General features: G+C 38.4%; 2 protein-coding genes, 1 non-coding gene and 1 pseudogene across 3 annotated transcripts; all 4 read right to left on the bottom strand.

Annotated features, from left to right (window-relative positions):
- Nucleotides 1–36,553: 36,553 nt before the first annotated feature.
- On the bottom strand, nucleotides 36,554–40,719 carry LOC140820335 (protein WEAK CHLOROPLAST MOVEMENT UNDER BLUE LIGHT 1-like; annotated as a pseudogene).
- A 2,570-nt stretch (nucleotides 40,720–43,289) lies between these two features.
- LOC140819069 (uncharacterized) lies at nucleotides 43,290–43,988 on the bottom strand. The gene has a single exon (XM_073179081.1). It carries the CDS (start codon nucleotides 43,986–43,988, stop codon nucleotides 43,290–43,292), a length of 699 nt encoding a protein of 232 aa, XP_073035182.1.
- A 4,745-nt stretch (nucleotides 43,989–48,733) lies between these two features.
- On the bottom strand, nucleotides 48,734–48,803 carry LOC140820386 (U5 spliceosomal RNA). The gene has a single exon (XR_012115461.1). It is a non-coding gene; the product is annotated as a U5 spliceosomal RNA (small nuclear RNA).
- Nucleotides 48,804–61,978: 13,175 nt separating this feature from the next.
- LOC140819068 (uncharacterized) lies at nucleotides 61,979–62,409 on the bottom strand. Its single transcript, XM_073179080.1, has 2 exons — nucleotides 62,112–62,409; nucleotides 61,979–62,013 (listed from the first exon to the last, which is right to left on the bottom strand). Exons 1-2 carry the CDS (start codon nucleotides 62,407–62,409, stop codon nucleotides 61,979–61,981), a joined length of 333 nt encoding a protein of 110 aa, XP_073035181.1.
- Nucleotides 62,410–72,089: the final 9,680 nt, after the last annotated feature.

The raw sequence follows: 72,089 nt of genomic DNA, 5'->3' as shown, positions 1-72,089 counted from the left end.
ATTGAAGGAAGAAAATTTTTTTTTCCATCCCTTCAAAGAGGAAGGGATGTCGGTTAAAAACCGATAATGCATCCGGGCCATAAAAGAGAAGACCCCATCATTGAATCGGCAAGAATAGAAATAATGAAAGATGGAGGAGTTAATGGGAATAAGCTTCATACGAAATAAAACGAAGGTAGCTGCCATAATACGAAAGGCATTGGGATGGAGATGATTAAGAGGGAGATTAAAAAATCGAGCAACTCCTTCAAAAAAGTGATGCACTGGAAAACGGAGACCACTCTTAAGTTGCTCAATGAAGAAAGCATGGTATCCAGGGGGAGGGGTGTCGGGGTGGTCATTTGGTCCGGGAATTCTAACGTCATAAGAAGAGGGAATAGCTCCCAAAGACCGGATTTCTCCTAAACTACCCGGACGGAGAGTGGAAGTCACCGTGGAAAACCAAAAGGGCCCTGTTATTTTATCTTTCCCCTTACTCGGGAAGCCCAAGGGTCGGGAGGAAGACGCTTTTGCGACCTTTTGGGGAAGGGGCCGAGAAGAGACAGTAGGAACACCCCTTGAAATTTGAACAGATTGCTCGGAAGGGGTAGGGGAGTTGTCCTCCGATTGACCTCTCACATTCTTACCGGAAGTAGAGGAGGTAGAGTTGGACATGATGGAAAAAGGAATAAATAAGATGCGAGGAAAGAAGAACTTACTAGAAAAGAGTGAAAGTAGTGGTTGGTAGCCGGAAAGATCTACGTAACAGAGAGATCGAAAGAAGAAACGGACAGGGCTTCGCCGCAGAATGAATTTACAAATTATTTTTGGAAAAATCAATGAACTACTATATATAGGGGAAAGATGGAATCTATGCCGTTGATCCGAAATAGATTGGACGGGCTAGATGAGCCTTGGAAATTGAGCGGCATAAATCGGCGGGAAAATTGAAAAGACAGATTCTAAAATCGAGGCGTCATGATAGCTGGGAATGTGTAAAGACTCAGACAACACGCCAGCAGAAAGTTTTATCATTTGTGAACTGCACACTAATTGACTGGAAAAGCGAATAAGAGAATTGGGATAATACAATATCTCGGTCTTATTTATGTCCCGAGAGAAGCGAAGTGGAAGAGTAAATATCCGCTATATTTAAAGACCTGGACTTTCCAATTTATCGTATGATTATTCTTCTATATCCAGGCGTGGAAAAGTAAAGAGGTAGTATGCACCAATAAAATATTTTTATTATGGTCGAAAATGAAGGCGGCGTACAGTTAGGTTGTCCATTATTGAAGATACAGAGTCTTGCCACTCGGTTATCCAGTTAGTTAATTCGTGGATTCGAAGATTCACGAAGGGCTCGGCGGTCATAATCTTTTCCAACTGATGCCACTCCTTCCAAAGCATCATGTGTAGCAGAACTTGATCGGCAGCCAAGTCTGTAACTCGGGCCACTTCAAATTCCCGGATGTACTTCCTCGCTATTGCTCTTTGTGCTCGAGGAGGAGCGAGACCGTTACGATAAGTAGTATCCAGGTCGTAAACCTTATCTCGAACGGCCATGACCTTCGCCCATATGCGCTGTTCAATTCTCTTTTTCAGCTCCTCCACGTGAGGACACATTTCCGGAGTCACCTGAGCATGTGTGCTGCTGCAAGCACTGGAAGCACTCGAGCTCGACATTTTGAATTAATCACCTACGCCTTCTCTTCTTACCTTCGTATTTATAGGTAAATGGTATGTAATGTAGGGCAAGATGGAAGGTCTTAAATCAGTTGAAACGCCCTCTCACCTGTATAGAGGGGCGATTAATCACAGCCGTAGATCTATACACATGGACGATGGAGATAAACCTCAAAAATAGAACTGAGCCATTGAAAAGACACACGGATATCCACACGTCATCCTTGTCACATTCTGGGGAAGTGTAACGTCGAAAGCGATCTAGATGCCAAGTAGGCATCATAATGGCACTTTGAAACCCGAGAACATTAATTAACATAAGACTCCAGACCGGGAGATACGAAGTCCCGACATTCTACGTGATAACCCGGGAATATGCGATCCCAGCACCCAACTAATGGGTCAAGACAGCATAAGGGCCTGGCGTTTTATGTTGTTTTAAACCAATCTTTTCAACTTTTCGACGGATGATTAGTTTGTTTTATGTTAAGACATTTACAGAAAATTAAGAGGACGCGAGAAATAATCATTGAAATTTTTATTAAGGAAATGGTCGGCGTCGTATTACAGAAATTTCCGAGGCCACTCGGCCTTTCCATTCATCCATCCAGTCGGTAACCTCTTGAATGCCAAGACTGGCAAAGGAATTGGTGTTCGAGACCTTATTTAGATGACGCCATTCCTTCCACAACATGGCATGCAACAGATTCTGGTCAGTCAACAACTCTTCAATGCGAGATATCCCCAGCTCCCGCCTATATTTCCTCATTACCATCCTTTGAGAACGGGTGAAGACTGTGCCGTTCAAGTATAGAAGGCCGATGAATTGAAGCTTATGCCAAGCACATATGACCTTGGCCAGAATGTACTGATCAACAGTCTTCTTAAAGTGTTCTACGTATGGACGCAACTCAGCTGGGATCTGACTTTGCGCACCATCGGAGGAGATAACACTGCTGCAGATACTGGAATCGCTGGAGCTTGACTTTGTTCCGCTAATGCCGATGCATCTTGTCCACCATTTTATTTATAGGAGGGGGGGGGGAAGGACGTTTGAAATGAAGGAATGCGAAGGGCCTACGGCTAATTAAAGCATACTGTCACTTGTTTGGAAAGAGAATGTGTCAAGACTCGAAATATTGTGATAAATCATCTTCGAGAACATAAAAACGCTGGAGATGTGATTGATGTATGCCGCGTGTTTCCACCATGTACTAGCATCGGTACAACTATGATCAGCCCAGAAAGCGTACCGAAGTGACTTTCCTTGACCGGGCACGCGGGACCAATCGGGACAGCGAGTAGACTCTAGCCCGACTATTTAAGAAGGGAGTGATGATGCCCCGATATGTCCCGGGCCATTGATATATCCCGGGAATTCTCGGGTCATGGGTCCCGCCCATGAGCGATGCCCGGGTCAGGACAGTAGTAAATGCAATAACTAATGCTCGTATAACAGGTTGTGGGTTTAGGACCTGGCGCCCGAGTTCTGGCACAATTACCCAAGAAGTTTTTCTCCTCTGACATCTCGATGCGAGGGAAGCATTTAATTACGTTGACTTAGTAGAGTGCACGCGGCCGACCTATCTTCCTTTGGTTAACATTAATGGGTGACAAGACAGATTGGACATGATTAGTACGATTTGACACGTCAGAACAATAGGGTACAATCAGCCACCCTATTATATTTAATGCTCGCACAACCCCAAAAACGAGATCATCATTACCTCCTCCATTATAAATACCAGGTTTCGCATTTATTCATTCATTCAGATATTAATGAGCATTTAATACTCTCATTTATTACACACCAATCACCACAGCCATCACTTGGTTACATTGGTTTTCTTGCTTGAGTATTCTGCTGACTTAAGCATAGGAGTGGCCACGCCGGACACCCCTCCGGCGCCCATTCACATGGTTGTTTTCCTTGTTCTCAGGTCCTTTGCAGCATTCGAGGAATCGTAATCCAAGTTCCACGCTCAGACTCATATTTCCTTCAACATTTTTGATAGTTTACCCGGCAGAGTTCTCGACCCGACTCGACCATTTGACCTGGGTGGCATCACATGTCATCGAAGTTCACTTCCCAAACGTACTACATTGTTAAATAAAATTTTTATTACTTAAAACTTTAAAATCTCTCATTTTAATCACACTGGGAAAAGCCTTATTTTTATTCAACTAAGTCAAATGTCATATTACTAATTAAAAAATTTGTATTTCAATGTTAATTTTTTAAATACAAATTATACAATTTATTCTTGATATAAGATAAATAAAAAATATAATGAAACAATATATGTCACACCTTCTTCTATACTTGACATGATTATTGAAACTTATACTGGTAATCAAAATAGAGTTTGAATGATATACCTATAGTATGAAGCAATTCAAACAAGGGACATCAATTTAACGGTTTATAAAATTTTCGGCATGATGTCCCTACATTTTTGTATAAACCGATAATTCAAACAACAATATCTATATATACATATAATCATATTCAAACATACACTGTATCGTTATACATAAAATCATAAACGTCGTGAAACTTGTTTCAAACCCTCACATAAAATTTACTAAGATACATATGCGGAAGCTATACAATAAGACGTCCAGGCTCTTGTCTATGTAAGGCACGTCACAAGCATCCATTGGCGAACCGGCATCCTATGTATCTTCATTACCTGATCTTGTAATACATGAGCTGCGTTAGTATATAAAACTCAATAAGTTGGCACTTATACTTATCAATATGCATAAAAAAAACATACATATCAAGTCGTGATCAACAATGAATCTTTAAACAATGTCATATCATACCGTATATCCATGTTCATATTTGTACTTGAGCTTCATTAGTTGACCTGTACTACTGTGCTTGCTTTATTATATAGCTACTACTGTGTTGGACGTCAGGGAGCACCTTTGGCAACCCCACGCCCCATTAACATATATTGGCCTATAGGTTTGGTGGACTTAAAACTACCCATGATGTCAACAAGCTTTATATCATATAAAATCAGTCATTTTTCCTTTCATGTTCATGTTCATGACATAACACCTATCTTAGATATTCATGAGTTTCTTTCATATTTAATACATGAAAATGAATTATGGTGCTATGTTTTCATCAATAAACATACTAACAACGTACATATATCAATAAACAACGGAAAGCATTTGAAATTCATAATATTTGTGGGGCCTTTAGCTCCTAATCGTTATTACAAGGCAATCTGATTAGGGTTAATTAATCACAGCGGAACGATTTTAAAATTTCCTTTACAACGAGCCCAAATCATTTTATTTGAATACTAAAAATAGTATCTAATTTCAAATCATAAAACACGCCCACACGTAATCAAAAACCAATCACATACAAACATATCATATCCTCGAGACATGCCCCGGTATATAGATACATATACATATATACTGGGAACAAAATATAAACATAAAATCTCAGCCCAAGCTGTGGCTCCCTCCAGAAGTACCATCTCCGGTCTCCTGATATCCTGGAGTACCTGCCATTGTCCACACACAAAGACAACAACAGCCCCCTTGGGGGTGAGCAAAGCTCCATATGGAACAACCAATCATATATACCACATATATCTAAATAATGATATATGGTATGCAATGCATGTATGTCGTGGAGGTATCAGGTAATATGCCCATCCACTGAGCACATGTCAGAATCAATCGAATCGCTATCAAATCAATGCTCGAGCTGGCACACCGGCCAATATGAGAATACACGTATGATAGCGTCGGCAAAGCGCCATCAAATCCCACATCTCATATCCAATCATATGGGGCCACAATTGTCTATGCTTTACAGGGTCATATAATACCGGCATAGCGATTGTGTTAAAAAACCACGGAATCCAATCCAATCATATCAAGGTATCCAAGGATCATAGCTCAACATGCATGTCATGTATCGATGTATGCATAAAATGATGTGTGTTAACAAAACATTTATTTTATACATCGATATTCCAATCATAATGCCATGTATGCCACATCAAATCAACATATAAGGCATATAGACACATAATCTCATCCCAATCAATCAAATCAATCAACATGTATCATATAATACAGATATATGTCGTATGTTACCCGGTCGCAACATACCTCAATTCTTCGTTTCCAGTTGATGTAGCCTGAAGATATCGGTATAATACTTTATCTACATCAATAACATACTCATTCCAATCAATAACATATTCCAAAATCATTAATATGAGTTTCAAATATCATTTGAAACTTCAAAAATTCATATCAAATTATAATCATATCATAATTCAATTCCGACTTCGAATACGAGTTTCTTGTCGGTTATTCTACTACATATCAGAAATTCAACTTCAAATACATGCTATTCCAGCACTTTGATATTTAGAGCTGCTGGAACCAGAAGAAAATTACCTCAGTCAGAAGCCCTCGACGCGACGATCACAAATTTATAATTTGTTTCGCGTTTATACAGTGTTTCGAAGTCGATTCGGACGAAAGAAAATCTAATTCCCTCGTATTCTCTTGAACTCTCGGTAAGTGAAATGAAGAAAGGAGGAAAGAGAAATCCATTCTTATCCTCATCTCACTCGCGCCCGGGCGGTAGAATTCTCGCGCCCGAGCGCGAGACATTCTGCCCCGAGTTTCGAATACACCGCGCTCGGGCGGTCAAACATTACCGCTCGGGCACGGCATGTTCTGTCCGCAACATCATTCTACACATCCTGGCGCTGGGGCGGTAATTTTCTACCGCTCGGTCGCCACATGTTCTGTACAAATTATTGGTTTTGTACTTAATTGGCGTCCGGCCTCTCTACTCGAGCTCTTACAATGTCAATTCATATTCAACATTCATTTTTCAATTCATTGTCATGCTATACATCAAATACATAATCACATGAAAATTTCATAGATTATCGATAACCACACAGGATTTACGATAATACGATACACAGTCCTTACAATATTACTCATGTATTACTTCAAGAACATGCCAACTTACAGTCCAAGCGTACGAATACTGGTTTGAGAAGATGTTTCTCGCTCCTATTATGTCAAATGTATCAATAATTCAATTACTATATCTATAATAGGTGAAATTTACCCCTCTACATGTAGAACAATTAAAAGAGAAGAAAACTTACACCCTTAGGAAGTTCTTGTGATGGAGAACTAAGTTCTAAGTTCAAATAATGAAGGAAAGGAGGAAATGAGCTTTTGGAGGAAGATTTCTTTGATATCTTTCGTGTTTTTAGCTGTGAAATGAGGTTGTGGAATGGTAAAGAATCTCAAGGAAGTCGAAACTTATCTTTTCCTATGAAAGGCGGAGCTCGGGCGGTAGTTTTCTACCGCTCGAGCGCGAAACATTCTGTCCAAGTACAGAATTTTCGGTGCACCGACGCTTGGGCGGTAAGATCTTACCGCTTGAGCACGGGACATTCTGCCTCTATGCACAGTGTCGTCAAAGATCGCTCCAGAAACGTCTCTTCCCTTCATAATCTGAAAAAGTGGTAAACAGGAAAATTGTAGCCCTATGTCTTGGCTTGAATCTCCAACTAGTTTCATGTTTCATGTCATTTAGAGATCTGAGTAAAACGTTATGCTCAATCTACCAAAATATGTCATTGTAGGAATGACGATACACACGACACACTTCGGGGTCTTACACAATGATTTGGACAAAACCTAAAACATGAAAGTTGTAGCATTATATCTTAGTTTTCTAATAGTTGTGGCCTCACATAATTTGGATCAATATTCAAATCATTATGCTAAAACCCATAAGAACTACTATATACCAACTTTCATTACACTACTTTACCTACACATCTTACTATCATTATTTAGACACATATTGATTCTCAATAAACCATGGAAAACATAAAAATCATGTTCAATCTCAATATTGATACCTCAATCATCACGTGAAATATAATGAACTAAATAACTATATAATAAATGACATAAGCGCATTATTATCATTTGCATGAGTAACCGGACATTACAACATATTTGTTTCAAATCCTCTCAAGTGATTCAACAAATAGCATTGTTCAGCATTATAATAAAGTTTTGTACACCACAAATAATTACAAGTTTAGACAATTAAACAACAAAACAATCACAAACCAATAATGCAAGCCAAATTTGAACAAGTTTTATTGTATTCATATCATACACAGAAACATTAATTTAAAGATAGATGACAACTATTGAAATTAAAACATAATATTGATTGAAATAATATTATTTAAGCAGATAAATAATACGTTTTAAAAAAAACATAATGTGCTTCAGTCAAATCTTCTAATACTTTATCTTAACCACAACAAACTATTTAATGACATCTTTATGTCATTAAGTCAATGTGTCTCACGATTAAACATCCATAAATGCATCTCACAATAAACTTATTTTAAAAAATAAATAATATTAAAAAATTACCACATAAAAAATGAAAAATAATAAACCAAACCATCTAAATCCATTCGGAAGTAGGGGTAAAATCACCTCAAAGTATGTCGTATATTGAAGTTCTTTTCCTGACATAATTGTGGAATGGGCATAACTTTTGTGTCCAATGAAACATCCACTAATTTTTTTTTTTTAAAAAATAGTACTAGAACTTTTTTTTTAAACTTTCGGCCATGTCTGTATATATATTTGAATATACTTTGCACAATTTAAAATAAACTCACCAATTAATTATTTGAAAATCCAAAAACGCAATTCAAAACATAAAATCGTAAATCATCAAACCAAACCTAAAACTAACATTTTTCAAAATAAAACATAGACTCTTAAATATCTCAAAACCACTCAAAAGCATAAAATCATAAAATCATTAAAGCAATCTTAATGCGGAAAACTAGCAAAGGTCCTCGGGTAATGTGCACCATCACTCCAGCTACTTCAACCATCAAGTCCTCCATCATCAACAACATAATGCTCACATCTGTCGATCACAACTATTGAGTCTATTGACTCAGCAAACTTTAACCATGATAGCAAGTAATATATATACATTCACAAGTAACAGTGAAAGATATTTTTAATAAAATAGCTTTCACGAACATGCATATCTTTAAACCTTTTTCCTTTCATCATATACGCATATATTTTCTCTTTTTATTGAATTCAGGTCGTTAATTGTTATCAATCGTTACAGCATTCAGGGCACTGTCAGGACGTCTAAAATTTTTCAGGTGTAAAATGACCGTTTTGCTCCTCAAACCTTAACTTTCTCAATTTATCCTTAGACCTTAAAACGACGACCCAAATCCATCCAAACTTAACATAACACATTAAAACAAACCCATAAACATTTCTTAGACGTAAACTCACGCTCCTCGACTAATTTTCCAATTTGTTTTAAACCTTAAACGTACGTCTCGGTTTTAACTCGAATCAACTTGGAACTTAATCAAACCTTACCAAACTTGAACCATAAATTATTAACACCTAATCATACTCTATACAACATAAAAAAAGCCAATTAAAACCCTTGAACAGGACTATGAAGCTGCTGGAAAATTCTGCTCATTTTCGAAACCCTAGCATGATCAAACCTTCAACTCCTTCGACCCTAGCTCATGGCCGACCCAACCAGACCCTAGTTGACCATCCTAGGACCATCAATATACCTTAGGGACATTGCTGGACCACCCCTAATGCGCCATGCACGAGGGCGTGCGTGGTGCAATCCAAGCATACCATCAAGCCCCTAGCTGTGCGCCTACCCATCTTCGACCCTCCAGCCGTCCTTGGACCACCATGGCTCGTGTCTATGACCCTCATGAGCCCAGCCCCTCGCCTGGACAGCCGCTGCACAGCACTATTCAATTTCCTTCCCATAAGCCGTGCCCTAGCCTTTTGAACCCAATTTTCATTCAGCCTCCATTCCCTCATGTCCAGCCCTTATGCAACCTTATCTAGACTCCTAAACCCTCTAAAATTCATCCCCTCTAATAGCACTACCTTGGTAGACCCTTTGTGCATCAATACCATGAATTTAAAAAGATGAAAACTCTAGATTTGTTCATGTTTTTCCTTGAAAACGAAAATATAAGATAGTGTATTATATTTTCATGAAAACATTTATCCATACATATAATATGGTATGAACGATGAGTGAAGGAAGATTAAGGCGTGCCTTCGTGTATTTTACGCACGAAAACAATTTGAGATGCGAAGAACGTCGACGGAGAGGGACGTGAACTGCTGCATTTTTTCTTCAAAACCAATGTGAAACTCCTTGAAAGTGTGGTGTGTGATCGTGTAAGATGCTGATGGTGGAGACCTATTATTTCTTCTAGAGGTGAGGCGTGTGTTATGACTTGTTTTATGGTTTGGAAACTTAATTTTGGTATACATAATTGTGTAGTAAGCTAGGCCGAATAACCTAAGTATAACAGGCCCATTATAAAGTAGTACAATTATTTTGTTTAGAAAATTTTTTGAAAATATTAGCCGAGTTCTCAAAAACTCCCTATTTTTGTCAGAAATCTATTATCGGTTTAAAATATGACCCGGTGCGTAAAAACACATCAAAAGTTGATATTTTCGAAAATATCATTTAAAATATACCATATATAAAATAAAAAATAATCATTTAATAAAAATATTTTCCCTTTACGGTCCCCGGTCTGCGTTCTTCGATTGCGTCTCGAACAACCTTTAAAATATAGTTTTATGCATTCTAATATAAAACTCTTTTTAACCATGTAAACATGTGTGGGGACCCGGGCTCTAACTCTATTCTTTTGGGATTTAATTGGATCTTTGTTCGAAAATGTGGGTCAAAATTTTGCTTTTAACATTAATTTAAATGTATTAACGAAATCATCACATGTCTCAATAGAAATTAAACAACGTAATGTACATACAAGTCTGTGCGTACAAACATACACTAGTGTTCAATAACAACTACAAACATAAGTGCTACAAGTCCAGTAGAAACACTAGAAATCTTCCACGCCCGAGATCTCCACGCTATCCACTCTCTCTTCCTCGTCGTGACCCTGATCCTGCCCCACCTGTTGCCATGCACACATACAGACACGACAACAGCCGGATAACTCCGGTGAGAACATATCCCAGTATAAAACATGGATGCATGCAATGTCATAATCATGCACAAAAGCATAGACTATATCAAGTAACATGAATAAAATCTAAACATGTAGAAGAATACAAATCTGTATTCAACATTTAAATCTTGACTCGACTCATTTCTAATCTAGGGATCCCGGTGTGAATAAGACGGTCTGTTACCTACCCAACCACTCGGGGCAACGGTACGTCTTATTCCTAGACTTCGGTCAACTCTGTATCGAGGGTCTACACATATAGCAAATCTGCTCCTATGCGTCGATACACCGAAACGTCTAGTTTTTGGCAAGTCTGCCAATCTCTCCTATCACAGGACTCGAATATAAATCAATAAACAAGGCATTACATAATCAAATGTAATAACAATCTAGTATGTGATTTAGGGAAACTCGTATCAAATCTGAATCGAGTTGTGCAATCCCGTGACCACATGAATTATACCTTTCTTGCCGAATCGTCGGTGTCGTCGTCGAAGTCTCGAGTTCACAATAGCCAATACAAATCTGAAATGGCATAGTCCAGGTGCACTCTATCAATATACATCTCAAACAACTCAATAAACATAGCTGAAATCGGTTTCAATACAATTTGACGGCGTAACGGTGTAATTCTCGGTACCGGTCAACTCCATCTCAACAAAACAATATATACAATAGCCACAACTTATAATCTTCATAATATACTCATCAAAACACAATATAACATGCTCAATTCTTCCAATCAATATCGATATACATGCTGGAAATTCGCAAGGCTCGTATACGGTGTCCGAAAATCGTTCTGATAACAAATATACGATGCTCGGTATACCAAGAACACATATTTCTAACAAAATCATAATTTCCCCAATACATAGATTTAGAACCATGCTGAAAAGGAGATATACTTACATCCTTTTGAAGCTAGTGAAGCAAGGAACTCAAATCTATACTTGGACTAGAATTTGGATGGGTAAATCTTGCACAAAATGATTTCTAAGCCATGAAGAAATTGAGATATCTAAGCTTGCTCTCGGTTCATCTTTGCTGAAAGTGGAGCAGAGTGATTCAGCATCAATCCATATATATATATAAATGCCATGTGTCAACATTAAAATCAAAGGTGGCAATCTCGCATGCAGACCGCGGGTGCGGTGTCTCAAGAGCGCGGGTGCGCTATGCTCACGGCGAATTAATCTAACATTGCAGCACCTAGACCGCGGGTGCGGTCTTGCACGCACCGCGGGTGCGGTGTTGCTTCGCACATTTCCCTCAATTTTCTATCACCTACACCGCGGGGGCGGTAGTCCTAGCACCGCGGGGGCGGTGTGGCTTCGGCCATGCTTCAAAAATTCCACTCTAAATGTCATACATTACCATAGCTTCGAGTCAACACAACATCAATGACAACCGATAATTCTCGAGCCTTACATTTCTCCCCCTCTTAGACAGGAGTTCGTCCTCGAACTCGTAAACCAGTAATCACATCAATATACACAAAACAGTAAAGTCAAAGCGAGAAGAAAGACTCACATCATAAGAATAGCTCGGGATGCCTCTGTCTCATCTCAGACTCCGACTCCCAAGTTGCTTCCTCGATGCCATGACGACTCCATTGAACCTTCACAAGCGGAATAGTCTTGGTTTTAAGCTGTTTCTCCTTCCGATCAAGAATCTGTATCGGTCTTTCCACATAGCTCAGAGTATGGTCTAGCTCGGCTTCGTCAGTGTGAATGACGTGAGAATCATCCGGCATATATTTGCGCAACATCGATACATGAAAAACATCATGTATACCGGACAATGAAGGAGGAAGAGCAAGTCTGTAAGCTCGATCGCCAATCTTCTCAAGAATCTCATACGGACCGACGTATCTAGGAGACAACTTTCCTCGCTTGCCAAATCTGACAACGCCTCTGAAAGGTGAAATCTTCAGAAATACTCTGTCTCCCTGTTCGAATACTAACGGTCTGCGTCTAATATTGGCGTACTTCGCTTGCCTATCCTGTGCCGTCTTCATTCGCTTCTGAATGATCTTCACTTTCTCTGTCATCTCACGAATCATATCAGGCCCCAACACTGGTATCTCAGATATATCATCCCAGTACAACGGAGATCTGCACTTCTTTCCATATAAAGCTTCGAACGGTGCCATCTCAATGCTAGTCTGATAGCTGTTGTTGTATGAAAACTCACACAACGGCAATGAATCTTGCAAACTAGTACCAAAATCTAGTACTACAGCTCTCAGCATGTCCTCTAAAGTCTGAATAGTCCGCTCTGACTGTCCATCTGTCTGAGGATGATAAGCAGTGCTCAGGTGTAGAGTTGTACCCAAAGCCTGCTGCAAGCTGTGCCAAAAATGAGAAGTGAATCGTGGATCACGGTCTGATACGATCGACTTCGGCACACCATGCAATCTGACGACCTCTCTGACATACAACTCTGCCATCTGATCATGTCGATAGGTCATTCTGTAGGGAATAAAGCAGGCAGACTTGGTCAATCTGTCAATGATGACCCAAATCGAATTACAGCCCCGGGATGATCGAGGTAACTTCGTAACGAAGTCCATGGAAATGTGGTCCCATTTCCATTCAGGAACAGACAAATTTTGAAGTAAACCTCCAGGCTTCTTTCTCTCTGCCTTCACCTGCTGGCAATTCAGGCACTTAGACACAAATTCTGCAATGTCTGTCTTCATCTGCTTCCACCAGAATTGTGTCTTCAAGTCGTTATACATCTTCATGCCACCAGGATGAATGCTGAACCGACTACAGTGTGCCTCCGACATAATCTGTCGTCTCAAATCTGAAATATCTGGCACTACTAAGCGGTTATTCACATATAGAACAGAATCTCTGACCTGATATTCTGAGATATGTCCAGCTCTGACCATATCAATCGATTTCTGCACACTCGGATCAGTCCTCTGTGCTTCTTTGATCCTCAAGATCAGATCTGGTTCAATCTGAATCGCAGCAAGTCGCAACGGTCTACTATCTGTATCAAATATCAATCCAGACAAGCAAAAATCTTCCACTAAATTCGATACACCTACAGTCGACAAGGAAAGAGCACATACCTTTCGACTCAAGGCGTCTGCCGCTGCATTCGACTTTCCTGGATGGTACTTGATCTCGCAATCAAAATCTTTCAGCAGATCAAGCCATCGTCGCTGCCTCATGTTCAACTCTGACTGAGAAAAGAGATACTTCAGGCTCTTATGATCGGAATAGATCTCAAATTTCTCGCCATACAGATAATGACACCAGATCTTGAGTGCAAAAACAATCGCCGCCAATTCAAGATCATGAATCGGATAACGAGTCTCGTGCGGCTTCAGCTGTCTAGAGGCGTATGCTATCACGTGCCCTCGCTGCATAAGAACACATCCAAGCCCTCTGTGAGATGCATCACAATATACAACGAACTCACCTGTACCGGTAGGAATCGTCAAGACAGGCGCACTAGTCAGCTCTTCTTCAACTCTACAAAACTGGCTTCACAATCTTCAGACCACACAAATGGCATATTCTTCTGTGTCAACTGGGTGATAGGCTTCGCTATACTGGAGAAATCTCGAATAAAACGACGATAATACCCGGCTAGACCCATGAAACTGCGTATCTCAGGCACAGAAGTCGGTCTCGGCCAATTGATCACAGCCTCAACTTTACTCGGATCTACCGCAATACCATCTCCCGATATATTGTGCCCCAAGAAGACAACCTGTCTCAGTTTGGCATACAACTGCTCTTTTCTTAAAGTCTTCAATACAATTCTTAGATGATCTGCATGTTCAGTCAGACTCTTCGAATACACCAAAATATCATCAATAAATACAATCACAAAATCATCTAAATATCTCTGAAAAATGCGGTTCATCAAACTCATAAACACCGCTGGTGCATTCGTCAAACCGAAAGGCATAACAACAAACTCGTAATGTCCATACCTGGTTCGGAATGCAGTCTTCGGAATATCAACGTCTCTAACTCTGAGCTGATGATACCCTGATCTCAAATCAATCTTCGAATATACCGAAGATCCCTGTAACTGGTCAAATAAATCGTCGATGCGCGGCAAAGGATATTTGTTCTTCACTGTTGCCTTGTTCAACTGTATATAATCAATACACAGTCGCATCGAACCATCTTTCTTTCTAACGAAAAGCACCGGAGCACCCCAAGGTGATACACTGGGTCTGATATATCCCTTGGACAGAAGATCCTCCAACTGTGCTTTCAACTCTTTCAGCTCTATCGGTGCCATCCTATACGGAGCTCTCGAAATAGGAACAGAACCGGGCATAAGATCTATGCTGAAATCAACCTCTCGAACCGGAGGCAACCCTGGAATCTCATCAGAAAAAACATCTGCAAACTCGCAAACCACTGGCAAATCTGCCAATGCTGGGCTCGACTTCAGTAGATCTACTGAATATACAAGAAAGCCCTCTGCTCTTCTCTGAAGCAGTCTACTCATAGTCAGAGCAGATACTAAGGGAATCCGAGATCTGGAACCCTTGCCGTAGAATTTCCACTCATCTGTCATCTCGGGTCTGAATCTGACAATTTTGTGGAAACAATCTACCGTGGCCCTGTACCTGGTTAACATGTCTATACCAACTATACAGTCAAAATCAGCTAAACCAAGTACTACACAATCAAGATCAATCTCATGCCCCTCAAACTGAAGCATACAGTGTCTAACAGTAGTCACAGATATCAAACCACTTCCCAACGGAGAAGCTATAGACACTACCGTAGACATCGACTCAACAGGCAATGAATGTCTCAATGCAAAATGTTCAGATATGAATGTATGAGATGCCCCTGTGTCTATCAACACATATGCAGGATAACCGCAAAGAAAACAGTTACCTGCAATGACGTCATCTGGCGCCTCCAGCGCCTGCTCCTCTGTCAGGGCAAAGACACGTGCCTGCTGTCGGGGAGGCTGACTCACCGTCTGACTACCTCCTGGTCTCTGCTGGGTCTGTGTAGAGGGTGTCTGAAAGGAGTGTACAGAAGATGCCTGTCTCTCCATCTGTGGCGCTGGTGCTGATGATCCGGTGCTTTGGAATCGTTGTGCACCTCTCTGGGGACAAACTCTAGCGAAGTGTCCCTGTTGCCTACAGATGTTGCAGCGTCCCATAACTCCTTGACACTGCTCCGTCGCATGTCGCCCTCCGCACGAACCACAGTATGCGCCACTATACTCTGACCCCTGACCTCTCTGTCGAGATCCACTCGAACTCGATGAACTACTCCCAGATTTCTTAAACTGTTTGCCTTTAGCCTTCAGAAATTCCTTCTTGCCACTACCACTAGCTCCACTGTCAAAACGAGGAGGAGGTGGTGGAAACTGTACGGTAGTAGGCTGTGGCGGTCTCTGCCCCTGAACACCATAGGAAGCCCCTCGCTGCCTGATCAAGCCAGCCTCTGCTCCCCTTCGCTCGGTTCAATGCCTCTGAAAAAGTACTAGGCCGGCCCGTGTTCACCAAAGTAAAGACGTCGGGATTCAGCCCGTTGATGAACTGATCGGCCACTGCCTCGTCGTTTCCGGCCACATGCGGTGCAAATCGTAGCAATGCAGAAAATTTAGCCACATACTCCTCGATGTTCCACTGTCCCTGCCTCAGATTCGCAAATTCAGCTCCTTTATCTTTTCGGTAGGAGACGGGGAAGAAGCGCTGATAGAACTCATCTTTGAAGACTTTCCACGTGATATCAATGCCTCGGTGCTCCAAGGCTCTCTTCGTCGTCAACCACCAGCTCTTTGCAACCTCTTGCATCTGATGCCCTATCAGTTTCACACGTCGCTCATCAGTATATGCCAAAGACTCAAACAACATCTCGATATCATCAAGCCAGCTCTCGCACTCTACTGCACTCTCTGTGCCCTTCAGGATAGGCGGATGGAAGGACTGAAATCTCTTCAATAAAGTCTCCATCGGCGTAGCGGTAACATCCATCTGTGCACCGGATGTGCTACCCTGCTCTGGCTGTGGCACTCGTCTAGGCGTCATAAATCTGATTATCAAACTGATTAGTACACAACCCAAAATCATCTGTCTCAGCCCTCCTCTGATCATAGACTCTGATTAAGAATCGGTTCTGATTCAGGCTTGAAATGCTGTAAATCAATTCAGATAATACAACACCACATATAATAGGGAAAGCAATAAATCATGCTAGCATCTCAAAAGCAAGGAATATGACTCGATCTACCCCGCTCATTCTATTATATCTCAGTCTACAGAACCTACTGCTCTGATACCACCTGTTGTGGGGACCCGGGCTCTAACTCTATTCTTTTGGGATTTAATTGGATCTTTGTTCGAAAATGTGGGTCAAAATTTTGCTTTTAACATTAATTTAAATGTATTAACGAAATCATCACATGTCTCAATAGAAATTAAACAACGTAATGTACATACAAGTCTGTGCGTACAAACATACACTAGTGTTCAATAACAACTACAAACATAAGTGCTACAAGTCCAGTGGGAAACACTAGGAATCTTCCACGCCCGAGATCTCCACGCTATCCACTCTCTCTTCCTCGTCGTGACCCTGATCCTGCCCCACCTGTTGCCATGCACACATACAGACACGACAACAGCCGGATAACTCCGGTGAGAACATATCCCAGTATAAAACATGGATGCATGCAATGTCATAATCATGTACAAAAGCATAGACTATATCAAGTAACATGAATAAAATCTACACATGTAGAAGAATACAAATCTGTATTCAACATTTAAATCTTGAATCGACTCATTTCTAATCTAGGGATCCCGGTGTGAATAAGACGGTCTGTTACCTACCCAACCACTCGGGGCAACGGTACGTCTTATTCCTAGACTTCGGTCAACTCTGTATCGAGGGTCTACACATATAGCAAATCTGCTCCTATGCGTCGATACACCAAAATGTCTAGTTTTTGGCAAGTCTGCCAATCTCTCCTATATCAGGACTCGAATATAAATCAATAAACAAGGCATTACATAATCAAATGTAATAACAATCTAGTATGTGATTTAGGGAAACTCGTATCAAATCTGAATCGAGTTGTGCAATCCCGTGACCACATGAATTATACCTTTCTTGCCGAATCGTCGGTGTCGTCGTCGAAGTCTCGAGTTCACAATAGCCAATACAAATTTGAAATGGCATAGTCCAGGTGCACTCTATCAATATACATCTCAAACAACTCAATAAACATAGCTGAAATCGGTTTCAATACAATTTGACGGCGTAACGGTGTAATTCTCGGTACCGGTCAACTCCATCTCAACAAAACAATATATACAATAGCCACAACTTATAATCTTCATAATATACTCATCAAAACACAATATAACATGCTCAATTCTTCCAATCAATATCGATATACATGGTGGAAATTCGCAAGGCTCGTATACGGTGTCCGAAAATCGTTCTGATAACAAATATACGATGCTCGGTATACCAAGAACACATATTTCTAACAAAATCATAATTTCCCCAATACATAGATTTCGAACCATGCTGAAAAGGAGATATACTTACATCCTTTTGAAGCTAGTGAAGCAAGGAACTCAAATCTATACTTGGACTAGAATTTGGATGGGTAAATCTTGCACAAAATGATTTCTAAGCCATGAAGAAATTGAGATATCTAAGCTTGCTCTCGGTTCATCCTTGCTGAAAGTGGAGCAGAGTGATTCAGCATCAATCCATATATATATATAAATGCCATGTGTCAACATTAAAATCAAAGGTGGCAATCTCGCATGCAAACCGCGGGTGCGGTGTCTCAAGAGCGCGGGTGCGCTATGCTCACGGCGAATTAATCTAACATTGCAGCACCTAGACCGCGGGTGCGGCTCTTGCATGACCGCGGGTGCGGTCTCAGCACCGCGGGTGCGGTCTTGCACGCACCGCGGGTGCGGTGTTGCTTCGCACATTTCCCTCAATTTTCTATCACCTACACCGCGGGGGCGGTAGTCCTAGCACCGCGGGGGCGGTGTGGCTTCGGCCATGCTTCAAAAATTCCACTCTAAATGTCATGCATTACCATAGCTTCGAGTCAACACAACATCAATGACAACCGATAATTCTCGAGCCTTACAACATGCCTACCAAATTCAATAAATACAATTAAAATAATATAATTAAGCGTTTTCCATTTTTCTTAGATTTACATGCAGTTGGATTACGTTTTCGTAATTTGGACCTTACATCCAATTTTTCAATTGAATATGGTTAATAGAAAATGAAAGCAACACGTAGATATATAATTTTTGTAATGCCCGAGATTTATTTGCTGTTAATTGGCGATTATTGATTATGATTTGATATGATTATGAAAGGATCAACCGGGACTGGATTTGAGTTGCTTGTGAGTTTTGAATGTGCGAGGCATAAGCCCTCGCGCATATGCGCGAACAAGCCGGGCGCATATGCGCGAGATGGGTAGAGAACCTCACGCATATGCACGAGGAGTGTGCGCGCATATGCGTGAGGGTGTGCGCTTGGAAATGTGAATTCCAGATAACCTCGCGCATATGCGCGGAGATGGGGCGCGCATATGCGTGAGCTGCCGAGAAGGAAACTGTCGAGACCAGTAGGTCTCGCGCATATGCGCCGGTTGAGGTCGCAAATATGAGCGAGACGTGTTGCTTCAAGGAGTTAGCCATGTTTCCTATGGTGCAAGATCCGCTCGTCAGAATTTCAATCCGACTTCAGTACTGTGTTTCTATTGACGTAGGCTTCATCTGGACGTAAGTTTTATTACGTTTTGATATGATTTGAAATTATGGTATTGCCATAATCAGATATGATTTACATATGATGTTCTTGATATGTTAGACATCGTATAATCGAAATCGGATTAAAGAACAGATATCGTATATAATTGTTATGATTTTCAGAATGGAATTAATTGAGATTTGATATCAGATTTGTATTGTTATCGATTGTGAGTTGCAGGAATTGATATGTATTGATTTGTATTGCTGGGTATATTGAAATTGTGCAGTTATGCCGTTGAAACAGAATTTGATTCAGTTCTGATTATATCCTGTAGTGACCCGTTCCAGAATCACCTACTAATCAAGAACTAAGCATGCAACTTAACTTAATTAATAACAATCAGAGCTAATAGCGGAAAAGGTCAACAAATGATAGTTATACAACCCCATCGAAAATCCATAACAACTCAGAATGAAAAGAAAGAATACGGTACAACCATATCGAATCAAAGAGTACTGAATAAATAACTCCACCGGCTACTCAACGTCCTCCTCCTCCTCCTGAGCCATCCAACCTGAGGCCTGCCCCGTGGGAATGGGGTGTCCAAGATAAACAAAACCGAGGACGTGAGCGATAAGAACGCCCAGTACAAAAGCATGAGTATAAAAGCCTATATGAAATGCACATGCTATGATATGATACCAGGGTAGTCAAGAAACAGGAGTAACAAAGGATCTCAAAATGCTCAGTCTAGAGGCGCCAAGTGGATAGTGCCGCGCGGTACTCCTCTGGGTCACTGCATCCACTACAAGAACAGACGTGGACCTAAAATGTCCCGGATCACCGAAGCCCTCCCGACCCGTCGGCCACTGTGTACTCTCGGTGTCCATGCGTCCACAAGATAAGACAGGGCTGAGCGACCCCACAAGATATAGCTTATCTCGAAAGAGATACAGCTCAACAGTAAAGGCTATCTCGAAGGAGATACGGCTCAACATGAAATGCAACATGCATCATAAAACGTGACATAATAGCATGCATCATATGACATATATCAATGCACCACATAATCATGCAACACATATAAGGATGTATACTCGACCAGGATATCTCGGATAGTACTTTCGTACCTCAAACCAGCAGATCCTAACAATCAGTCCTAGACTCACGCCTGCGTCCGCAGTCAGCCCACTGGTGCCGCTAGCTCCAAACTAGAGCACAGCTCCACTACAACACTAGTAGCTCCCCGCTAGTGCCCGAACCTCGGAAAAAGACTAGAAACCTGTCAGAAACGACTGAAATGCTCTGGAACACTCTGAAATGGCGAGTAAGAAATGAAGCCTCGCGCCTCTATTTATAGCCAATGTTCGGACGATCCGATCCACTTCGGACGCTCCGATCCGGCACACTTCGGACGGTCCGAACCCTGATCGGACGATCCGAATCTTGCATGTCTTCCACGAGTACAGCCACCTGTCTCGGACGGTCCGAACCCACTTCGGATGATCCGAACTCTTCCACGTGTCCAGAACCCTTCCACGTGTCCAGCCACTGTCTCGGACGGTCCGAACCCACTTCGGATGATCCGAACCCTCTTCGGACGATCCGAACCTGGTTCGGTCCTTCCGATCCCACCGAAAAATATAATTAATCCAATAATTAACTCAAATTAGGTATCGGGATACTACATATCCAGTACTGATCTGAGTTGTATATTGATACGATATCCTCGATATTGTCATTGCCAAATTTATTATTGACAGCCATTGAATCCGAGACTTTGACAGAGTCAGATTAGTAGAAAGAAATGTATAAATCAATGTTGATTCTGGATTGCACAACTCGAGTTGGATTTGACTTGAGTTTTCCTAAATCACATACTTTATTTTATTGCATTGATATCTGCAATTATGAAATTGATATCTGTGGTCTATTGATTTATAGACAAAGTACGTATTGAATCATAGGCTGATTTGCCTAGTCATCGGCTGATGCGCCAAGTCTTCGGCTGATTCTCCAATACACTGGATGTTTGGTTTATATCGATGGCGCTTAGGAGTTGATTCATTCCTATCGCTGAGATTCGATATATGTGACAATATCCAGGAACCGGGATCCCTAAATTAGAGATGTGTCGAGTCAGAGATGACGAGTCACGAGTGATTGACAGTGTTATATCATTTCATGTTTTCAGATTTTGATAAATGTTATGGATATGTGTTTCATGCTTTTATATATGCTTTTATATGACTGCATGTTTACATTGTTTATAATGGGATTATGTTCTCACCGGAGTTATCCTGCTGTTGTCTTGTTTGTATGTGTGCATGACAACAGGTGAGGTAGGATCAGGATCAGGAAAAGGATGAGAGATTCAGAATTAGCGTGGAGATCTGGACTTAGAATAGATTGGTTTTCAGTACTTGATATAGTGACTGAACTTTAGTTGAGGTAAATAATATTGTACAAGACTTGTACCTTTATTTTGATATGTATATCGGATCGAATACATTACGTTTCTGCATTTGTAATTTAAAAAAAATTTATGTCCCACATTACTTAATTGTTATATTGATTCTTAATAATGATTAAGAAGACGAATTAGGTTCGGGTCCCCACAATTTTCATGTTGACAATGTTCGGTAATTTGAAGTAAAAATAGAGTTTCAGACATAAATATACATTCACCCGCGCAGTAAAAACACGTGCCCGTGCTCCAAGCTTTGTTGACACCATCTGGGTAGCAACAAGAGCGCGGACGTGTGACGAAAATGTGCGCCCTTGTCCACCACCTTAGTTTCATCTGATTTAAGGTTGATAAGCACATTTTTGACAATTGTTTCATTCTTTTTTCCTCTCTACTTGTGAAGAAAGCTAAGAAGTCAAGCTCTATCAACAAAAACTACACTGAAACGTTGTTGAAACTCAAAACGAATGACGTCTTCGGATTCCTCGGGTTGAGAGCGTTCTTTTAAGGTAATTTTATCTTGTATTTGGAAATTTTATTTATTGAATTGATGGAATATCATGTATTTGATTTGAAATCAATATATGCGATAGAATAGCCGACGAGAAACTTAATTTCAAAGTCAAATTTGTGTTATGTTAGGATTTCAATTTTATATGAATTTTCAAAGTTTCAAAACAATTCTGTAACTTAAAATTTTGATTGTAAATGAATAGATGCATATCAATGGTTTTATAAGAATGAATTATTACAATTTATAATACAATATAATTATCTTGATAATGTGAAATTTAAACTGAATAGCATAGAATGAACCGATACATTCAAATACACTATTAGAGTTGCATTTGAATGAGTGAATGAATAAAATGAATATTTGGATTATGTTGATTGAATTTCTACATTGAAATCCTAATATGGAATTGAGCTATATTAAACTGAAGATGAAGAATTGAGGTATGTTTTGACCGAGTAACATACGACATGCATCCGTGTTATTTGATATATGATCGATTTATTAGAAGGAAAGTACATGTCTACGTGCCTTATTTTGCTTGACGTGACATATATGACATTCATGATTGATAGATCTATGTATAAAATAAATAATTTGTTAACACAAATCATTTTATACATACATCGATGCATTACATAAATGTTGAACGATGATATTTGGATACCCTGATATAATTGGATTTTGATATTGATTCTGGGTTTTGAGTACGATATTATGTTTGACATTATGTGACTTGTTCATGGCTCCTATAATTGATTAGTTGATATTTGAGATTTGATGGGGCTTTGCCGACACTATCATATTGATATTCTCTTATACTTGACGGAGACTAATGTTCCTGCTCGAGCTTTGATGATTTGATATCGATTCTTTTTATTATGATGTTCAGTGGATGGGCAGTTGACCTAATAGCTCCATGGTTTGCATGCATTGAATATCATATATCATTGTATAAATACATGTTGTATTTATTATAATTGTTCTATACACAGCGTTCGCAAAATCCCAAAGGGGGACTGTTGTTTTCTTTATGTGTGGATAATGACAGATACTCCAAGTTATCAGGAGACTAGATATGGTATTTCTAGAGGGAGTCACATCAGAGTTGATATTGTGTAGTCTTTCCCAATGTATATGTGTATCTATATAAAAAGCCATGTCCCGGAAATATGAATTGTTTGTATGTAGCTGATCTCAGTCATATGTGGGCTTATTTTATACTTTGACGTGCCTACATGAGATTTTAATATATACTATTTTTAGTATTATAATAATATTTGACATCTTTTGGACTCATTTTAAAGAAAAATTTAATTTTTTTCCTTTGCAATGGATTAACTCTAACTAGATTGCATGATAATAACGATTAGATGTTAAAGGACCCACATTTTGCTCGATTTTTTTTCTATTTTCTGGACTCTTGGCTATATTGGTCACCATAATACACGAGATATGAGGATCATTCATCACGTTTGACATATCACTCACTTTGGAGAGCCGCTGCACATTGGGACTATCCGAGAGTTGAGGAGGCAAGCAATAAGACCAGATTTCGCGCATTGTTTTTTGCTTCTTATCTTTTTTTTCTTATTCTACCCCAAGACGTTTTGAGTAATTTAATATTCGATTTTGTCCTTATGCTTGATTGTCACTACAACAAAAATGGATTTTCGCAGTGCGCAAATTCTCTTTCCGCGGCGCACAATGCACGCTGTTGATGACGTGCTGCAGAAAATCATTTTTCTTTTAGTGCGCGCATGTTATTGTTTTCTTTGAATTGTTAAAGCCTATCTAACTTTGAAAATATTTAATATTATAATTGAATTCCATGGAATTGTTTGCGATATGAGAGAGTAGCACACTCCGTGGATTTACAATTTGTATAGACATATGAAATCAAATACACTTTGTAACGTGCAAAAAGCAAACCTACGTAAACCACATGCATGCAAATGATTTAAATTGCTTAATTGCTTTATTTAATTGATTTTAAATGTTTACTTGATGTATATTTTATGATGGAAAGTTTAATTGCATGATTAGATTGCATGATTTCATGATAATGGAAGATTTTATTTGAATACTCGATAATAGGCTGGGGAAAAGAGACTGGAGACGACCAAGATAAAATATTTTTCGCTAAATATTTTTTAGGCTTAATAATATGATTAAAATTTTCTAAAAATGTTGGAGCACAAATTATTTTACGAGACGAGCTCGATTTTATCCGGGAAGCCGGTTTTGGGCAAACGAGGGACTTTTAAAGGACCAAAAGTATTATTTTTGAAAATAAATTTTGTAAATTTTTATTTTTCAATTAAATAAGTGTTATTGAGCCTAATTTACCTAAGATTAGTAGGCCCAAGTGCTCCTAAACACAAAGGCCCAAAATCTTAACCCATTAACATGCAATTTTCAAAATTTATAAAAAGAAAACCTAGGGTTCTAAGCCTCCATAGCAGCCGAAATTTCACACATTTTACACACAAAATTTGAAAATTTCAAGAGAAAAAATCAAGGAGTTTTAATCGCCCGTTCGTCTACCTTCGCAACCAACGCCAACGATCGCGTATTCGAGCGTTTTAAACGCAAAGGCACGCTTCTAAACTTCTTTGACACAACATTCTAATTGTACTATGCTTGTTTTAATTATTTTTGCATGAAAAATATTGAAGCATAAACTGTTTAACGATAGAACAAATGTTTTTAAAGTTTTGATGATTTTACGCTTGTTTGAAAAACGTTATAAATTCCAAAGACACACTGCCAATATGATGTTTTTAAGGGCTAGGAAAAGAGTCGTTAAGGGACAACACGTGGGCTGGAATCGAGCTTCGCTAGGAAAAAAAGAACCTAGGGTTTCTTTGGGATACAAGGCTCGGCCATGGGGGAGTTTCAGCGAGGGGCTGCATGTAAGGGCTAGGGCTGGTCAAGGCTGGCTCATCAGGGTCCGGTGCTATCGTGGGAGGGTCTATGGAGGGCTGGACCAGGCTGCCTCAAGATATGGGAGAGTCCACAAACAATAGGACTCTCCCTATGAACGTGCACGGCTAGGTCTAGGAAAGGAGAGTCTTACGGCTGGTCTAGGGGTCTAGGCTGGTCTAGTAGGGTCTAAGGAAGATGGTTTAGGGTCAAGGATAGGTCTGATGTAGCCGTGGTCCATGGTGGCTCGGTTGATGAGGGCCGCAACCATGGGAAAACGAAAGAGGGGAGCGAACGGCTTGGCTATGGGCTACGGGCTGGTGCGCTGGGCTACACTAGGTCAGGAGGGGTCCATAAGGTACTGGTGAGGGTCTGGTGTTAGAGAGAGTTGTGGCTTGACTTAGAGCTTAGAGTCGAATTGGTTACGGTCAAAGGAGGTGGTTTGAACCATGGGTCCATGGGCCCTGGTTCGTGGTTCACGTGGGTAGCTTAGGTATGAAAAGTTTTTGTAAAGTTTGGACAGAAAATATTGAGTTTTGAATTAATTCTGGATTTAAACGCTTCGCGGCTCAATAATTAAGGAAATAAATCAAAAAGCCCGAGTTTATGTCAAATAAAAAAATTAAAAGTCAGATTTAAGCTTAAATAATTATTTAGGATAGTCTCGAGTCAATAAAAGTGAGAAAAAGTAAAAAATCGGGAAATTTAGAGCCCAATAGCAAAATGATCATTTTACATCCCGGGTAGTACGAAAGGCTTGACAGCGTCCCGAAGAATCATAACGCATGTTAAATGATATTTAAAACGTTTATGATGAAAATATGGGATTTTATGATTTATGATAAAACTGTACAGTTTTTACTGTTAAAATACTATTTTACGAATTTGGAAAGGACACAATATTTTATGATTAAAAAGAAAAGAAAAATATTTTGAAAGATGTGAATTGACTGTGACAAAAAGGATATGATATATGATTATTGGAAATATCGTGAGAGAGAAGGCCCAGAGGAGCTCGTGTACGGGAGAAGGCCTCAGAGAGAGCCCAACGATCGTATTTCCGTTTACGTCAATGCCTAGGGCCCGTCCCCATGCACAATGGTGTGCTAAGACTGATCAGTAGACCAAATGATACAGCTAGTCACTTTCAATGATCAAACTTCATCCAAAATGATAAATGATTAAAATTTTTAAGATTTGACGATTTATGATGCTTACAAATTTATGCTAGCTTATTTTGGATGAAGTATGATTTTTAATACTTGTGCTTGTATGTATTATTTGCTACTCATGTTTAGAACGCGCTGATTCATTTGACTCACTAGGTTTGAATGTTGCAGGTGATGATGAGATTGAGGGAGGCACTGACGCTTGAGTGGATTGAGTCCGGCAGTACACTCTCGAGGGACATTATTTTCCGCATTGGCTTGATAGTACAATCTCACGTGAGATTTCAAATGTTAAACTAATTTTTATGCATTTAAGATTTTTGAAAAGTTGTGTGGTTTTCAATTAAAGGTTTCAAATTTTATAAAGGAAAACAAAATTTAGTAGGAATTTAAGATTTAAAAGTAGTGGACGTTTCACACTTTGATAGTGATAGTCCAAAAGGTCGAAAGCTAAGAGATTTGACAAATCGTTCATGCAATCACATTTGATAAATAATTAAAGATACTGAATTAATTTTTGTGTGTTGAATTAGTTTAGCATAGTTTGAGAATATGTTAATAATTTAGAAAATCTTGTCAAAAACATATACAACTGTCGAGACTCATTATTTGAACTATCCAAGGTAGATAATCGATATTCTCGAAAAATTCATTTCCACTTTATTTTAATATTTTCATAGAATTAGTTTTGTTTTCTCATTGAATTACATTTTCCTTGAAATTTAGTAGATAAACTCATTCCAATTATTGTTCATACTTTGCTAAAGATTAAATTTTCGAAAATAAAATTGTGTGATACAGTCTCTGTGGGAACGATAATCGTACTTCATATATTATATTATAACTTAACTCATGCACTTGCAATTTATTAGAACTTAAAATATTAATTTTATTGGGGAATTTACAGTGCAAAAAATGTTCGATCAAGTTCTTGGCACCGTTTCTGGGGAATGTTCATTCACAACTTTGTTTTAGTTATTTTATTTATTTTTCTTGATCCAATACCCTCTTTTATTCCATAAACCTCTTGTTATGTATGTCACGATTCGTAGAGTTGGAGCTTGAAGCATTTGATCCTGAAATATAGAGAACTTTTCATAGAAAGAGGCAATAAAAGATTAAGATGACAGAACAAAAAGAACCAAGGCACGAGGAGGAAGAAGAGCATCATCATGAGATTCCACCACGAATACCTATGATGGATATTGTCCAACCTTTGCTTGATGGAGCACTTTCAAGTGTCATGATACCAGTTGTGCACGTAAGGGTGATTTCGTGCAGCTTGATATGGAAGAGGACTAGGAGATTCCATTGATATTGGGGAGACCTTCCTTGCAATTGGAAAAAATATTATAGATATTCAAGAAGGGATGTTAAGACTAAGACTATGAGATGAAGAGATTACTTTTGATGTTGTTAATACCCTTAAGGAAACATTGGACAATAAAAACATATTTAGATTGATGCTTTGGATTCACTTGTTTGAAATTTTCTGCAGGATGATTTGAAGGATTAAATGGAAGCCATACTTACAAGTGAGGTACTAGAGGAGGACGTGAATGAAAAAAAATATGAAATATTATCAGACTTCAATGCCAATCCACAATGGAAGAAGCAAGTCAAATTTAGATTGAAATTCCTCAAAGAGCACAAGAATGCATTCGCGTGGTAGGTGACAAACAATGAAAGAGGTAGTGAAAGTTGAGACCATCAAACTTCTCGATGTAGATATTATCTATCCTGTTTCTGGCAACACATAGGTAAGTCATGTTTAGTGTGTGCCGAAGAAAGATGGGATAACTATGATTACAAATGAAAAATAAATTGATACCCACCAGGGAAGTTATGGGTTGGCGTGAGTGCATAGATGATATGAAGTTGAATGATACGACCCGTAAAGATTAATTTCTCCTTCTCTTCATTGCTCAAATGCTAGATAGATTGGCGGAGCATGAATTTTATTGCTTTTTAGATGGGTATTTGGTATACAATCAAAACAATATAGCGCCTGATGACCCAGAGAAAAATACTTTCACCTATCCATATGACACTTTTTCATTTAGACGTATGCTCTTTTGTTTATGTAATGCCCCGATCACTTTTCAGAGATGCACGACTGATATTTTCCATGATATGATTGAAAATTTCTTACAAGTATTCATAGATAATTTATCTATTTTGGCTCCTTATTTGATGATTGCTTGAAGAATTTAAATATGGTTTTTTTGAGATGTGAGGAGACCAACTTGGTTTGGGGTAAAGTTTCATTTATGATAAATAAGGATTGTTTTCGAGCAAAGAATTGAGGTGGACAAGTCTAAGAAGAAAGTTATAAAGAATTTACCTCCAACAACATCAATAAAGAGAGTTAGAATTTTCTAAGACACACCGGGTTTTACCTGCACTTTATTAGAGATTTCTCTAAGATTGCTAAACCTTTGTATTTTTTGTTAATGAAAGATGTGGCATTTGGTTTTAATTCTGATTGTGTGCCGGTCTTCAAAACAGTGAAGGAGAGATTAATGATTACACTCGTGTTAGTTTCTCCTGACTGGGATCTACCATTTTAGGTCGTGTGTGATACTATTGACAATGTTTTGGGTGTCATCCTTAGGCAAAAAAAATAGGTATTTCACCTTATATACTATGCAATTAAGACTTTGAATGAGGCTCAACTGAATTATGCGACTACTGAGAAAGAAATACTTGATATAGTATTTGTGTTTGATACATTTCATTCGTACCTTGTTTACACAAAATTGTTTTTTATTCTGATTACTCTGTACTAAAGTATCTACATGCTAAGAATGATTACAAACAAAATGGATTAGATGAATTTTATTGTTGCAAGAGTTTGACCTCAAATTAACGATAAGAAAAGTTTAGGGAATGTGGTAACGTTACCACATCCTCCAGGACTTTTGCAACAATAAAATTCATCTATGGAATAAATGGATTAGATGGATTAGATGAATTTTATTGTTGCAATATAGATGAATTTTATTGTTGCAAGAGTTTGACCTCATCCTCCGGGACTTTGTGAATGATCTCAAAGATCATGAGCTCTTTTGTCAGGACCTCAATTTCCTGGACTTAAGAAATGGTCTTGGGGGTCATGAGACCTAATGGTTGAGTCTCATCCTCCTGGACTTAGTGAATAATCTCAAGGATCACGAGTTCTCTTGCCAAGACTTCATCCACCTGGACTTAGTGAATGACCTTATGGGTCATGAGCTCTTCTGGCTAGGGACTCATCTAACTCGGCCTCATCAACCTGGACTAAAGAAATGACTTAAGGGGTCGTGAACTCTATTTCCAGGACTTCATCCACATGGAATTATAGAATGACCTCAAGGTTCATGAGATCTATTTATAGGATCTCACCCTCCTGAACTTACAGAATGACCTCCGGGTCATGAGCTTTAATGCCAGGGCCTCATCCTCTTTGATGTACTTTCCAGCCTTGGTCAGGCGCTCATATGTGATCGGGTCTCTTGACTAGAGATCAAAGCAGGTATCCTCCCCCCTTAGAGCCTGGGTGAAGGTGCTGATCTACATCTCTAATGAACACGTCGAGACATCTAGGGCCACAACATTGAAGCATCTCATAAATTTCCTTAGAGTTTATCCATTTATCCCCTTCACATCAAACATAATCAAAGCAGTATTCTTATACTTCTTACTTCTTGTGAGCTGGTCTAGGAAGGTCCCGCTAAAGTCCTGGAACAAGGTAATTAAATGTGGCTCGAGTTGATTGAATCACTGCTATGCTACTCTCACCAATCCAGTTTGGGAGACTTTGAACTTTATACGGCATGTGCAACAATGTAGCATGGATGCAGTCCTCTTCCGAATCTGCACTTTCATAGTAGTATCCTACCTGTACTGGTCTGAAGTTGGTGGTCCGGGGATCATCCACGACCTCGAGGTAGAAAGTTGTGCTCTTTAGGCCGAGAGGAGCATATTCCATTAATTCCTCATCCTCCTCTCTCAACTCACTCAATCTCCTTCTTTTTCAAGGATTATCTCCATTTTAAACTAGTTTCCGTACTCCGTGTGGACCGGCGCCTCCTCACCACCTCCTCGGGCCCTTGATCAGCTCTTATCCTGGGTCAAGACTGAATATTATCGAGGTATCTGTAACTATCAAATCTTGAATTAATTTAACATCTATTCTTCACATTCATATATATACACACACCCCCTAATTTTTTAATTATTCATAATTTTTTACAGGTAATTGCATAGTTAGGTACATAGTAAAGAATAAAAGTAAATTTTAAAAAAGAATTGTAGATTGGAATGCCATAAAATATGGTGGACAAAATAAACAAGTAAGTAGGACTACAATAACAATAACAAAAAATGGTTTGGAAAAAGGAATTTGCAGTGTACAAATGAAGATGAAGAGTATAAATAAGCTATTTAGAAAGATAAGACATCACCATAGTTTAATCTTTAAAATTACAAAAATAGCAGGTTGAATCCTCATATTTGAGCTTTAAAAAATACCCATATGATGTAAATTGAGGAATCACCGAATGAGATGTTGGAAAAAATTCATAGACCAAAGAATCCATCATACTAAATTGTTAAGAATTTGACTGAACACTTAAGCGAAAGCCTACCTGAAGCCATAATTCTGAAATCTTTAGAACATGTCTTGATCTTCCAGATCTATGCGCTCTTTCCTTAAGAGAATCCTTTACCTTTTGTCACTGAACTAATTTCTTAATGGGGAAAATAATAGATAACAAAATGTCGAGCGATCTGAGGACAATGGCCCATATGTAAATAATGTATATCATTATCTTCTGATATTTTCTGTTTTAAGCTCATCATAAAAACAGAAATTACACTTATTTCTCTACACGTTAAAGACTCACAACCTATTAGATACTTTTAAGCCCAATAACCTGAAACCTTAGTTTATCACTTTATTTTGGGTTTAATTTAATAGACAACTCACAATGCATAATTATTCACATATAAGGTAATATAAATAAAATTGATCCAACAATCTTCCACTTGGGCTATATGTGTAGCCTTAACATTATGTTTGTGAAAATAAGCTTATGAGCTCAAAAACATTGTCATTTCGAAATGTATCTATAACTAGTCTGATCCATCAATCACATCAACATAGGATCAAAGCATCCTTCTCTATATTCAAGGTAACTAGACCAATCAATGGTCACATATGCCAACACAACTGAATGACATGGATTATGAAGTGAATGTATAGCATGGAGATTTCATGCATTGTGATTATAACATGTCTATTTCCAACCTGATTTTACTTTTTATCGAGATCAAATTTTAAACCATAATCAGAGTGTGACTGTGTGGCCCTTAACTCCTAATCGTTAATACAATAAAATCTGATTAGGGTTAATTAATTATAGCGAAAAACGAGTAAATATTTTTCTTTACAATGAGCCCAAAACGTCTCAATTGCAATTATAATACTTAAAATAGTATATAATATAGTCTCGTCTCAACACGTCACAATATAAAACAAGCCCACACGTAATCCAAAGCAACTACATACAACCAAACTCATATCCTCGGGACATATCCCGGTATATAGATACATATACATATATACCGGGAAAGACCACGAAACCTCAAATCAACCATGATTCCCTCAAGAAGTACTATCTCTGGTTTCCTGATAACCTGAAGTATCTGTCATTGTCAACATACAAAAACAACAACAGCCCCCTCTGGAGTGAGCAAAGCTCAGTCTGAAACAACCACAATATATACCACAAGTATCTAAACAACGAAATATGATATACAATGCATGTATGTCGTGGAGGTATCAGATCAAATGCCCATTCGAATCGCTATCAAATCAATGCTCGAGCTGGCACACCGACCTCAATAAGGGATACTCGTATGATAGCGTCGACAAAGCGTCATCAAATCCCAAATCTCAATCAATCATCGTGGCCACAAATGACTATGCTTTAAGGATCATGTAATACCAAACATAGCATAGTGTTCACAAACCCTATAATCAAATACAATCATATCAAGGTATCCAAGGATCATAGCTCAACGTGTATGTCATGTATGCTACATCAAATCAATAAATAAGGCATATAGACATATATTCTCATTCCAATCAATCAAGTCAATCCAACATATATCATATGATACATATACATGTCGTATGTTACTCGGTCGCAACATACCTCAATTCTTCGTTCCAGTCGATAAAGCTTTGAAGATATCAGTATAATAATCTATTTACATCAATAACATATACATTTTAATTCAATAACATCATTCAAAATCAACAATATAAGTTCCAAATATCTTTTGAAACTTCAATAATTTATATCAAATCGAAATCATAACATAATTCAATTCCGACTTCAAAACTTAGTTTCTTGTCGGTTATCTACCACATATATAATCAGAATTAATAGTAACTGACAAATAATTCTTCAATCTCAATCCAACGATTAAAATTCCCTAATTATAGTAAATTAGGAATAATTCAAAATAACATCACTATAATCATTTCTTCTTAGTTAAAATCATATACTATTCAACAATTTTCAATTTCTGTATGATTTAACAATTTATCGGATTTATTCAAAAAATCAACGAATTTCAACTATCACCAAAACTATAAAATTTATACCTCAAATAGAAGACCTCGTGTCAAGGATCCCAAAACTGAACTCGGTTCGTCGATTGAATAATTTGATAAGTCACAAGATCGAAAAGAAAAATCAAAAGCCTATTTCTCTCACCTTTCATCTCTACCTTTCTGTATCTTTCTGAAAGTTACGTTGAACGTTTAAAATTCATCTCTTTTTTATTTTTTTAATATTATATTAATGAAATAATATAATATATATTATTTAATATTTTAACGTCACTATATCCTTTTGGACCAGTTAAACGATCAAATTTTTCAAAACTCAAAACACGAAAGTCTTAGCACTATGTATTAGCTTTCCAAAGAAATTAGTTTCATTTCATTTGGACTAATATTCAGACAGTTATGCTAATAACATGTGTCACTAATTACCATTTTGCTCATAAAATTATTTCATTATTTTTCAACTTATTTACAAAAATGCCATCAAAATAAATTGAATATTTTTTAACTTATTTACAGAAATGCCATCAAAACTATTTTAAAAGTTGTTGGACTATTGTTTATTCTCAGGGTCTCACAGCGACTTAACTTGAAATTTATTTCTGCAAAAAATAAATTTACACAATTGTGATTAACAAATGTCTATAACTGAAAAACATCTAAAATAACAAACTCCCACTAAAATTGAATTTCCTCAATTGACATAACATACATACGAGCAATGTACTAATGAAATTGTTTGGGTGGTAGTCCTTTAGTAAGCAGATCCGCAACCATAGAGTTTGAACCGATATGCTCAATAGGCAACTTTCCACTCTCAATTCTTTCTTTAACAACCAAAAACTTGATGTCATTGTGTTTTGACTATGTCGAGTTCCTTTTGTTGTTGGAATACGTAATTGCTGATTTATTGTCGCAATGTTCCCGTGACAAAATTTTGCAGCCATATTCCACTGATTGAATGTCTCATAACACGCTCCAAACTCAGCTACCATAGTGGAAGAGGCTATAGAGACTGTTTAGAACTTTCTAGGAAATGACACCTCCGGCAAGGAGATAGATGTAACCCGATGTAGATTTCTTACTATCTTGGCATCCAGTAAAATCGAAGTCAGTACACCCAATGATCTCAAGCCGATCCAAGCTCCGCTATATGAGCATGTAATCTTTTGTTCTCTGTGGGTACCATAAAACTCTTTTGACTGCTTTCCAATGTTCCAGTCTTGGATTACTTAAATATCATCCCAACATTCCATTAACGTACGCAATATCTGGATGTGTACAGACCTGATCATATATCAGACTCCCTACTGTAGATGCATATGGAATCTTCTGCATTTCCTTTTCCTCAAAATCATTCTTGGTGCATTGTTCGAGACTAAATTTGTCTCCCTTAGCCAAAGGTGTATATGTTGGTTTACAGTCTTGCATCCCATATTGCTTGAGAACTTTCGCGATATAGCCTTTCTGAGATAATCCAAGAATACCTCGAGAACGATTCCGATGTAAATTATGAAACTCCTTAGGAAGTGTACCATATATTTTAAATAGGTTCCTAGTCGAATCAGCTCCCTAAAACAAGAATAAATGTTGCTTGAGTTTGAGATTTTCATATGTGATGTAAACGCCATGTTTCATTGGTAAGAGTATGAAGATGTTCATTCATACATATGGGTGATCTTTTGATGATGCACTGAACAACTTCTCTCAAAATTTCTAAGTAGTTATCACTTATCTAGTGGAATAGTACGCGACTATGATTGTACATCATTAGTCCTTTAACCCGAGACAACGTAGAGGCTCTACATACTAGCATGAAATTCGATATGTTTACTGACTCCATTGAGGGTCATCGTGGGGAGGTTGAATCTAGTTTCGAAATACATAGAATTAAATATATTGAATCGAACTCTTTAAAATACATTGTAGTCGGCCGGGATTCACAGTTTGGCTACTAGTGAAGATATCCTGTATGATTTGATGAGTTAATAATGCAATGAATCTGGCCAAAGTAAGACATGTGCATTTTTGGAAAAGTGTTTCCTTAGTTGCATATATCATACCACTATTATTACTCAAAGATACATCACATCGTTATCGAATCATATGAAAATCTCGATATATCAATGGTTGCAGATTCGATTGGAATATATGAGTTAAAGGGACCGTACTGTACGTTAATCATAACTTAAGATTCTTGGACACTATCAGTGATACTTAGGAGATCATGAGATGATGTGCTACTAGAAGCTCTTATCATGATCCGATGAGTGCAATCAGAAATGAGTTTTAACATTCTTGATCAAGGTATTAATGAAAATAACGAGGTTAATTAGGATAAGCCCGAATAAGAATAAATGTTATTTTGAATCACATGGATTTGTGAACCACAAATAGTTGTATCCTTGGACTATTGAAGGTCACACAATTAACGGATTCTATGTTCCCGTTGAGATAGTCAAAATTCAAGTAGTTGAATTTGGCGACTGTAGCTTGATAGAGATCAAACTGAATGACTTTAAATGAATTTATAAATTGATTCTATAGTATGAAAGAAATGAAAGTTAGCTTGAATGCTAACTGAGTAAGGAGAGTGAGACTGCTAGTTTTTGTGAAGGAGTTCACAAAACTGACAGCCGTCAAAAATAGATCAGTGAAAATTTTGATCTTTGAAATTTTTAATTTTCATTATAAGAACGAGATTCGTATCCTTGATATATCAACACTGTCAGATCGTCGATTAAGGTTATACTCAGTTCATAATTATTTATTTAGTGAATTTTAGAATTTACTAATTAAATAATAGTATTAGTAGCAGTGACTACTAATGTGTACAAAATTATCATAAAAATATTCTAAAGTGGTCTAGAATTAATTAACTAATTAGTTATTCAAGGAAATTAAATACCAGTTATTTAATACATGATATAATTACACGAGAATCTAATTAATGAAAAGAAAGAGTCTTTAAAGACATTAGGATTAGGAATCCTAGTAACATAGACTTGTGCATTATAATAAATATGTTATCAAACACTAGTACCACCATACAACACACAAATACACAAAGAAAAATCTCCCTTCCATCTCAATACAACTTTCGGCCAACCACTTTCCGTTGGAAACATAATTTCGGCCGACACCCCTAGCCGCCGCCGCCGCATCGACTCCAGATTTATGAAATTCAAGTATCCTAATCTCAACGCATACATTATTTGATATATCTGGTGCGATCCAAACAAGGTAATGGAAGTGTATACATGCCTATTCGTTATGGGAGGGCTTTAACATGCAAACTAAGGCATATAATTATAAATTAACATACAAATATTTAAAAAATCGAAACAAGAGATTTTAAATCCCCAAACACATTCTTCACTGTACCATTTCAGTTCTTTGCAAGTCATACAAGACTTATTCCACTATTAATCTAATTTACACATAAATACAACAATCAGCGTGTATAAATACAGACTATAATTCTAAAGAGACAAGATTCAGCTGAGGTGAAACTCAGGAAAAAAATCTGACAAAAGCAAGCCAAACATATACCACATTGTAATTAAAAAACATTCTTCAGTAGTATAGACAAACTATCAAGCTGATTTATTAGCTTGTGCCTTCTTTCGAGCCAAGAACATGAAAATCCGTGGGAAGAACGACTTTTTCTTTTTCTTGATGGGAGCTCTTACATCGGGTGACGAATCATTTTCTGTGACGCTGGTGTATGACCTTGGACTCAACCTTTGATGAAGAGTGGAAACATCGGGGATGCTGATGAAATTTCTCGGTTCATAAGCTTTCGAGTCCTCAAAACTTGCTCGTGGGCTTTTACTCACGTTAATTGCTGGTGGAACAGATTCACTAGCTCTGCGTCTTTGCTCATGCTCAGCCCTCCACTTTCGTAGTTCCTGCTCTACACCAAGTTTTCCTTCCTTCGCTTGCTCAGCCTTAAGCATTGCAATTTCTAGTGATTTTTTCGTTTCAGCTATCTCTTGTGTGACTTCCTCAAGCCTTTTCAAGGCCCTCAACTCAGACTCCTTCGCCTCATCAATTTGGGCAATAGCAGCCGCCACCCGTATGTTGGCTTGCTCTTCTGCTTCGTGAGTTCTCTTGCTAAGCTCATAATACTCTTCTAACGAAAGAGTTACACCAGTAGGTGAGTCCTCGTCGTTTTTTTGAGCAGATTCACTTTCTTGCAACGCATTTATAGCTGCTAGTGCCAACATTTCAGAAGCCTTTGCTGCTTCAATTTCCTTCTGAGCAGCACGCAGTCTACTTTCCATTGTACTTGCTCCTGCCTTCACCTGTTCTGCCTCTTCCTTAGCCTTTCGAAGCTCTTCACGGGCCGTTTCAACAAGTTCCTTCACCTGATCAGCTTCCTGAGCTGTCTCTTGTAGTTGCTTGGGAAGTTCCACCATTTTCTCTCGCACTTCTTTCTCCTTCACCTGAATAAGAGCAATTTCGGACTTTGTCCGGTTCAGCTCAGCTTCAAGAGATGAAACTGCAATTGATGCCATTCCCTCCCTTTGTTGAATGGCGGCAAGTTCTGCTTTTTCTCGATCCAGTTCAAATTTTAGCGAAGTAGCTGCCACCCTCAAGATTTTAACTTCATCTGTTGCTTTTTCAATGCTGAGTTTAACTTCTTCAAGTTCCTTCTTTGCTGAATCAACAGCAGCCTGAATATCACCTCGGGTTCTTTTTTCTGGCTCCTTCAGTTCCGTACTTACCGATGATTCCATATAAGCTGCCAATTCCTTTTTCAAATCCGTTAGTAATGTCGTTGCACTGTCTAACTTAGATCTGAGATCCTTCGTAGAAGCAATCTGCTGTTTCAGTGTCTCCAAGTCCTTCTCCGCTTGCTTTAATTCCTTCTCCCAATTGAGAGTGTCTTGCTCTTTCGCCATAATTGCTCCAATCCTATGTTCCTCTGCCTCCAGATGTGCTGCATGTGCAGATTCCAAAGCCTCCTTAGCAGTAATTAATTCGATGGTCAAATCCTCCACTGACTTCTCAACTTCTTTTGCTGCAGCGACAGGCTTCTTCTGCCTTGCTCACCGCTGCATTTTTCTCCGCCACCAGCACAGCATAGTCTCTTTTGAGCTGTTCCAATTCATTTTTAACGCTTTTAAGCTCGGTAACTGCAGCCACATGCCTTGCTCGGGCAACTTCAAGCTGCGCCTTGGCTGCAAAGCTAGCTTCATCAGCAATCCCTTGCTCCATCTCTTCAACCCTTAGCTTAGCAAGTTCTGAATCCTGTCTTGCTTGGTGTTCTTCTGTTTGTGCCCGTTCAAGATTAAGCTTCAATTCTTCTATGAGCCTTTTGGTGCTGTCTAGTTCTTTCAAAACTTGAATTTTTGCCTCTTCAGCAGCTTCAGATTGTTTTTTGTAAGATGGTATCTCCTCCTGTGCTTTCTCCAGTTCTTGTTCAATGAACTTTCGTCTCTGTATGCAACCAGAATCACTTAAAGCAATCTTTATGTGAAGGTTTATCGGGAAGAGTTGTATCTTTATGTGAAGGTTTATTGAAATCATGTGTTAAAGATTTATAATGATCCATGAGAACAATAGACATAGTTATGAAAACCAATTCCTTCTCATATATAACTTAGAAGACCCCTACTGGAAGTTAAAAAAGAATTAAAGGAGTTTATACCTCGACAGTGTGAACACGATGGGCTTTCCAGTCCACAATTCCACCAAACTTCGAAACAGCTGCTTTGACAGATTCAAACGGTGCTGCTGTGTCAATTTGACCTCTGTTTATTTTAATATCATTGGTCCGTTGAGAATGTCCCATGGATTTCTGACTTTCCAAGGAACTTACAGGTACTTTGGCAACGAGCTGAGCAGCATTACCATTTCTCACGTCTGGAGATGAAACAGAAGGTGCATCTTCATCCTCTGGAGACGGCCACGCAAGTATTTTGACCTCTAAGTTTTCTTCTTTTTGAGGCATATGCGTGTCTAGATCCCTGACTGATGCAGCTGGGACATCCTTCTCAACTGCAGATCCATCAAAATTATTGCCTACACATTCCACAGAGGCATCGCCTATATTTTTTTCCAACATATTTGACGAACTTTGTTGCAATAGTATTTCTGAGTTATTGCCTTTGTGACTTTCAAGTAATCCAGTATTTTCTGCTTGTTGGATGTGGGACATCAGTTCCAACCACAGGTGTGTTAACATTATGTTCTGAAGTTTTTATTTCCATTTGTGCAACTGGTGAAGTTGAAACCACGTCATTTGCTACCGGTGATTCCATATTCTCTTCCACTTCGTGTGTGGTATTATTTACAACCGCAGGTGTGGAAATATTATGTTCTGAAGCTTCTATTTCACCGGGCACCGTTCGAGAATTTGAAGTCAGATCATCTATTACAGATTTGAGACTTGCTTCCGGACTTAACCCATTGAAATCATCATTTAAAATTGCTGATTTAGAACCTTCCATTTCCCCATCCCCATCTTTGGTTCTTGAAGAACTTTCTGATTGATCTTTATCAAGCGACGAAAGGACTTGTGCAGGAGGAGCATTTTCTTCAAAGTTTTTAGCACCCTCCATTCAGATAAAAGCTATGAAGAGTTGATTCAGTACCTGAATTTCCAAGCGATGCTGCAGTTTAATGGATAAATAATTTCTTTAGAAATAACAGAAATCTTAGATAAACAACAGTTAACAGAGGTCAATTCATAACTACAAAGCCAAGAAACAAATAACGATTGTTATCATTATCAGCGAAAACCTTTCCACTTCGGACACTTGACGACTCTACTCACCCTGCTCCGACCTTTACCATTTTGAACAAAAATAAACATTTTCATGCCCCAAACTATGTCCAGTCTCTGCCTCCGCTCATTATCCCAGTCACATTCCCTTAGCCAAGCACGTTCACCCATGCACGTCCGAAAGGACTGACCATGAAAATAAGTATGATATGCAAAGCAAAAGGGCGAAAACCCCTCCTTTGTTTCTTGTAATTTTATCTGATGATTATTGCATGGTCATATGGATAAGGAAGGGCTACATAAAATAATCGAAACATCTCAGACTATAATGAGCCGATGGCAGCAGACACACATTGATTTTCATCACCACTTACGAGTAAAGTAGAGATGAAACATGAGGATTGTCAAACTATTTTGGATCATATTTTCACCAGAGCAACATCAAGCCAGGATATAGAAGAAACGGAGATTTACTATAGGATGATGAGAAGGTAACCAAGGATCGTAAAATCAGAAAAATGTCGATGTAGCTGATTTCTTGATTCAGTAAAATGAATAAGATAGAATTACTTGTGTTATTAAGTATAAATCAAATCCTACAATACAAGGACAATGTGTTTTGCATAAGAACTCAAGTAGATCAACTGCTCCATATAATTCCGGATTCAGGTCACTCTGTATCCTAAAATTTCCTTTTTCGGAAATGATTCTCCTATTGCTTTCTACAACTTAGAAACCCCAAAACTTTATCTAATCACTCATAAAATTCAACATCATACTAGAATGCAATACTTTCCACCAAATCGGCATCCCCGAATTATGTCATCATCAACTGAACAACACTTCATCTTCACTCCAAGAAATAACCGCCGAACAGGGGAGGATGACCTCGGTGTTAGCTGGTGCGAAATTCGAAGGGATGGGCATAACAAAACAGGGATTGAAGGATGAAGCAAAGATATTCAATTCCTATTCCTTCGAAATATGCACTACCTAACTGCGAATATTTTAAAACCGAAACAATATAAAGTCGCTCTAAAATCTACAATATGCAACGACTGAACTTGTAACAAAAACATAAAAATAGTGACCATCCAATTCAAATCTTTTAAACTTTATGGCAATCCAACCACCATGTTTTGTGCAAGATAGAGAGCCACAAATGACTTTAGCCAATCGTGCCTCGCACCAAATAACCAGATTCCTTTTGTACACCCCGTTTATCAAAATTGTTTTGACCAAAATAACCAAAAACAAAACAAAAAGCAAAAAACTAAATCCGTCCAAAACACCAAATTTCCAGATGCCCGCCATAGAATAGAATTAAATTCGACTGATTCAGCAGCAAATTCCTATAATTTAACCTGTTCTTCAAGAATCTTGATCTTATTTGCATGAAGAGTCACACAAAATCTCATATCGACGGATTAATACATCCAATCATTCAGCTAACAAACATGCAAAAAGATAGAAGAAAATCAAAAAACAGGTAGAAAATTCAAAGCTGAAAGGCATAATCAAGGAAGAACATACCAAGAATCACCAAAACAAGACAGACAAAAAGTCAAATGGTAGCTGAACCACCAAATATCAGACGAAAAACAGAGAATAATTTCGTGGGCTTATGAAGAATCACAAAAATAGGATCCAGAACTAAATAATTTATGAAAATTAGATATATGGTAAAGGGTTTTTTTTAATTATTATTTTTATTTTACATATATTCTATATATATGTGTGTGTGTGTGTGACGTACTGGTGAAGAAGGTGTCATACACGTGTGACCCGACAGATGGTGTGCGGTTCACAAATTAAGGATATCCATTGGTCGACTTTCTATTTCTAGTATTTGATTTTCTTTAGGTTTCATTTTTTTTTTTGGAAATTTCAGATAAATATATTATTGTATTGCTAGGAAAATTAATTGAAATGTGTTGCTACTATTATTATTATTATTTAAAAAATAAATATGATATTATTAAAATTGCTCATTCATTTTATAACTATACAATTTCATTACTGAAAGACAAAATTCCTATCTTATTATTATTATTAATTATTTATATTATATTTGTTATTATTATTAATACTTAAATTGTAATAAAAAAATTAAAGGTGGGACAACGTTTTGTTTTTTTAATTAATATATCCAATGAAGCCAAAAAATATTACTTGTTCGTAGGGGTGTTCATCGGTCGGTTCGGTTTGGTTTTCAGTTTTTTATTTCGGTTTTCGGTTTTAGAAATATATAGTCCTAATCCGAACTATTTTTCTTCGGTTCGGTTCGGTTCGTTTTCTACCAAAACGGTTCGATTATTTCGGTTTTGGTATAATTATTTAAATTAATAATATAAATATATTGTAAAATATAATATGTTAACTTTCTATATGTTTTCTTAGTAAAATATTTAAATATAAGGTCTAAATTAATTAAACAAACAACAATCAATTAAAAATTGTTCAAAATAGTTTTTCATTCACTAAATATCATATCAAAATATATAATATAAATAAAAATATAAAAAAATTATTAATTTAATGAAATTTCGGTTTTTTCGGTTTTGACATATATAATCCAAAACCGAACCAAATAAACTTCTGTTTTAACATTTATATCCAAATTACAAAATTCGGCTTTCGGTTCGGTTCGGTGTTCGATTTGTTCGGTTTGGATTTTCGGTTTTTTCGGTTTTATCCTAAGTTTGAACACCCCCTATTTGTTCGGACTATTTACGTAAATCGTAGAAAGATCTGGCTAGATCGAAAACCGGTCCAAATAATCGTAGACTTGTACTCCAATTAGGTCGTAAACGGATCTAGGTAGTTGTAGACAATTGACTCGTAGACGGGTCAACGTAATTGTATACGATTGGCGTAGACGAATCTTTGTCACCATAAACAAGTAACAAAAAACTTTGTGGGCCATCACCTACTGTTGGATCTGGTTTTCTACACGCCCAAACACAGCGGAAGTTTTAAAATTTTTATTTTATTTTGAAAAAAAAAATAATTTTGCTTTAGGCACTCGTATGATTTAACAAAAACATTCATAGGATGTTTAGAAAATTATACCTTTGGTGAATAAATCACTGGATTCAAACTAATCCGGTATAAAAACGGATTAACTCTTGTTGATTCCCTACGAACTTTCTTCGATGAAATCCTCCTATCAAGTCCACGACTAGATAGTATGTTCCTCTTTCAAATTGCACTAGAGAATGTGAAAGAGATTTTACGTAGGAGAGAAAATTGAGAGATGGCACAACAATATTACTTTTCAAAAGCGGTTGGCCGATTTCTTGTTTTTTTTTGACAAAAAAACTTGTAATCTTTATTGATAATGATCCCGCATTACAAGTTGGTCCACCCATAGGGGAGAATTCCCAGGCACCCATTCGAATGGTGCAGGGGAAGAAATTGCAAATTTAGATAAAAAATGAGCCACCTCATTGGTTGATCTCCTAACATGCAATAGTGTAGCATTAGTAAAATCAAGACACGAACATCGTATCTCTTGAGCACAAGACCCGACGTAACTCAAATCACTTGTTGGTGATGTGACTGCTTGCAGGGCCAGAAGTGAGTCAGAGCAGATACAAATATCATGGAATCCTTTCTCTTTGGCAAGACGTAAGCCTTCTCTTATCGCAAACAATTCTCCCATGAAGACTGTGTCTGGTTTAGGAATAGCAAGTCCAAACGCGATCACCATAGTACCATCATTGCCTCGGATCACTCCACCCAGCCCACAAACGTTGGCTGTTGTATTGAAGCTCGCATCCACGTCAATTCTTAATGTTCCTTCTAGCGGGGGTTGCCATGTCTCCTGCGAGGTAGTCGCTGAATGGTGATGGTTAATTGAGAGGTCTCGAACTGCCGCTCGATAGTCTTCCAGCAAGACTGAAGCATTAGTACGAGGCGGTTGTAGCTCTTGTTTCTCCTGATCATGTAAAAACTTACACCTGACACTCCATATCAGCCATGCTTGACACATAAATTCCTCACAGTCAGCCTTACTCAAGTGATTCATCACCCAGAAACATATGTCTTGGATAGCACTGCACCCAGTCCGCTTCAAGTTTGTCCAAACGGGGTTCCTTTTCTAGAAACCTCTCACCATCGGGCAGGATATAATTGCATGGCTAGTAGAATCCTCTTGATTCATGCAAAGTGGGCACCACCCCGAGACCTGGCACATGATGCCTCCTCAGATTTTGTTCGGCAGGGATGATGTTATGAAAAACTCTCCACCAAAAAACACGAATCTTCGGGGGAATAGACAAGGACCAAATGAATCTCCACCAGCTTTCCATAGTCGAGGCATCCGATTGGTGTTCAGGAGGGTTGTGAAGGCCAATCCCGATTCTATACCGGCTTTTCACAGAATAGTGTCCTTTTGGTTCAAATTTCAAGTATCTCGTGTCTTCCTGGCCATGTCGTGAGAGTGGAATTGTGAGGATCCCATTTGCTATGTAGCTTGGGCATGTATTGCTTATGATAGTTGTATTCCACTGGTGTTTATTAATCCAAGCACTTACACATGACCCTTCCGGTAAACTTATTCCATGTGATTCAAGAGTGGAGCTGATTGAGGGTATCCATTTTTCCCGCAAGATATCAATAGTAGACCCATCCCCAATTCTCCAATATAGGCCCATGCCTAATAGTTCTCTACTCCAACAGATAGATCGCCAGATGTACGATGGATTGCTCCCAATTGATGCTTTCATAATATCAGAGTGTTTAAAATATCTGGCTTTGAGGACCTTCGCTACTAATGACTCTGGATTTTGAATAATGCGCTACACTTGTTTTGCCAAAAGAGCTTTGTTAAATATTTCAAACTTCCTGAAGCCCATCCCACCTTTGCACTTAGGTTTGCATAAGAAATCCCAGGTGGTCCAATGTATACGCCTGTTCTCCTTCCCAGAACCCCACCGGAAATTGGCACACTCTTTCTCGATTGCTGCACAGGTCGATCTCGGTAACCGAAAGCACGACATAGCATAAGTAGGCACTGCTTGTAATACAGATTTAATAAGAATTTCTTTTCCGCCTGCAGAGAAGAATTTGCTACCCCAGCCTTTAACCCTTCGTGATACACCCTCCACAAGGTAACTGAACTGCACTTTTTTGTTACGAAGCGAAAAAGTTGGCAGACCCAGATACACCTCGTGCCCTTGTACTACCTGGGATCGACAAAGAACATTTAATTCTGTCCACTAGAGCAGGCTCAGTGTTCGGAGTGAATGATAGAGCCGACTTCTCAAAATTAATCACCTGTCCAGACGCTAGTTCGTATGCTTTTAGGCACTCCTTCACTCCAGCACAGTCTGCTTCCGTAGCACGAAAGAAGACTAAGCTATCATCCGCAAAGAATAAGTGAGTCAAGATTGGACATGTAGAAGCAATTCGGACTCCATGTATAGATCCCCTAGCTGCATGCGTGGATATTAAGGCCGATAACCCCTGTGCACATAAAGTGAAAAGATACGGCGAAAGAGGATCGCCCTGGCGAATGCCTCTGCTAGGTTTCAGGCTGCCTGACACTTCCTGGTTGAGCGAGAAAGAGTAGTTTACACTTGCTACACACCTCATCACCTTCCTGATCCAAACTCTACTGAACCCCAATTTAGACATTATTGCATCGAGAAAACTCCACTCCACACGAACATAGGCTTTACTCATGTCCAATTTTAGGGCCGCATATCCATGTTTACCTTTTTTCGGGCTCGAATCCAGTGAATAGTTTCAAAACCAAGAATGACGTTATCTGTGATTAGGCGTCCTGGAATAAAAGCACTCTGAGTATCATCAATAATATGCTTCATCATCGGTCGTAGTCGATTGGTAAGGGCTCGAGCGACTATTTTATAACATATATTGCAAAGGCTTATTGGCCGAAATTCCTTTACCATCATTGGATTACTGACCTTTGGGATAAGAGTGATTACAGTATTGTTCCAACTTGCCAAGGATTCACCTTCGTTTAATATTTTCAGAGCTGCCGTAGTAACATCCACCCCAATTATATGCCAATACTTCTGGTAAAAGAGAGCAGACAGGCCATCTGGCCCAGGAGCTTTATCGGGGCTCATATCAAACAGAGCTGTTTTAATTTCTAGAGCGGAAAACGGTGCACATAGAATATTGTTCATAGCACTAGAAATCTTTGGTTCAATACAGTCAAGCACAGGTTTCATGAAATCTTGGCATGGAGCAGTTGAAGTAAATAAGCTAGCAAAATAATCAGAGACGATAGTAGCCATACCTCCAGGATCCTGGACATATTCGCCATAGCTGGATATTAGACCATTGATGGTATTCTGTGCTTTACGTATAGTAGCCGTCCTGTGGAAGTATTTAGTATTTTTGTCCCCCGATGCTAGCCAATCAGCACGACTACGCTGTCGCCAGAACAGTTCTTCCTGGGAGCTTAGCTTTTCTATTTCTTCTTCAAGGCTCCTGACATTGTCTATCTTATGCTGCCATCGCTCGTGAGTTCTAAGTGCAGCTAGCTGCTCACGTTTACATTGGATTTGCCTTGGAATAAACCTGAATCGATTATGAGCCCACTGATGTAAGCGACTAATACAGGACCGAATTCTGAAGTTAAGGTCCACATTTGCACCCGTTTGCTGCCATCCTTCGGATATTACAGCTTCACACTCGCGATCCCTGGTCCACATAGGCTCAAAGCGGAAGGGACGTTGGCCAGATCTGGCACCCTTCTGAGTCAAAACCCCACTGCCAAGGTCCATAAGTAATGGGTGGTGATCAGAATGATAATAGTCCAGAGCTGTGCACTTTGAGGTGGGATATAGCATGCGCCAAACAAACGTGCTAACAAATCGATCAAGTCTCTCAAATATCAAGTCACCCATACGGCGGCGATTGACCCAAGTGAATACATCACCCTCACTGTGTAGGCTTTGTAGATTACACTCATCCAGAACTCCACTAAAAGCTTCCATCTGAGCAGCCGGACGTCTATTCCCCCCTAGCTTCTTACTATCAAAACAAACTTCATTAAAATCTCCTCCAATGATCCAAGGATACTCACAGAGTTCATGCATACCATTTAATCTTCTGATCAAATCCCAAGATGTGTGGCGTAAGCTTGTGTCAGGATGCCCATAAAAGCCCGTAAACCTCCATTGCTTGTCTCCATGGCTCACAAGGCAATCAATATGTCCCACCGAGAATGATTTAATGGTTATATCCAGTGGGTCTTTCCACAGCAAGCACAGACCACCACTCCGACCCCGACTATTCACTACAAAACATCCTTTATAACCCAAAGTAGACATCCAAAGACCCTTGTTAATATCTCTCTTCCTTGTTTCACACAAAAATAAGAGAGCGGGATTCTTTTCGGCAATTAGCCGTTTTAATTCACGGAATGCCCGTTGGTTCCCAAGCCCCCGCACATTCCAAACGATGCAACTCATTGATGTTGGCGGGGTTGCGAAGCAACCGCTGCCATAATTGTATCGAAGGTACTAGGGCTTTCCAGGAGCTGTTTCTTACTGTCTCGGGCTGCATCATGAGCTAATACATCATTATCAGTTGGAATTGGCCGTTTCTGACCCCGAGCCACCAACGTTCTTTGCGCCTCCCCATCTTTTATATTGGGTTTGTTGCTAGCTCTACGTTTCCACTTCATAGGACTGTGTCTATCAAGTTTATCCTTCTCTTTATTCGGAATAGCAGGAACCATCTCGGTCGAAACATGCGCCAACTCAATTGACTTATTGCTGAATTCATCCAGATTCACAAGCACATTATGGTCTGCTCCCAGATATGGTGTCACTGTGATCGGTCGAGGGGATTCTGCCTCTGCCTGCTCTTCTGGATTGTTGGCATGATACTTATCATTGTGCGTTGTGTCAAACGAGGCCTTGGCTTGTTTGTTTGGTGATGCTCGCCCTTTCATTGTGCTAGGCGCACGCATCCATGCTCCATATTCCATAGAAGTATTCTCACCCAGACTCACCTCACAAGTCCGAAACGAGTGTCCGATGATTCCACACCGGTAACAGAAGTCCGGCAGCCGTTCATAACTAATGAGAACAATGTTATCCTCATGATCCATACCTGTGCTAACTCGAATAAACTTTTTCAGCGGCTTTGTAATGTTTATTCGAACCTGTATCCTGGCAAATTGTCCCAAACACGAGCCATTCAATCCCTCGTCAACCTCCTCGACCACTCCAATATGGGAGCCAATCTTCGCAAGTGTATTCTTGTTTAGGAACGCAAGGGGCACGTTATGGCATTGGGCCCATATCGAGATTTCATCAAACTTTATGGAGTGCGGGTGCACAAGTTCTTGAATGTCCTTAAAAACAATCAGATCTTGAAAGAAATTCCATGGCCCTTCACCAAGAGCCCTATTCCTGTCAACTTTCAATGCAAAATCCATAATGAACGTGTTGTTTCCCACATATTCGATCACAACTTTACCTTTCAACTGCATGATACGTGGGATTTGAGAACGAAACGCCTCTCAATTCACATTCTTGACAGATATTACCTTTGCCGCTAGACAATTAGCCATGCGATCCCTCCCGAGTTTCCAATCGTCCTCCAACAGAATAACTTTTTGATCGTCATGATTTGAGAGTTTGATTTTGTCAACAAGACGACTGATTTCGTCCGGGTTCATTGCAAGAAAAAACGGAAAAAAACGCTTAGATCAAAAGGATGCAATCAAGCGATGAATCCTACAGGAGGTAGGAAGTGCTCTCATACGGCTCCCGAAGAAACCCTAGAGAGATATGAGTGAACACACGGTATTCTTTAGTAAAAGGCGAAAGAATAGTTCGCTTTGTGCTCACTGCACAGCTGCGTGCCGATTTCTTGTTTTTGAGTGGAGGCTCACGTAACTTTTATGTTGTGGTGGGCTAGGTTTAGTGTTTTTCATGTATTATTTATAATTAAATAATATCTTAATTACATAATTAACATTAATGGGCTTGATTTAATGAATTGGGCTAGTCCAAGTAGTTTAATTAATTTAATCAAAGCCCATCAAAACTTTAATTATTTATTATGTTGGACTTGTACTCCTACAAGCCCATTAAACATACTACCCACCATTTTTAATTTATTAATTAATAAACTCAACTTTTGAGCTTAATAAATTAAAAACATTATAAATTCAACACTTGAATTTATTATTTAAATTATAAATTGAACTCCTTGAATTTTTATCACCTCCAAAATTTAATATTCAATAAACCCAACATTTGAGTTTAATAAATTAAATTCTCAAATTTTATAAATTCAACTCCTTGAATTTATTCTCTCAAAATTTAATTATCATAAATTCAACTCCTTGAATTTATTATATAATATAAATTCAACTTCTTGAATTTATTCTCTCAATAGGAACAAACAATCCAGTACTTGTGTGACCCTCAATGATTCAGGGATACAGCTAGCAGTGGGTTCACAACTCTTTGTGATTCAGGACAGAATCCTTTATTCGGACTTACCCTAGTTAGCCCCATTCTTTTCATCAACACCTTGATCAAGAATGTCAGAACTCATTTCTGATTGCACCCATCAGATCATGGTAAGAGCGTCTAGTAGCATCGCCCCATGATCCCCTATGTATCACTGATAGTGCCTGCAAGAACCAGTCGATTATGATTAACATACAGTACGGTCTCTTCATCTCATATATCCCGATCGAATCTGCAACCATTGGTTCATCGAGGGTTGCATATTAATTCGATAACTATGTGATAACTATAATAGTGGCATCACGTGTACTATTGGAGAATTCCTTCTCCAACGTACATCTCATACTCTGGCCAGAGATTCTATGCACTATTATTTCATCAGATCACATAGGATATCCACACCCGCAGGTGAGCGATGAATCCCTGACTACAATGCACTGGCTCCTATATGTGTCGTAACTATACCCAACCTCGCCATCTGATGACTCTCCTGGAGCCGGTAAATGAGTCAAAGCACAGCCCTAGCATATCGAGCCTCAGTGTTGTCCCGGGTACGTAAGGACTAATGGTGTACAATCATAACCACAGACTTATCATCTCGATGAATGATAACCACTTGGAAAGTCTAAGGGAGGGTTGTTTGGTATAATCATCATATGACTACCCATCTGCATTTTGGACATCTCTATGCCCTTACCAAGAAACACAGTACACAACATCACAGATGCTTGTCTCGAGCTCAAGCGACCTTTATTCATGTTTTAGGCAGCTGAATCGACTAGGAACGAATTTAGAATATGCAGTGTTTACAAATGAGTTTCAACATCGAATTACGATTCATTTATATTAAAGCATAATCATGGACTTTATCTATGCTGATTGCATGGGTATACAGATAAGTAAAACCATTAAAAGTTAAATTATATTAAAATAAAGATTGTTTATTTCACTTGAGTCAATAAATTCCCTAGCCAACCTTTGGCTTGATGGCCATCTACTCTAACAATATCCCACTTGCCCTAGATCCAACTACCCTTAACTTTAATCCCATTGCTTCGCGATACTTCTGAAACAATGGTCTTGGCAAGGGCTATGTAAGTGGATCAGTAACATTATCTGCAGAGGGGAGTCTTTCGACTGATATGTCTCCTCTTCCCACAATCTCCCGTATGATGTGGAACTTCCTCAGTACATGTTTGGATCCCTGATGAGACCTTGGTTCCTTTGCTTGCGCAATGGACACCAGTGTTGTCACAGTACGACGCGACTTGATCAACTCTATTAAGAATAACGCCCAACTCTTGGAAAAAATTCCTCATCCAAACTACCTCTTTGGCTATATCAGATGCAACAATGTATTCAGCTTCAGTGGTGGAATCCGCAACGGTGTCTTGCTTGGTACCTTTCCAAGAGACAGCCGCACCATATAGCATGAATACAAAATCAGAGGTCGATTTCGAATCATCTACGTCACATTGGAAGCTAGAATCCGTGTAGTATTCCAATTTCAATTCTCCACCCCCATAGACCATGAACAAGTTCTTAGTCCTTCTCAAGTACTTAAGAATATCTTTCACGGCCTTCCAATGCATTGGACCAGGGTTCGCGTGATATCTGCTTGTAACACTCAAAGCGTAGGCAACATCAGGACGTGTCGATATCATACCATACATGATACTACCAATAGCTGACGCATATGGAATACTTGTCATCATCTCTATCTCTTCATCAGTTTTGGGACACATAGCTTTAGATAGAGTAATACCATGACATATTGGTAAGTATCTTCTCTTGGACTCTTCCATAGAGAATCATTTTATAATGGTATCGATATAGGTGGCTTGGGTGAATCCGAGCATCTTCTTTGATCTATCTCTATAGATTTGTATTTGTAAGGCCAAAAATGTTATCATTTTTGTGAGACCCAGAAAATAAAATCGTGTTGATGGCACTTTTGTAATAAAGTTGAAAAATAGTTGATTTAAATTTAAGGGTATTTTCGTAATTATTGAATGACATTGCTGGATGGCATTTTCGTAATTTCTGGATGGCATTTTCGTAATTATTGAATGACATTGCTGGATGGCATTTTCGTAATTACTGGATGGCATTTTCGTAATTTTGAAAGAATTTGGATGAATTTTGAGAGGAGGCCACGTACGATCTACATGCAAGTATATATATATATATATATATATATATATATATATATATATATATATATATATATATATATATATATATATATATATATATATATATATATATATATATATTTGGTTATTTCCCAACGAATCCAAAAGGAGAGGAGCAACCAATTCTCTGAAAATCCCTCAAGCCTTGTCGTGTGTTTAATTTGTGATTTTGATAATTCCGTCTATCCGATTTTGAATCCGACTTCGGTACCGAGTTTCTATCGACGTAGGCTACAACTGGACGTAAGTTTTACTACGTTTTGACATGTTTTGAAATTATGATATTGTCAGAATTGAATGGAACTCATATATGATGTTCTTGACATATTAGACATCGTAGAATCGAAGTCAGATTGAGAAACGGACTGATTATAGAATAGTTATGAATTTTTAGGGTATATTGATTTATACCAGACAGATTTGAATTGTGATTGGATTACGGATTGTATTGGATATGGGTTATGGATTGTAACTGTGATATGAGGATATTGTATTGACGGGGATACTGAAATTGTACCGTTATGCCGTTGATTTTGAATTAAATCCAGATTGATCAGATTGTTATTGATTTGAAAGGTATATTGACATGAGATTATTGATATTGTCATTGCCAGACAGACTGTGAATTCAGAACTTCGACTGAGCCAGAAACCGACGAAAGAAAGGTATAAGTCAATGTGGTATTGGGAGATCGACTTGAGTCGGATTAGACTTGAGTTTCCCTAAATCACATACTTTACTTTATTGCATTGATATTTGCATTGATTTGACTGATGTACTTGTTCTCTGGAATTATAGATAACAGGTATCAGATGAGTTATCTTGTGACAGAAGTTCCTGATAGTGGTGGAATCGCCACGGGAACATTGCACGATGTCTCAAGATAAGGATATTAGCGATAGAGCTACAGTCCATGACGGATAGGTCAGGACACCAGATGTTTGGTTATATCGAGTAATAGGAATTGGAATTCTGCTATTACGGAGTTCGATATAGGAACACCATATTTGGTTATATCGAGTAATAGGAACGGAGTTCCTTCTATTACGGAATTCGATATAGGAATACCACATTTGGAAACCGGGATCCCTAGACTAGGATTGAGTCTAGTCTGAATTGTAGAATTGTAATTATGTTTCAGATTTTGATACATATTACTTTTACCTGATTACATGCTTTATATTTGTTTATATGATTGCATGTTTCGTTGATTTATACTGGGATTTATTCTCACCGGAGTTATCCGGCTGTTGTCTTGTCTGTATGTGTACATGACAACAGGTGGGATAGGATCAGGGTCCAGGAGATGAGGAGAGATCGTGATTAGAGTGAAGGCTCCGGACTTGGATTGTATCTAGAGGTTAAACACTTGATAGTAGTTGTTGAACCTTAGTTTGTACTGATTTGTAGACGGTACAGGACTTGTACTTTATTATATACTGATATGTATATTAGCTTGATTTCACTACGTTCCGCATTTAAAAAAAAATTTAGACCCTGTTTTATAATTGATTAATTAGTCTCAATGATGATTAAGAACTTGATTAGCGTCCGGGTCCCCACAACAGGTGGTATCAGAGCGATAGATGCTTGAGATTGAGATAGGAGCTAGTGAGCGGGGTAGAATGTGTTTTCTTTCCTGCTTTTGATTGCTAGCATGATTTACTGCTTTATAATGCATGTTTATTTGTTTATCTGAATTGATTTGAAAACATGTATTATTGAGAACAAATCAGAGCCGATTCTGGATCAGCAGTAAGATGATTGGAGGAGGACTGAAATAGAACTTTGGGTTGGGATTGCTAATCCTTTTGATTTCAGATATGCCTCCAAGAAGAATACCAGAACAGGAGAGTACATCGAATCCTCCCATGGATGTGACTCCTACACCGATGGAGAAACTGTTGAAAAGGTTTCAGTCATTTCATCCACCGACTTTGAAAGGTACGGAGAATTCCGTGGAATGTGAAAGTTGGTTGGACGATATTGAAGCGATGTTCGAATCTTTGGAATATACGGAGGAAAAGAGAGTGAAACTGATAGGACACCAACTGCACGATGTTGCTAAACACTGGTGGATTACGACTAGACGGGCATTGGAACAACGAGGTACGGCCATTACCTGGAATGTGTTTAAGTCTGAATTTTATCTACGGTTCTTTCCAGTATCTTATAGGAAGGACAAGGGAGCCGAGTTCGCAAACTTGAGACAATGCCAGTTAAACATTGAGGACTATGTGGCTAAGTTCTCTACACTGTTGAGATTTGCTCCCCACGTAGCTGAACACGATGAAACCGTCGCGGACCAGTTTATAAATGGCCTGAATCCAGAAATATTTACTTTGGTGAATACCGGGAGGCCAAACAATTTCACCGATGCCTTGAACCGAGCCAAGGGAGCTGAAGCCGGTCTGATGAGACAGAGAGAGGCTTCGTTTGTGCTTCCAGTATCGGGACAGCAACAACCACCTCCTCGATTTGAAGGTGGCAGCAGTAGCAGGAAGAGAGATTTCTGGAGGGCTAGAGGGAAGCAATTCAAGAAATCTGGTACTAGTTCGTCCAGTTTGAGTGGCTCTAGACAGATTAGTCAGGGCCAGAGCTATACAGGACCGTACTGTGGTACTTGTGGAGGGAGGCATTCCACAGATCAGTGCCGAGGAGTGATTGGCAGCTGTCGTATTTGTGGACAGCAAGGACACTTTGCTCGAGTGTGTCCCTAGAGGAGTGCCCAGGGATCGCAGGCAGCTGAGTCATCGGGATCAGTGGCTCAGGCAGGTCGACGACCATCTGCCGTTCATACTTTTCAGCCAGCACCGCCTACTCAGTCACAGCAGAGGCCAGAAGGGGGCCAGACAGTGAGCCAGCCTCCGAGACAGCAGGTCAGAGTTTTTGCTGTGACCGAGGAGCAGGCACAGGATGCACCTGACGATGTAGTTGCAGGTAACTGTTTTATTTCTGGTTATCCTGCATATGTACTGATTGATACTGGTGCATCTCATACCTTTATTTCTGAGAGATTTGCATTGAGTCATGCATTGTCTATTGAGTCATTGTCTGCAGTAGTGTCTGTCACGTCTCCGTTAGGGACAAGATTGATATCAGTGAAATCTGTTAAATCGTGTATACTGCAGTACGATGGGCATACGATTGAGTTAGACTATATTGTGCTTGGTTTATCTGATTTTGATTGTATTGTCGGTATCGATATGTTGACCAAGTACCGAGCTACAGTCGATTGTTTCCACAAGATAGTTCGATTCAGACCTGAGATGGCTGAGGAGTGGAAATTTTATGGTAAGGGTTCTCGTGCTAGAATTCCTTTGATATCTGCAATGAATATGACTCGATTATTGCAGAAGGGAGCGGATGGATTCCTGGTATATTCAGTTGATTTACTGAAATCGAGCCCATCATTGGCGGATTTACCAGTGGTGTGTGAATTTGCTGATGTCTTTCCAGATGAGATTCCTGGATTGCCTCCGATTCGAGAAATAGACTTCAGCATTGAATTAATGCCAGGAACAGTTCCGATTTCGAGAGCTCCATACAGGATGGCACCGATCGAATTGAAAGAACTGAAAGAACAGTTGGAGGATTTACTGGCCAAGGGGTACATTAGGACCGAGTGTGTCTCCTTGGGGTGCTCTAGTACTGTTCGTGAGAAAGAAAGATGGGTCGATGAGACTTTGTATCGACTACCGGCAACTGAATAAGGCGACGGTAAAGAATAAATATCCATTGCCTCGTATTGATGATTTATTTGATCAGTTGCAGGGTTCATCTGTGTATTCAAGATCAATCTGAGATCTGGATACCATCAACTGAGAGTCAGGGACTCTGATATCTCTAAGACAGCATTCAGAACCAGGTATGGACACTATGAGTTTATTGTCATGCCTTTTGGTTTGACGAATGCACCGGCGGTATTTATGGGATTGATGAACCGCGTCTTTCAGAAATATTTGGATGATTTTGTTATCATATTCATTGATGATATATTGATTTATTAAAAGAATATGATTGAGCATGCTAATCATATGAGGACTGTGTTGAGCATTTTGAGGGCAGAGAAATTGTATGCTAAATTGTCGAAATGCGAGTTCTGGTTGAAACAGGTGATATTTCTGGGTCATATTATATCCGGAGATGGTATATCAGTTGATCCAAGTAAGGTTGAAGCCGTGATTAGTTGGCCTGAGACCTACATCTGTGCCAGAGATTCGCAGTTTTATGGGTTTGGCAGGATATTATCGTCGATTCATTAAAGATTTTTCGAGTATTGCCAAACCGATTACGCAGTTAACTCAGAAGAATGCTCCGTTTATTTGGTCAGAAGACTGTGAATCCAGTTTTCTGGAATTGAAAAGGAGATTGACCAGTGCGCCTGTATTAACGATTCCTTCAGGTACTGGTGATTTTGTTGTTTATTGTGATGCATCTCACCGAGGATTGGGTTGTGTTTTAATGCAGTGGGGGCATGTGATTGCTTATGCCTCGAGACAGCTGAAACCCCATGAAACTCATTACCCAATTCATGATCTTGAATTGGCAGCCATTGTCTTTGCATTAAAGATATGGCGACATTATCTTTATGGTGAAAAGTTTGATATATATTCTGATCATAAAAGCTTGAAATATCTGTTTTCGCAATCAGAGCTGAATATGAGACAGCGGAGATGGCTGGATTTATTGAAAGACTTTGATTGTGAGATTAAATATTATCCAGGGAAATCCAATGCAGGAGCAGATGCGCTGAGTCGAAAGGTATGTGCACTATCCTTATCGACAATAGGTGTATCGAATTTGATAGAAGACTGCTGTTTGTCTGGATTAGCTTTTGAAACAGATTGTCAGCTTCTGAGATTATATACAATTCAAGTTGAACCAGAATTGATATTGAGAATCAAAGAGGCACAGAAAAGTGATCAAAACGTACAGAATTCAATTGCTATGATCAAAGCTGGACATCAATCGGAATATCAGGTGAGAAATGGTGTTTTGTATGTGAATAATCGTCTTGTTGTGCCGAATGTTTCAGAATTGAGACAGCGAATACTGTCAGAAGCGCACAACAGTCGTTTTAGCATTCATCCTGGTGGCAGGAAAATGTATAACGATTTAAAGACACAGTATTGGTGGAAACAAATGAAATCTGACGTGACTAAATTGTAGCCAAGTGTCTGAATTGCCAACAGGTGAAAGCTGAAAGAAAAAAAGCCAGGAGGATTGTTGCAGAGTTTGTCCATTCCTGAATGGAAATGGGATCACATTTCCATGGACTTTGTGACACAGTTACCGAGATCCTCCCGAGGTTGTGATGCGATTTGAGTCGTGATTGATCGATTGACCAAATCTGCATGTTTTATTCCATACAAAATGACTTACAGATATGATCAGATGGCCGATGTTTATGTCCGAGAAGTGGTTAGATTGCACGGAGTGCCGAAGTCGATTGTTTCAGATCGTGATCCTCGATTCACTTCGCACTTCTGGCAGAGTTTGCAGCAAGCTCTAGGTACAAAGATACATCTGAGTACCGCATATCATCGTCAGACCGATGGACAGTCAGAACGAACGATTCAGACATTGGAAGATATGCTGAGAGCTGTAGTGCTTGATTTCAGCACTAAATGGCAAGATGCATTGCCACTTTGTGAGTTTTCGTACAACAACAGTTATCAAATGTGTATTGAGATGGCTCCATTCGAAGCGTTATACGGAAAGAAATGCAGATCCCCATTGTATTGGGATGATATCTCTGAAGTTCCTGAGACTGGACCTGATATGATCAGAGATATGACTGAGAAAGTGAAATTAATTCAGAAGAAAATGAAGGCAGCTCAAGACCGATAAGCCAAATATGCCAACCTCAGACGACGACCGTTGGTATTTGAGGCTGGAGACCGAGTATTCCTACAGATTTCTCCTTTCAGAGGTGTTGTCAGATTTGGCAAGAAAGGAAAATTGTCTCCGAGATATGTTGGTCCTTATGAGATTCTAGAAAAGATAGGAGATCGTGCCTATCGACTTGCATTACCGCCTTCATTATCTGGGATACATGATGCCTTTCATGTATCGATGCTGAGGAAATATCTCCCTGATGATTCTCACGTGATTCAGCCAGACGAGACCGAGCTGGATGAGACATTGAGTTATGTCGAGAAACCGATCCGGATTATCGATCGTAAAGAAAAACAGCTCAGAACAAAGACGATTCCTCTTGTGAAAGTTCAATGGACTCGTCATGGCATTGAAGAAGCCACTTGGGAAACTAAATCGGACATGAGACAAGAATTCCATGCATTGTTTCGCTGATGTAAATTTTTATACAGTTTTTGTATATACTCCTTATGGATATGATTGATTGCCTGTGATTTCGAGGACGAAATCATGTCTTAGAGGGGGAGAATTGTAAGGCCCTAGATGTTATCATTTTTGTGAGACCCCGAAAATAAAATCGTGTTGATGGCACTTTTGTAATAAAGTTGAAAAATAGTTTATTTAAATTTAAGGGTATTTTCGTAATTATTGAATGACATTGCTGGATGGCATTTTCGTAATTTCTGGATGGCATTTTCGTAATTATTGAATGACATTGCTGGATGGCATTTTCGTAATTACTGGATGGCATTTTCGTAATTTTGAAAGAATTTGGATGAATTTTGAGAGGAGGCCACGTACGATTTGCATGCAAGTATATATAATATATAATATATATATATATATATATATATATATATATATATATATATATATATATATAATATATTTGGTAATTTCCCAACGAATCCAGAAGGAGAGGAGCAACCAATTCTCTGAAAATCCCTCAAGCCTCGTCGTGTGTTTAATTTGTGATTTTGATAATTCCGTCTATCCGATTTTGAATCCGACTTCGGTACCGAGTTTCTATCGACGTAGGCTACAACTGGACGTAAGTTTTACTACGTTTTGACATGTTTTGAAATTATGATATTGTCAGAATTGAATGGAACTCATATATGATGTTCTTGACATATTAGACATCGTAGAATCGAAGTCAGATTGAGAAACGGACTGATTATAGAATAGTTATGAATTTTTAGTGTATATTGATTTATACCAGACAGATTTGAATTGTGATTGGATTACGGATTGTATTGGATATGGGTTATGGATTGTAACTGTGATATGAGGATATTGTATTGACGGGGATACTGAAATTGTACCGTTATGCCGTTGATTTTGAATTAAATCCAGATTGATCAGATTGTTATTGATTTGAAAGGTATATTGACATGAGATTATTGATATTGTCATTACCAGACAGACTGTGAATTCAGAACTTCGACTGAGCCAGAAACCGACGAAAGAAAGGTATAAGTCAATGTGGTATTGGGAGATCGACTTGAGTCGGATTAGACTTGAGTTTCCCTAAATCACATACTTTACTTTATTGCATTGATATTTGCATTGATTTGACTGATGTACTTGTTCTCTGGAATTATAGATAACAGGTATCAGATGAGTTATCTTGTGACAGAAGTTCCTGATAGTGGTGGAATCGCCACGGGAACATTGCACGATGTCTCAAGATAAGGATATTAGCGATAGAGCTACAGTCCATGACGGATAGGTCAGGACACCAGATGTTTGGTTATATCGAGTAATAGGAATTGGAATTCTGCTATTACGGAGTTCGATATAGGAACACCATATTTGGTTATATCGAGTAATAGGAACGGAGTTCCTTCTATTACGGGAATTCGATATAGGAATACCACATTTGGAAACCGGGATCCCTAGACTAGGATTGAGTCTAGTCTGAATTGTAGAATTGTAATTATGTTTCAAATTTTGATACATATTACTGTTACCTGATTACATGCTTTATATTTGTTTATATGATTGCATGTTTCGTTGATTTATACTGGGATTTATTCTCACCGGAGTTATCCGGCTGTTGTCTTGTCTGTATGTGTACATGACAACAGGTGGGACAGGATCAGGGTCCAGGAGATGAGGAGAGATCGTGATTAGAGTGGAGGCTCTGGACTTGGATTGTATCTAGGGGTTAAACACTTGATAGTAGTTGTTGAACTTTAGTTTGTACTGATTTGTAGACGGTACAGGACTTGTACTTTATTATATACTGATATGTATATTAGCTTGATTTCACTACATTCCGCATTTTAAAAAAAAATTAGACCCTGTTTTATAATTGATTAATTAGTCCCAATGATGATTAATAACTTGATTAGCGTCGGGTCCCCACAGTATTCCCAATACGTATGATGCTTCACCCATGTCTTTCATGGAGAATTTACTGGCTAACCATACTTTAGTTGATTGCAGTAATCCTACATCATTCCCAATGAGCAGAATATCATCAACATAAAGTACTAGGAATGTCACTGCACTCCTACTAACTTTCTTGTACACACATGGTTCCTCAGGATTCTTAGCAAAACCAAACTCTTTGATAGTGCTATCAAATCTGATGTTCCAAATCCTTGATGCCTGCTTGAGACCATATATTGATCTCTGAAGTTTGCATACCTTATGCTCACTTCCTACTGATGTGTATCCCTCGGGTTGAGATATATAAATTTCTTCTTTGATGTCTCCATTGACGAATGCAGTCTTTACATCCATTTGTCATATCACATAGTCATACCATGCTGCTATGGCTAGTAGTATTCTAATGGACTTAAACATAGCAACTGGTGAAAAAGTTTCCTCATAGTCAACTCCTTGCCTTTGAGTATATCCTTTTGCAACCAGTCTTGCTTTGAAGGTCACTACCTTCCCATCCGCCCCAAGCTTTCTTTTGTAGATCCATTTGCATCCTATGAGAATTATTCCCTCAGGTGGATCCACTAATGTCCAGACTTGGTTTGAATACATAGAGTCCATTTCTGACTGCATGGCTTCAAGCCATTTGGTTGAATCACTATCAGATAATGCTTCTTTGAAATTCATTGGATCACATCCAAAACAAGACTCATCACGGCCTTGTTCATGAAGAAGCGTATATCTTGCATGTGGTCTAATAATCCTATCAGACCTCCTAGAAGCTTGTACTTCAACTACTGGTTCTTGGGAACTGGGTTCAAATTCTATAGTTGATGGAGTATCTTGAATTTCTTCAAGTTCTATCATCTTGCCTTTTCTATCCAATAGAAATTCTTTTTCCAAAAAGGTGGCATTTCTTGAAACAAACACTTTTTTTTCATTTGGATGATAGAAATAATATCCAACAGAATTCTTTGGATATCCTACAAAGTAGCACAAAGTAGATCTACTATCCAATTTGTCTCCCACTATCTGCTTCACGTAAGCAGTACATCCCCATATTCTCATGTAAGAATATTTGGGAGTTTTTCCCATCCATATCTCATATGGTGTTTTATCCACTGCTTTTGTATGGACATTATTCAACAACATTGCCGTTGTTTCAAGCGCAAAGCCCCAAAACGATATAGGCAATTCAGTGAATCCCATCATAGATCGAACCATGTCCATCATGGTTCGATTTCGACGTTCAGAAACACCATTCAATTGTGGTGTTGCTGGTGGAGTCCACTGTGAGAGAATCTCATTCTCTTTTAGATAACCCAAAAATTCAGCACTTCAGTATTCTCCACCTCGATCAAATCGAAGTGCCTTAATACTTCTTTCTAGCTGATTTTCTACTTCAGATCTGAATTTTTTGAACTTTTCAAATGCTTCAGATTTGTGTTTTATGAAATAAACGTACCCATACCTCGAATGGTCATCAATAAAGGTAATGAAGTAGGAATGTCCAGATTTTGTGCTAACACTTAGCAGGGCCACAAAGGTCCGTGTGGATCAAATCCAGTAGACCATGCGCACGTTCCACGTTTCTATTGAATGGAGTTTTAGTCATTTTTCTTTTTAGACAGGACTCACAAGTTGCTAGAGAATTTATGTCTAACAAATCAAACATGCCTTCTCCCACTAGCTTGTGCATCCTTCTTTGAGAAATATGACCTAGTCTAGCGTGCCATATTTGTGCGAGATTTGGATCTTCTATTTTTCTTTTGTTTGTTGTTCTTTTTGTATGCGCTTGGACATTGTTTAACGGAATATCTTTCAATTTTAAGTTATAGAGATATTTTGTTAATTCTCCAGTTCCAATCAAACATTCATTCTTGTTTAAATTGCAAACACCTTTAGCAAAAACACAAGAATGAACATCCCTATCAAGCATAGAAATAGAAATAATGTTTTTAACCAATTCAGGAACAAATAAAACATCACTCAAAAAAAACTTAAATATATTGTCCAAAATTAAAGTAACGTCTCCAATGGCAGTGGCAGCAACTCTTGCTCCATTTCCTAGTCTTAGAAAGGTCTCACCATCTCTGAGCCTCCTGCTTCTTCCCATCACCTGCAAATCATTGCATAGATGAGAACCACATCCGGTATCCAATACCCAAGAAGAGGAATTAATAGAAACATTAACTTCAATATTACCATGGCCAGAACGCTTCTGGGCAAGATACTCCTCGCAATTGCGCCTCCAATGTCCAGGATTTTTGCAGTGGAAACAGACATGCTCTGACTTGTCAGGATTTGTGGGCCCCGGATTTGCTTTCTTGTATGGCTTTTTGTTGGGCTTGTTCTTCTTTCGAGGGGCAGAACGCTTCTTGCCTTTATTTGGGGCTCCCTTTTTCGTACCATACGAAGAACCCACTAGAAGAACAGGCTTTTCCTTTTTAATTGTGGCATCATAATTAGTAAGCATATTGACCAACTCTTCAAGGGTGGCCTCAAGCTTGTTCATATTAAAATTGACCACAAATCAATCGAACGAGGCAGGCAAAGACAGTAAGAGAATATCAGTCGAGAGCTCACTAGGAATAACCAAGTCGAGTCCCACCAACTTCTCAATGAGCCCAATCATCCTAACACCATGCTCATGGACCGAAGTCCCCTCTCGCAAGCGTGTAGTCATGAGTTCTTTAACAGTCGCATGTCTTTCTGAACGAGTTTGTACAACATACAATTCTTTCAGATGAAGGTGAATGTCAGCAGCATTCACCGCCTCCTCGAACCTCCTCTGAAGTTCATTCGACATAGAAGCCAACATATAGCTCTTAGCTTGGAGATCATGATCCCAATGTTTCTCAAGCTTAGCTAATTCAGTCCCATTGATATTAGGAGCCGCATCCTTAAGTGGCTTTTTATCAAGCACATAAGCAATCTTTTCGGAGTTCAGAACAATCTTAAAGTTTCAAAACCAGTCATGATAGTTAGGGCCAGTCAATTCGTTTTGATCGAGAATGATTGAAAGCGTGTTACGAGTAGACATCGTAAATATACTGAAAATGAAAACAGATAAAGCTTACTGATAATTTTAAAATAATTCTAAGATATAAAATATGGATTTCATTTTATAAATTACCCTCCCATTATTTTGACATTTTCACCACCCTCTGATGAGAAAGGGAAATCGTATTTCCTTAGTAGGTACGTAGAGTCCAATTAGCCAATTATAATCCCGAATAATATCAGCCAATTATAATTTCTAAAAGGTAGAGTCCAATTGCATCCCTATGCAACCTCCGCGTGTTTTGCCTCACGTTTGATAAGGACCCAATAATATGACGTCGTTTATTTTCACGTGTCAAACCAACCCATCAATATTAAATTGTAGTGGACGGTCGCCATGAGTTCCCCCAGTAATATGAGCCGAAGTCATGGGAGTTCCACTCAATTCACATCATATGTCTGATGGAAGTCACAGCTTTCCGGCGTTCAGGCCTCCCCAATAATATGAGCCAGACACTGTCCGCGGGTAGCGATCAACATGCAACAACGGTTGATGGAAGGCAAGGAAAAATTAAACTCTTTTCATTTTTACTTTTTCGATTTGATATAAATTTTGAATCATATTCAAAATGAGGGATTTTAATTTTAAAATTGTCTCATCATTTTAATTTAAAAATCGCGTGCCACGAGTTTGTATGTTTGCCGGATTCATGCAATTATATTATATAATAATATACATACATGCATACTACTATATATCACATATATCATAATATGACATTCATCTATTAATAAGGATGATCGATCGCCAACACTATTAGATCCATGTGAGCCATACATGGATCCAGGTCCAAAACCTAGGTGAATGCAGGGATGCAAATGCAACTATTACAAGAGCTTCCAATATTTTACATGTCTTCATCTCGTTCATCGGGCCCACCATCTTCCAGTCTTGATCTCCCACTATTTCTAATAATTACATTTAAATAGCCATGGCACATAAGAGATACATCTCATGGGTGGGAAAGGGCCATAAACCAGGCCCACAAATATTAAAAACGAATAAAACATTAAAATATCCTAACATACACCTAACACATTGGTCAAGGCTCTCGATCATCCTTCAATAATAATGGATTTTTTGTAAAACTCATTTTTACCATAAATAATTAAAATCACATTCTAGTTATTTATTTTACAATAAAATTATTATTTTCTAAAAAAATCAATTTTCTAAAATAAAAAATTGAACCAATTTTCAAACATATCAATTTTATCCAAAAATTTGAAAAATCAGAAAATTGCTCCCTAGGCCCAAACAATTCAAGTCCATCATCCAGAACGGTTCCCGAGACACTCCCAGACAGCCGCTCACCCCGCTGCCCGAACGTTTCGGGCAGCAGTAGGGTTCCTGCACGTGGCGCGCGCGAATCGCGCGCAGCGCGGCGGCACACCATGCGTGCAGCCGTCGCGCGCTGTGCAGACTCTCCGCACAGCGGAACGGGCGCGCGCGTAGCCACCGCGCGCTGTGCGGACGCTCCGCACTGCGCGCGCGGCACTGCGCGCACAGTGCGCTGCCCGGAACAGTTCTGGGAAGCCCCAAATAATTTTTTTTTTTTAAAAAATTTATGGAAAAAATAATTTTTATGATACTAAAATCATACGATTCAGAAAACCTGGCTCTGATACCACTGTTGGACCTGGTTTTCTAGACGCTCAAACGCAGCGGAAGTTTTAAAATTTTTTAAATATTTTGACAATCAAAATATGTTTTGCTTTGGGCGCTCGTATGATTTTAACAGAAACATTCATAGGATGTTTAGAAAATTATACCTTTGGTGAATAAATCAGTTGACTCCAACTAATCCAGTATAAAAACGGATTAGCTCTTGTTGATTTCCTACGAACTTTCTTCGAAGAAATCCTCCTATCAAGTACACGACTAGATAGTATGTTTCTCTTTCAAATTGCACTAGAGAATGTGAAAGAGATTGTGCTTATGAGAGAAAATTGAGAGATGGCACAACAATATTACTTTTCAAAAGGGGTTGTCGATTTCTTGTTTTTGAGTGGAGGCTCACGTAACTTTTATGTTTATTTATAATTAAATAATATCTTAATTACATAATTAACATTAATGAGCTTGATTTATTAATTGGGCTAGTCCAACTAGTTTAATTAATTTAATCAAAGCCCATAAAAACTTTAATTATTTATTATGTTGGACTTGTACTCCTACACCTACATCATGAACAAACGATATACGTGTCGGGGATTGTCCGATGTAGATACTCTGATGCTCAGGATAGTAAACAGTTCACATGTATTTTCTAAAAATTAGGGAGCTCAAATATAAGAAAATGAGATAAAGTGGGCCAAATAATAAAATTGAATTTATAACCCATCATAGGCCCCATGCTCATGACACTAGTGAGCAGGGGTGATGGAAAATACATATCTTGGAAAAAATTAGTCTTGAGAGGAAGGCTGGCTTCGTCGCTGAAAATTAATTATGATGACTAAGTCCAGTATTCTAGACCTTGTAGATGGTATTGACTGGGTAGCTTATTACATTGGTAGTTTGGATACACTACAAGAAAAAAGACATCCGACAACGGTGAAAATCGTTGTCGTATATCTTGAAAAATGTTGTTAAAGCTTCTGTGGTTAAAAAGATCGCTCAAAGACAACGGTTTTTCACTGTTGTTGTAGCTACAAGTTAGCAAATTAAAGTTACAACAACAGTGAAAAACCGTTGTCTCGCTCGAAATTGTTGCTACACCGTTGTTTTTTAGCGCACTTTTTAACCTCAAATAAAATTAGCGAAGGACTTTATGGCAAAAGCGACGGTTTTTTCATGATTTCCGTCGCTAATATTTTCAGTAAAATAAAAAAAAATTACTTTTAATAATTTAACAAATCTAAAAAAAATTTACAATTTGATTATGCTAACAATATTCATGAACTTAACTAACACTTAAAAATTTACCAAAAATTAAAGCGAAAAAATTTACCCTAAATCGAAACTAAAATCGTGTAAGAGAGAATTTTTAAGTGTTGTCAAGTGATAAATCGTATAAGAGAGAGAAATTTTAAGTGTTGTAAAGTGGTGTGGAGGAAAATGGACCGAAAGTACGGATATTTATAGACAATTTGCGACGTTTTTTGGTTAAATTGTCGCTAATAGCGACGGTAATTGCAAAACCATCGCATATTTTAAATATGCGACGGTTTTGTTCACAACCGTCGCTATATGTACACGGTTTTTCTGAAACCGCCGCTAAAATTAGTGACGGTTGAAACCATCGCTAATTTAAAACATGTGACGGTTTTACGTAAAACCGTCGCTAAATTAAGCGACGGCTTTAAGTAAAACCGTAGCTATTTTTAAATTAGCGACGGTTTCATTTTAGCGACGGTTTCAGCAAAATCGTTGCTAAATATGGCAACAGTTTCTCCAAACCGTTGTTATTTGTCCAAAAAACACGCCAATCGACAATGGTTTTCGATTGTCCAAAAAAAACACGCTCAAAGACAACGGTTCATATGTCGTATGCTTTTTAACAACGATTTTAGTGAAAACCGGTGTCGTATGTGCGTTTTTTAAGCAAAAGACAACGGTTTTAGTAAAAACTGTTGTCGTATGTGCGTTGTTGTTTTGGTTTTTTCTTGTAGTGATATTGTTAGACTTTTCCATAGTCGGTAAATTATTTTGTTGAGGAAATAATATTCTTTTATCAGTTTCTCTTTTTTATAGTCATTCTGACTTATGCATTGACATGCTACATTTCTTTTAGTCGATATAACTTCTTGTCGTGATTGTTTCTTATTATTGATTCATGAATAATACTGTAATGCATAATGAGTAGTATTTGAGAGTGGATCAGTTTCCCAAGATTTTGTCTCAAAGGGAAGTCTTGGACTCACTTTTTGGGTGGTGAGATATCTTGAGACTTAATTTTATTGGTTACCATTAAAAAGTCCACATTTTAACTTTCTTGTGGGACTTTGGCCTCTGATGCATATATAACATTTTATAACTTAACATTTATATGACATTTTAGTTAAGCATCGTAAAGGAGAGTTCGCAAAGCAAAATAAAGCGATTACTCGGAGAACAAAACAATTTAGTTGACCTTCAGAACGTTGGGATTACAATCGAAAGTGCTTATAAAAGTGAAACAAGAAAAATAAAAGATGATAATATGCTTGTTCAACTTTCATCCTAAGTGCATAACATTTTCTGTTTGATCGCCTTCATCTTCGATTTTATGATGACCCTGTGGAGCACATATTTAGATGATATCGCTAGCAATGCATCTCTGTGCATTGTACTGTGAGAGGTTTATCGAAGCCTTTTCCAATTCAGGGGTCTTCATCGGACTTCATAGCCTCACATCTAGTGATCCTGTTGTGGAAAAACAAATTTCTGATTCCTCCATGTTAAGGAATTTTCGATTGCGCTCTTTCTATATCGGTTTTTCATATATATATTTGGAAATAATTGTGTGACATTATGTGGGGCCCTTAGCTCCTAACCGTTATTACAATGCAATCTGATTAGGGTTAATTAATTAAAGCGGAAAACGTAAATTTTCTTTACGATGAGCCCAAATTATCTCTTCTTTAATTTGAATACTAAAAATAGTATTTAATTTCATATTATAAAACACGCCCACACATAATCAAAACAATCACATACAAACAACTCATATCCTCGGGACATGCCCCGGTATATAGATACATATACATATATACTGGGAACAAAATATAAACCTCAACTCAAACTGTGACTCCCTCCAGAAGCACCCTCTCCTATCTCCTGATATCCTGGAGTACCTGCCATTGTCCACACACAAAGACAACAACAGCCCCACTTGGGGGTGAGCAAATCTCCGTATGGAACAACCATCATATATACCACAAGTATCTAAAGAATGATATATAATATGCAATGCATGTATGTCGTTGAGGTATCAGGTAATATGCCCATCCACTGAGCACATGTCAGAATCAAACGAATCGCTATCAAATCAATGCTCAAGCTGGCACACCGACATCAATAAGGGATACTCGTATGATAGCGTCGACAAAGCACCATCAAATCCCAAATCTCATATCCAATCATCGGGGCCACAATTTTCCATCCTTTACGGGTCATATAATACCAACATAGAAATTGTGTTCACAAACCCCAGAATCCAATCAAATCATATCAGGGTATCCAAGGATCATAGCTCAACGTGCATGTCATGTATCAATGTATGCATTAAACGATGTGTGTTAATAAAACATTTTTTTTATACATCGATATCTCAATCTCAATGTCATGTATGCCACATCAATCAACAAATAAGGCATATAGACACATATTCTCGTTCCAATCAATCAAACCAATCCAACATATATTATATAATACAGATACATGTCGTATGTTACCCGGTCGCAACATACCTCGATTCTTCGTTTCCAGTTGATGTAGCTTGAAGATATCGGTATAATACTTTATCTACATCAATAACATACTCATTCCAATCAATAACATCATTCAAAATTATCAACATAAATTTCAAATATCTTTTGAAACTTTGAAATTTCATATCAAATTCAAATCATAGCATAATTCAATTCCGACTTCAAACTTAGTTTCTTGTCGGTTATTCTACCACTTATATTTATCAGAATTAATAATAACTGACAAATAATTCTTCAATCTCAATCCAACAATTAAAATTCTCTAATTATAATAAATTAGGAATAATTCAAAATAACATCACTATAATCATCTCTTATTCGTTAAAATCATACACTATTCAACAATCTTCAATTCCATTATGATTTAACAATTTATCCGATTTATTCCAGAAATCGACGAATTTCAAACATCACCAAAAATATAAAATTTATACCTCAAATCGAAAACCTCGTGTCAACGATCCCAGATTTAAATTCGATTCGTCGATTGGATAAACCGATGAGTCGTACAATCGAAAAGAAAACAAAAATAATATTTCCTCTTCTCTCTCTCACAGCTCCTCCATCGAAACTGTATGTTGAATTCAATTCAACGTAGTTGGCATATTTATCTCCTTTTTTTATTTATTTTTATTTTTTTAAATATTATATTATATTATTATATATATAATATAATAATATAATATAATATTTAACATTTTAACATCGGTATATTTCTTCGGACCAGTCAAACGATCAAATTTTCCAAAACTCAAAACATGAAAATTCTATATCTTTGAGTTTTCTACGTTATATTCAAATATCAAATCATTTGGACTTCATATGATAAAGATATATCACTATTTACCATTTTGCTCTTAAAATTAATTCATTATTTTTCAACTTATTTACGAAAATACTATCAAAATAAATTGAATATTTTTTAACTTATTTACCAAAATGCCATCGAAGCTATTTTATCTTCGGGGTATCACATTTCTCCCCAACTTAAAAAATTTCGTCCTCGAAATCTCAAACATTTCTATATACATAACATTGGCAAACATATATATGTCACCAGTTATAGTACATATCAAAACTAAAATTTTTGTTTCCAAATCCCACGTTGATTCTTCAACACCATGTTGTGTCCATTGCACTCGAACTAGAGGAATTGGTTTATTTCGCAATATCTTTTCCTTTCGATGCATAATACGAAGAGGTTGTTCGACATAGGAAAGAGAAGGATCAAGTTCAACCTCATCAGGTGCAAGTACATGTGATGGATTCGGTTCATATTTCCTCAACATAGAAACATGAAACACATCGTGAATGGCAGATAGAGCTGGTGGCAATGCCAATCGATAAGCAAGATCACCAACTCGATCAAGAATCTCGTATGGACCAACATATCGAGGAGATAATTTCCCTCGCATGCCAAATCGAACAGTGCTTCTAAAGGGAGATATTTTCAAAAACACTTTATCACCTTTCTGGAATTCTAAGGGTCGTCTTTTTTTTTGTTCGCATAACTCGTTTGATGATCTTGAACAGCTTTCATCCGCTGTCGAATTAACTGAAACTTATCGTTCATTTCCTGTATCATTTCAGGTCCAGTCAATTGTCTCTCACCAATTTCATCCCAGAATAACGGTGATCTACATCGTCTCCTATATAGAGCTTCAAATGGTGCCATACCGATACTCGTCTGAAAGCTATTATTATAAGAAAATTCAACCAATGGTAAGGCATCTTGCTATCCCATCCTGAAATCCATCACAATCGCACGTAACATATCCTCTAAAGTCTGAATCGTACGCTCAGTTTGGCCATCAGTTTGAGGGTGATAAGCAGTACTCATAGCCAAACGCGTACCCATTGCCTCCTGAAAACTACCCCAGAATTTAGAAGCAAACCTGGGATCACGATCAGATACAATTGAGACTGGCACACCATGCAGTCTCACAATATTTTCAATGTATAAACGGACCATTCTTTTATAAGGATAAGTCCGTTCATACGGAATAAAATGTGCAGATTTCGAAAGCCGATAAATAATAACCCAAATAGCATCACAGCCCTTGGGCGAACGAGGTAAATGAGTCACAAAATCCATAGCAATATGTTTTCAATTCCACTTTGGAATTTCGAGACTATGGAGTAAACCTCCAGGTTTCATTCTCTTGTCTTTCACTTGCTGGCAGACCAAGCATTTAGAAATAAACTCAGCAATGTCCTTCTTCATACGTCTCCACCAGAATTGAGGTCTCAATGTCAAATACATCTTCCGACCTCCAGGGTGAATACTGTATTTGCTACAATGTGCTTCTCGAAGAAGGGCAGATTTCAAATCAGAATCATCAGTAACTACCAGCCGACCATTAAGTCGTAAAGAACCATCAGAAGAAATCTGAAATCCAGACTGATGTCTAGCAGATATAAGTTCTTTTGACTTTTGGATCTGAGCATCGTTTCGTCGGGCTTTTCATATTTTCGATATCAAATTCGACTCAATTTGCAATGTTGAGACAGTGACAGAATTTCAATTCGAGTGAAAAGTCCAGCCAGAAGTACATATATCCTCGTGTACTTTGGCGACACTGACAGAAGCTACAGAATCATGAACTTTACGGCTCGGGGCATCCGCAGTAACATTCACCGATCCATGGTGATATTGAATCTCACAATCAAAATCCTTCAGGAGATCCATCCACCTGCGTTGCCTCATATTCAAATCAGATTGAGAAAAGAGATATTTCAGACTCTTATGGTCCGAATAGATAACAAACTTTTCTCCATACAAGTAATGGCGCCAAAACTTCAAAGCAAACATAATGGCGGCCAATTCATGATCATGAACAGGATGACGTATTTCATGAGATTTCAATTGACGAGACGCATAAGCAACCACTTTGCCATGTTGCATCCGAACACAGCCCAAACCTTTACCAGACGCATCTGTACACACCACAAATCCTTCGGTACCTGAGGGAATAGTAAGCACAGGTGTTGTGGTTAATCTCGTCTTCAATTCAAGAAAACTAGCTTCAAATTCATCTGACCAAATGAATCGCTGATTCTTCTGTGTTAGTTGAGTAATAGGTTTAGCTATTTTCGAAAATCCTTTAATAAAACGACGATAATATCCCGCTAAACCCATGAAGCTACGGATCTCAGGAACATTCGTAGGTCTCGGCCAATTCAATACGGCTTCAACCTTAGCAGGATCAACAAATAGGCCATGTCTCGAAATGACGTGGCCTAAAAATACCACTTTGTCCATCCAGAATTCTCATTTGGACAATTTAGCATATAAATTACTAGTACGAAGAGTTTGAAGCACCAGTCTCAGATGTTCAGCATGCTCCTTTTTCGATTTAGAATAGATAAGAATATCATCAATAAATACAATAACGAATCGGTCAAGATAATCTCGAAAGACACGATTCATTAGATCCATAAAAAAATCAGGATCATTCGTGAGACCAAAAGGCATAACCAAAAATTCATAATGTCCATACCTCGTACGAAAAGTAGTCTTAGGCACATCTTCCTCTCGAACACGTACTTGATGATATCCAGATCGAAGATAAATCTTCGAGTATACAGAAGTACCCTGAAGCGGATCAAATAAATCAATCAATACGAGGAAGTGGGTACTTATTTTTCACAGTAGCCCGATTCAATTGCCTATAATCGATACACATTCGCATAGTACCATCTTTCTTTCGAACAAAT

Source organism: Primulina eburnea, chromosome 18, assembly GCF_022965805.1.
Source record: "Primulina eburnea isolate SZY01 chromosome 18, ASM2296580v1, whole genome shotgun sequence".
NCBI lineage: Eukaryota > Viridiplantae > Streptophyta > Magnoliopsida > Lamiales > Gesneriaceae > Primulina > Primulina eburnea.
This window is presented reverse-complemented; position numbering and strand designations above follow the sequence as displayed.

Excerpts from the sequence above, each read along its gene's own strand:
- LOC140819069 (XM_073179081.1), bottom strand. The coding sequence starts at position 43,988 with ATGAATCACTTGAGTAAGGCTGACTGTGAGGAATTTATGTGTCAAGCA.
- LOC140819068 (XM_073179080.1), bottom strand. The coding sequence starts at position 62,409 with ATGAACAAGCTTGAGGCCACCCTTGAAGAGTTGGTCAATATGCTTACT. Across the intron at positions 62,014-62,111 it reads GGAGTATCTTGCCCAGAAGC|GTGATGGGAAGAAGCAGGAG; the intron begins GTTCTGGCCATG and ends AATGATTTGCAG.